General features: G+C 41.6%; 1 protein-coding gene and 1 long non-coding RNA gene across 4 annotated transcripts; one reads left to right on the forward strand and one right to left on the reverse strand.

Moving 5' to 3' along the window:
• Positions 1–2572: 2572 nt before the first annotated feature.
• Positions 2573–44460, reverse strand: BEST3 (bestrophin 3). Of its 3 annotated transcripts, XM_045062061.1 has the most exons (10): positions 44192–44459; positions 42471–42646; positions 38853–38947; positions 38154–38387; positions 26697–26851; positions 25395–25472; positions 24883–25035; positions 21694–21774; positions 18936–19087; positions 2573–5816 (listed from the first exon to the last, which is right to left on the reverse strand). In XM_045062061.1, the coding sequence occupies exons 2-10, from the start codon at positions 42620–42622 to the stop codon at positions 4874–4876; spliced, it is 2043 nt and encodes a 680-aa protein (XP_044917996.1). In that variant the 5' UTR covers positions 42623–42646; positions 44192–44459; the 3' UTR covers positions 2573–4873. The 3 variants fall into 3 exon arrangements, with proteins under 3 accessions (XP_044917996.1, XP_019690760.2, XP_019690766.2); XM_019835201.3 differs by lacking the exon at positions 25395–25472 and having other exon boundaries at positions 42471–44460; XM_019835207.3 differs by lacking the exons at positions 42471–42646; positions 44192–44459 and having other exon boundaries at positions 38665–39270.
• An 8753-nt stretch (positions 44461–53213) lies between these two features.
• On the forward strand, positions 53214–57298 carry LOC123386646. The gene is made up of 2 exons (XR_006600864.1): positions 53214–54180; positions 56356–57298. It is a non-coding gene; the product is annotated as an uncharacterized LOC123386646 (long non-coding RNA).
• Positions 57299–72089: the final 14791 nt, after the last annotated feature.

A 72089-nucleotide genomic window follows, 5' to 3' on the forward strand; every position in this document is an offset into this window, starting at 1 on the left:
GTATTTTAGAAAGGTTCTTATTTGTTTGAGGATACATGATGTAGCCTTCCCTTGGCTGACTCTGTTAGGTAAATGTTTAAAACCAGAAGCTCCGAGAAGATGGTTCCAGGTAGCCATCTGGCCAAATCTGCCTGTGGCAAAAAGATCTGGGTCTACTTCCTGAGTTAATCCAGAAACAAAACAAAACAACACAAAAACGGAATCCCTGGTCTGAGCTACTTGAGTAATTAGGGAAAATGTGGTTCTTGTGCCCCTACTTTCCAGGGTCATTGTTCCTGTCATCTGTTTGCCTTGGCCAGGGATGATGGCCACGCTCGGCAGAGGTGCAAAGGGAGGCTGGAAAGAGGTAAATGTTGGGATCACGTCTCTCAAGCTGTGCCAGGGTTGGGATCCTTCTCCTGGGTTTTCCATGATTTGCAATAAGAGAACAAGGCTGGCATTCTTGAATTGATTCTTTTGACTCAGTGGCCATTTCAGTGGTGAAGACCGTCCTAAAAATTAGGGTTCATAGAACTAAGAAAAACAGAACACACACGAAAGGATTGAGGCTCTCCGTGAGATGGTCGGATAAGAGGAAACGAGGAAAATCCTTGGTTATTACTGTTAATACCACACCACTTTAGAAAATGTTTATTGTGGATCGTGTAAATGATGATTGTGATGAGGGAAGGGCAGGTGGAATCAGATTCGAATGTGGCTCTTGCTTAGGAGTACAGTTGTCATGCTTATTCCAAAATTAACTGATATAAGAACAGGTTTAGGGAGGTTAGATGCCGTAAGATGGTCCTCTGACTTCAAACCAGGGGTGCTAAATCCCCTAGGATTATAGTGGAAAGAACAGAAGCAATTAATTGTTCTCTAGTTCCACGTTTTGTGGGAAAGAACTTTTTTTTTTAATGTTTATTTATTTTTGAGAGACAAGGAGAGAGACAGAGTGTAGATGGGGAGGGGCAGAGAGAGGGAGACACAGAATCTGAAGAAGGCTCCAGGCTCTGAGCTGTCAGCACAGAGCCCGACACAGGGCTCAAACCCGCAAGCTGTAAGATCACGACCTGAGCCAAAGTCAGACGCTTAACTGACTGAGCCACCCAGGCGCCCATCTAGTTCCACGTTTTGATTGAGGGGATTGGTACACACACTGGGGAGGGAGAGGCACTTGTTGCCATGGTGGTGAGGCCTGGGGATGTAGGGTCAGGTGTGAAGGAATGACAGGAAACACTGGTGAGAAGGAAGATGTGGGAGATGCTGGGAAGCATATGGAAGAAAAAAAAATGAAGCCAAAAGAGAAATGATAAGCTTTCTTGAATGAAAGAGATTAGAATCCTTTTGAATAAAGGGATCTTGACAAGTGAATGGCTAAAGTGGAAAGGAACAAGTCCTTTCTTCTGCAGAATGGTGGGGGCATCGAGTCCAGCCATGCCCATCAACCAGACATCGCTGCCTGGGCTCCCAGCCTTTTCTCTTAACCCCCCTCAGTCCCTCACAAGGGCCAGTGAGCTGATGCAGAGTCCCAGCTGAGACTATGCGATTCAGAGGGATGGGGCTCGTTCAAGTTCATAAAGCTACGCAGGCAGAAGTCACACGCCAGTTTGGTATTCCTCATTCCGTTACACCGCATGGCTGCTGGGGCTTGGTGGGTTCTCAGAGCGTAGACATTATGATACGCAGATTTTGGAAAAATGATTGAGCACGGAATCAGTTTCTCTGAAGAAGGGAGAAGCCAGAGGGGGAACACACTGAAAAAGATGATGTGTGAGTCTTCAAATGAATGGTAAATTTTACATTTCTCCATTCCATTTAAAAGGTGCTTTCTCCATGGCTAAAAGTGACCGCCTGGAGTGGTAGAGGCCGTGAGCCATGAAGTACACAGGACGATTCAAGAGGGGAGAGAACAGCTCTCCTTGTTTTGTGGAGGGCCAATCATCCCTAAATTCTTGGACGACAGAGAAAAAGCTCACGGGCCTTTACCTTCACTGTCCTGTGGGCAGGCATCAGGGCACAGCTATGTCCAGAGGGCAGAGAAAGAAGGCAGCAGATGGGGTTTGGCCTCACTATACTCTCTGGCTGGGGGATTACATCTCATGCACGAGCCTGTTCTTGGAAGGGACAAACCAAAAAGACTAAGCCGCCAGGCCATGTGACCATTCATGCAGGGGGTAGAAGTTTCCAGAGCTCAGGAGAAAAGGGGCTAAGCAGGCAATGAAATCAGGCCCCCGAGAAGAAATAATTTTGTTTTTGCAATGTTGGTCTGTCTTGGGTAAAAACTCGTTTTAGAATGAATAGAGGATTTCTTCATCTGAGCTGGGCAGTTGCTGGCTTGAATCTGTAGCTGAATTCAACTACACGGGCTCATTGAATGAGTCATTATTCAGTTTCCAGGGCCAGGAAGAAATGGAAGGCCACCTCAGAGTCTGATGAAATATTGAGGAGATTCAATAACTCTCTGGACAAAGGTGCATAAGGGATGGATGGAAGCAGAGACGAACGAACACTCTTCTAGTCCTCCGTGAAACCTATGATTCTGTTTGTGCATCATTTATCACCTTGGATTTATGAACAAAAATTGATTATATTTCAAAAGCAGCGAAGTGGAAATTTATTTGAATTTGAGCAATAGCTAAAGCCAAAGAGAAGGGAATAGAGGGACTTAAGTTGCAACAGCCAAGAAAATAGCATTAAGAGGCTGGGGGAGGGTTAGGGTTCCTGCCTCTCAGCGGTGTTATGTCGGGGCTTGATGCTCTAGTCCATACTTAACGCTTTGGGAATGTTGGTCCCTTCCTAGGTCTAATGCTCTCAAGCAACATAGAGAAGCATCAATGTATAGTGTTTCTTTCAATATTATTTCCTTTTAGTCTTTTGAGAAAAACCCGTTAATGTAAATGTCACTACTGTCATGCAGCGGGGGTGGCCCAGTTGGATGCAACGTCTTGCAAAAATGTGCTAATGATAATACTGCATGTTGGGAGGAGTGGGGAGGGGTAACGAGGGGTTCTGCCAACTTTCCTCTGTCAGAAAAATGGAGAGGATCATGGCTGGGCTCGAAGAGGGATGACACCCTCCTGTGTGCATGCAAAAAAGACCAGGTAGACTCAAGCAGGGAGGACCCGGAGGGGTTGCCAAGGCTGGAGAAGCTCAGGTATGGCTTACGTGGAGCATCCTCCGGAATTCTGGGCAAACTGCTGGTAGATCCAGCACCTTACGCATGGCACAGCACAGTGAGGGAGCACCCAGGGTAAGAGTGTGGGCTCTTGAGTCAAATAAACTTGGGTTTGAATTCAAGCTCTGTCACTTTCTGGCCATGTGATTTTAGTCACGCTACTTTACTTTTCCAAAGGCTCTGTTTTCTTCGTCTTTAAAATGGAGAGAACATGGCATGCCTGGGTGGCTCAGTTGGTTAAGCCTCTGACTCTTGGTTTTGGCTCAGGTCATTTCAGGGTTCGTGAGTTCAAGCCCCACATCGGGCTCCATGCTGACGGTGCAGAACTTGCTTGGGATTTTCTCTCTCCCTCTCTGCCCCTCCCCTGCTTGCTCACTCTCTCTCTCTCAAAATCAATCAATCAATAAATTTTAAAAATAAACTAGAATAAGATGGTGAGAATAGTATATTGACCCATAGGATTCCTGTGAGGATTAGTGAGATTCTCTGGGAACTTTACGCACTGCTGCCTGGACTTGAGCACTTGATAAAGGGTAGCAACTAGGGTTACTTTATTTTGTAAGTCATATGTAGTCGAGCCTCATCATTCAACAGAAATAGTGACAGCAGTACTCCTAAGACATGGCCTTCCAGACAAAGTTGGAGGCCCCAGCCAATTGCACCCCCCACAACCCTTTGGAGGGAGCTGGTCAACATCCCATCCGCATTGTGCAGTCCTGGACCCCCTTAACCTCCCAGCTCCGAGATCCTACCTCATGCCAAACAACCTGGAAGACATGGTAACTGGACCCAGATTGGGACATGATTGGGATTTTTGCTTTAAGAGTTCAAGTTAAACACACTCAAGCCTTGTTATTCTTTGGTTCCATATCATTTGGTTATTCAGGTTCCTTGTCCTTCCAATTTTTCTCCAATGTTCAAGACCAAAGAGTGGATATGGAAAGAACAGCAATGGCGGCCGAGGGTGTGGTGGGGTGCCATCAGCTCCCACACCCCTTCCACTAGGAGGCTGGCATGTGTCAGACATCTTTGATCGCCCCGTAGGAGGCATTGCCAACACCTCATGGTCTGAAAACTGTGGCAAGAAGTAAGCAGCAGAGATAGCAAGAGAAAATATTACCACTTGAAAGGAGGGACGGAGTAGAAGGGAAGGATGAAGGGATGAGAGAATAAAAAGAAAACAGAGAAAAGGAAATTGAAGGGAGATGGAGGTTGTGCTGCTGATAGAGCTTACGAATCAAGAAGTGATAATAATTCTAGAAAGGAGTGAGACAGAAAGCCTCAAAGAGTCGGAATTAGGAAGGGGCTTTCGAGGCATTGTGTGACCCAGCTCCCTCTGTTTATAATTGAAGTGCAGAAGAAAAAAAAAAGGAGGGGAGGAGAGACTCCTTTGTCTCCCTATAGGCAAAATCAGGAGACTGGACTATCTATCTACAAAGCTAGCAATCTATGAATTATAAGTCATATATATATATATTTTTAAGATTCCTTATTTGGTTAAGATATGTCACTGTGGTCTGTGTAACTTTTATGAAAGTCACCTTGTAATGGATGATGTGAATGTGTTTGATTTTCTCAGTTCTCAGACACTCAGGATCATAATGCCCTTCAGTTTAAAAAGTAGCTTATACAGTGTGATGGCTTTTTAAAAAGTTGACCAGTCCTTAGGTATGTTCTGGAACTAATGCTGAACTTCTGGGAAAGTAAGAATCTAGGCTAGAACCAGGTCCTAGACCTTTCTGGTATTCCGTTGGGTGATGCCTCAGCTTGCTCATTATTAAAATCTACGATGTCTGTTTCCTTGGTGTTCAGGTTTTCCAGTAAGTATAGCACATCAGGAGAGGCTCGCGAGCCAGCCACAATGTTGATGCCACTGGTCTCTGAGGATGTTTCTGTGTCAAGTGAAAGAACGGGCTCAGAACTGATGGGATCTGGACTTAGGCCTGTCAGGGAGGCGTGGCTGGACGCCAGGAAACCGGGGAGGCTCCACCGTTTGGGGAACTTGTCATTATCGTTAGGGTCTTCCCCACAGGCTAACGTGAGGATGTTTCTCTCATCTTTGGCTGAACTAGTCTGGGGACTGGGGTCCCTAGGAGGTGTCCCTTTCTCTGAGGGGAATGCAATCAATCCCACAGGCACCTCCTGCTGTCCAGTCCTGCTTGGCTCAACCCCGGTAAACTCTGCGCTCTGGATGGAGGCAGTGGAGTCACGTGATGTGGGCACTGGTGCCTCGGTCACTGTGATCAGTACCTCGGGGACCTGCGGCATTTTGGTGGGGGAGACTCTCACGCTCGACTGTGGAGTCAGGCTCTGCAAAGTGCTTGTCCGGCTGGTCTCCCTGATCGTGGACAGCTCCCCCAGGCTGGAGTATGCCTTGGGGTTCCCCTCTGGGGAGCAGGGTTGCCTTTGGGCGGGTGAGGCACGGTGGGGGCTTCTCGAGGGCACATCCAGCAGATCTCTGGCTGGGCTGACGTCGCCACTTGGGGGGAAGAACATGGAGCTGTCGCTGGCCTGCCTGCCATAGCTTCTCCTCCTGGGGCTGGTGGGGTGTTCGTGGGCACTCAGGAACCTCTTGACTCTTCTAATCATGGAGTGGCGCTGGCCGTGCTTCTCGAAACTCCACAGCCACTCCTCACCAGGGAGATCCGACCCGGACAGTCTGAAACACACAATGGCAAAATGCAGGCAGAGCAGTTTCAGGGCCCCAGCTCTGTGGGCAGAGTCTCAGAGATCAGGACTGAGTTTTGGATTTTCACATTACAGATTTTGAAATGGGGGAGACTTTAACTTGAGATTGTCTGGCAGAGATTCTCCAACCTTTTGGTCACATGACCTTTTTAAACTCTTACAAATGATCGAGTACCCCGAAAAGATTTGTTTATGTGGGTTACAGCTATTGCTACTTACTGTGTCAGAAATAACGGAGGAATATAAAAAAATTGCACACATAAGAATGTACAAGCACTCATACCATGAAATGTTAAGTGATGACATCATCACATAGCATGTAGCTTCTGGAAAATTCCACTTTTCCAGAAAGTCAGGGAAGAATGAGAATGAAAAGGTGAATAACATTTTAGTGTTGTTACAAAAATAATTTTGACCTTAAGGATTTGGGTCTTGGGGTTTTGGTTTTTGGGGATTCCCAGAGTTCCCCACACCACGCTTTGCAAATCACTCATCTACAGGCGTGGACCTTAAAAAGAAGATATAGTGTGTATTCTTTCTCCTTTATTGCAGGTGAGCCAAGGTCATGAACTAAGGATCTGTACCCCCCCCCCCCAATAATGCATCATAGCCAAATTCAAGACAATGCAAAAACAGCTCACATTTACCTTTATTTAAGGACCTCCCATGCCTTAATGCAGTTAATTATCATATTCATGGTGTGAGTTGGTACTATTATTATTCAGATTTTACAGATGGGGAAACTGGGGCCCAGAGAGATTGCTAAAGACAGTGTAGCCATTGAGGGCCAAACCCAGAAATCTGACTCCAAAGCCTTTGTTCTTAGTTCCTTTTATATAAAGTCTGCTACCTGGATGTCAAGTGGTGAGGTAGAGCCTGGGGGGGGGGGGGGGGAGGGTGCAGAATAATGAGTAAAACACAATCCTTGCCCACAGGTAATTTGTTAACATCCCTGGTCCACTCATCTAGGGTTACAGAAGGAGAAATGGGACCACACATCCATCAAGGAGGGCGGTGTGTGGTCTCTCGACGTAGCTGGGCTCCCCTGTGATGAAGTTTGATAGATTTGGTAATGTTGAACTTTCAACATTTGAGACATAAAACGAATAACCCTAGCCTTTTGAACCTTCTTCTTCAAGGCTGAAATAAAATGGATAATTGGGATAACAGCGAGGGCTATGGGGTCGCAAGGCCTGCTCCCGCCTCACATTACATGGTTGTCTCATGTGTCGGTGGATTTGTGGTCTTAATGGGGTTCAAAGAGGAGCTACTTAAAGCCTTGCCTTTAAACCGCAAATGCTCACACCAGCTCCGGGAGCAACAGTGCTTGGTCCGCCCTGGTTCCAATGTTCCTATCGACAGCCCTGGTGACAAGATGCCTTCACAATGCCAGGTGCGCTTTGTGTGACACAGAGGGGAGTGTCGGGGCAGCAGGATGTTGGTGTAACCTGAAAGGGTAAAGTGAGCAGCAAAGAGAACATCATTCCTCCGTGTTTATGAATAAAAGATGGCTGATCGAGATGATTAACTGGCTAAGTGTCCCGGGATGGCGTCCGATTACAACCTTGTGCTGTTATTCTAAAGCCCCAGCAGTGCCCTTGGCTACCAGATAGCCTCTGGCCCACCTCGGCCGTGCATGGCTCCGATTCGGTTACGCCAACTTGAGAAATGCAGACTCATGTCTCAGCGGCCCCGGTGACCCAGCTCGCCGAGTTTCATTAGGTCAGATCTCCAGTCACACCAGAGGAGCGACAAGCGCAGTTGTTCACTAAGATCGCCACGCTGGATGTGCCCTGGGAATCCAAAGTAGGGCTGCCAATCTCTCTTTATAGGGCGAGCCTCTGTCCTCCATTTGAGATCTTGACTTTTTATTTGGGATTTCTCTTCCTCAACTACTTCTAAATCACACTGCCTTGCAAGAATGATAAAATCTTCCAGGGGCGCCTGGGTGGCTCTCAGTCAGTTAAGCGTCTGACTTCTGCTCAGGTTCTGTATGATCTCATGGGTTGCGAGTTCGAGCCCCGCGTCAGGCTCTGTGTTGACAGCTCGGAGCCTGGAGCCTGCTTCAGATTCTGTGTCTCTGCCTCTCTCCCGCTTACACTCTGTCTCTCTCTTTCTCAAAAATAAACGTTTAAAAAAAAATCTTCTAGGAAACATGTTTATACTATCATTACTTCAAAACTTTGTAAATCCTAAGGACAAAATTTTCTAACTATGCTGATGATGGACGTGTATATTCAATGGGGGCAAGAAGATTAAGGCCCTGCATCACAAATTAGAGAAAAACAGACCAGTTACAAAGAGCAAACTGCAAAAAGGCCAGGGCTCTTGCTAATGTTCTACTGGTTCACCAACTGACACCGGGCAGGGCTGCCAGTGACACGCTATTGTACCTTCCTGCCTCATGAGACTGTGTCGTGGACGCATGAGAATTATCCACTTACCCAACTAAATTTATTGAGCATCTACTATGAGTAAATCTGTTGCATCAAGAACTGTATAACACAGTTTAAAAGGAGGGAGAAGGCACGTATATAATTAGCTAAATTGGGACAAAGTAAGTTTTTGAGCTGACTTTTTGACATCGAGAAGGAATCAAATGGGCAGAGAAGGGGCCGAGCGTTCCAATGGAAGAAGTGACTTGAACAAGTAAGTCGGGGGAAACTTTAGGGTGTTTGTGTGTGAAGATGGGAAAAACTTGAGTTGTACAAGCACAGAATAATGTCAGGCATAAAGCTGAAAAGGTAGCCTTGGATTGTGTTAGGGTCTTATGTACCAGGTAGAGGGATTTGGACTTTATCCCAAAGGCAGGGGGCAACTATGGGCTGCCTTTGCGAACGAAGGGCATAGGTAGACTTGTGCCATTTTGTGGTAGTTCTGGAAGAACTACGTGGACAGCAACATTGATGAATGTTGTCGTCCAGAAATGCTTTGGGTAAGAAACATGAATGGGAACTTTCTACGCTATTAGTCAGAAAGACCTATTGGTGGGTCTTTGGAGGAACACTTGGTGGCCTGTGCTCTGGGGGGGGGGGGGGTAGGGGCAGTTTTATGAATGTCATGCTGAAGTGGTGAAGGAAGCCTTTTGGGTGTTTATGTTATCAAAGAGCAGTCATGAAGCTCCCCCCCACATGATGAACCTAATGACCTTTCTTCCAAATATGTCTGTGAGGGAATGTTTCACTGCCAGCACACAATCCCCATCTCCTTTCTCTGAAAGTCACGGTTCCCAATAGGACATCAGAAACCGTGTTTTTTTTTTTTTTTTTTTTTAACGTTTATTTATTTTTGGGACAGAGAGAGACACAGCATGAACGGGGGAGGGTCAGAGAGAGGGAGACACAGAATCGGAAACAGGCTCCAGGCTCTGAGCCATCAGCCCAGAGCCCGACGCGGGGCTCGAACTCGCGGACCGCAAGATCGTGACCTGAGCTGAAGTCGGACGCTTAACCGACTGAGCCACCCAGGTGCCCCAGAAACCGTGGTTTAAGAACAAAATGGTTTAAAGCTTAGAGCACACAGAACAGACTACATTGAAAGATGCTCCATTTCCCAAGTTGGGCGACTTGGATGTACCTTTTAGGTCCTTTCAGACTTTCTTCTCCTCCTTATTTGGTTTTTAAAGTGTACTTTTGGTACAAGGTTAGTACAATCCTGAAGCCCAAATATCACACCACTTAAAACACTCCAAAACAACTATAGCGGAAACATTATATGGTAGAATATAAGCACGCTCATTATATTGCTATACATTAGAGAAGGTCAGCTGAAAAAGGTTCTGGAATTCGCTTGGACTTAGATAGGCAAGTAATTAGAGCTAGGAGGACATTCATGGAAAGTGCCATGCAGCCATTATTGTCCAGAAGATGGAATTTGAGAATTGCCTCTGTGGTGAGGAAAATGATTTATTCGGGAGCTCACAGAGCCAGGATTTCTGCTGCCTGGGCTGATTCTAACTAGCTGTGTGACCTTAGGAGAGCCACTTAACCTTTCTGTGACTCAGCATCATACTTGAAAACTAGTGACAACAATACTTCCTCTACCTGCCTTAGAGTCTGTGGGGGAGTTCAAAAGAGTAATGGCTGTGGGGGAGTTCAAAAGAGTAATCGATGTGGAAAAGCTTTAAAGAGTAGATAATACGAAAAGGACTCTGTCAATGACTGGCAGACTTTCAGAGGTGATTTCCAAGTCGTTGTTGACTTCTCGCACCTGCTTGGAGGAAATGATAGCGTCTGCCTGAAAGTTAATCCCTTTTCTCCTCCGAGAGTGTATTTTTAAAATGTCACTACCCCGGGGCACTTGGGTGGCTCAGTTGGTTAAGTGTCTGATTCTTGATTTCGGTTCAGGTCTCATGGTTTCGTGAGTTCGAGCCCCGCGTCGGGCTCTGCGTTGACATCACAGAGTCTGCTTGGGATTATCTGCGCCTCCCCAGCTTGCACTCTCTCTGTCTCTCTCAAAATATACTTAAAAAAGTGTCAGTACACCTTGGTGCTGCCATCTGACAATGAACACCTTAGAAGGGATGACTCTCACAGTCACTTAATGGTTAGACGAGGGCACTGAGTGAATGGAGAGGAAGCATAAGGACAGGAGAAAGCTGATTATTTGGGAGAAGGAAGATGGGGCCGATCAGGTGGCTTTCTTGCAGACATTGCCAAATCCTGCAGTTAACATTTATTGCACAATGTAAATCCTCAATACGGAAGAGATGAGAATGAGGAAGGTTGTGCTATGTATTGGGCATTATTTTGAAAGGGTGGAGAAGGGTAGGTGTGGGAGAGAGAACAGGTTATGTTAAGCCAGGCGGGCTAGTTGGTTGTAGCCGAGTCTAGGAGGGAGAGCAGGTGTCATCCTTCAGGTCGCACTGGTGTCAGGATTGGGATATGTTATTTCAATCGCAACTGTTATAAAAGACCAACAACCCGCACTTTCAAAATATCTACTGGGCACCCAGTGAACCATCAGCCCCACAGTCTCCCTTGCCAGTGACAGATTTCTGAGGGCACAGGCAGCAGTGATTTCAGGGCTTTTGAAAAGACGCTTGGGCTGCTCAGGGCACAGAAGAACACTTGTCACCTCCTGTTGCCATAATAAGAGGGGACAGGACTGCTGGAGACGGCAGTGACTTTCAGAATTCATGGAGTGTGTCTCATATGGAAAGACCAAAACAGCCCCATTAACTTGAGAGATCTGATGCATTTTTTTTTTCCCGAAGCAAGCTTTTCACAAAGCTTTCTCATGTGTGTGATCAGGTAAATAAATACAGAGCTTCACAAGATTAAAGGATAAAACTGGATAATGCTTGCCTTTCTTTCTCTGGGCCACCTTTTTTTTTTAACCTCCTCCCCCCAGGTTTATTGATATAAAACTGACATATAACATTCTTTAAGTTTAATGTGTACAGTGTGATGATTTGACATATGTGTATATCATAGGATGTTTACCTCAGTAAGGTCAGTCAACATCTTCACCTCACACAGTGGCCATTTTGTTTGCTGTTGTGCCAACGTTTAAAGTGCTGTTTTGAGGGGCATCTGCGTGGCTCAGTCTGACAGTGTCTGACTTTGGCTCAGGTCATGATCTCACAGTTCGTGAGTTCGAGCTCCACATTAGGCTCTGTGCTGACAGCTGGGAGCCTGAAGCCTGCTTTGGATTCTGTGTCTCCCTCTCTCTCTGCCCCTGCCCTGCTCATGCTCTGTCTCTGTCTCTCTCTCTCAAAAATAAATAAAAATTTTTAAAAAGTGGTATTTTGACAGTTTAAATTCAATTAATTTAGGTCATTTTAACAAAATTGAAATGAGGAATTTAGGAAATTGATATTTAATGTAATGAATTCTACTTCTCAGGTCAGATTTATTATTTTCAAATTGCTAGTGTTCCTCCAAGTCAGGCAGCTGCCTTGGAGGGAGCTGATGATTTGCCTGAAAATCTATCTGGGCAGAGCCCGTGTGGAGGGACATTTATTCACAGCAGAGCAAAATGTACTCTTCAAACCCATTAGAGGCAAGTGCTGTTATTTTTAACCTTCTGCTCTGCAGAATCTTGTCAGAGCCGTAGCCTAGGATTTATAAGATGGGAAAGGTAACTCGTGCTGAGCTGGGAGGTGGGGGCCAAGCACTGGGAGGAAAACCCAGCGGACAGACGTTGTATCCACCCAGCACCCCTCCTGACTCCCTTGCTGGGGGACAGTTTGGAGTAGGGGAGCATCACGGGGGGTTTGCTTAGCTCACAATAGGGGCTCCCAGGGCTGGTGACCCTCCTGCCGCCACTCTCTTGCCTCTCTGCTAGTTTGGGCCAAGGATTACAGCAAATCTGGTAAAAGAACGGGCATATCTAGACTCCTGTTACTACTCTGGTTATGCTCATGGGCCCTCCGCTGGCTGATGCAAAAATAAGTTGTGGCCCCAAATGGGGGTTCACTTAAAGTCCCCCACATTTCAAAGCTGTTGTATCCTGTGGGAGTTTTGTGAGAAAAGGACATTAAGTCATCTATACCTGTCATGTCTTTTAGAAGGTGAAAATCGAGTGCCAATGGTGAGCCTATGTTGGCATGTGAAAGAATCCCTGAGAAGGTTCTAGAATTTTAAAGTTAATAACGCACAATCATCTCCTTGGGAGGCTCCGTTTCTCCTTCCTTTCTGGTACATTAAGTGAAAATCAATGTTCCAAGAATACATTTTTGTCGAAGTTAGTGATTCAGAATTTTGAGATATTTTTGGTAGTTTATAACACACGCATGCAATAGTATGTATCAGACTATGTATTTTCTTGTAAAAGCTATAATATTTGAATATAGTTAGCTAAGAGAGGATAACTTACTAAAACATCCATCTAGAGGTATATTTAACCACAATTTAATAAAGGACGTGCTTGTTAAATACATATTTTGGTATATTTGGTATATTTGAACTAATACCGCCAAGAAGACTTGTGCTACGCAACCCGAATGTTTTGTACACATTAAATACATACGTACAATTGCAAAAAAGTAATTATATTATTTCTACACATTCGGAGAGCCTTTGGAATGAAGATAGATAAGTAAAAGTCATTATTTCTGGGTGTTTGCAGTTTTACAGCACCAAATAAATCCTAAATAAATCCCTCCTCTCCTAACCAGAAGGAACGCTTGCAAAAATCTGTATCTTTCTCCTCTGTGCTAAACTGACTTCATAGATCCATTCCTTAAGACCACTCTCAGTGTGAGGAAGTTGCGACATATTTGAATGACAGCAGAAAGCCCAGTAAAGCGGTGTTCATTAAAGGGTATCGCAGCAAGTCCATGGGTTAAGAGCACTCTTTTACATCAGCAGGACCCTTAGAGCGAGCACACTTCCATGTGTGCACATGTCAGTGATCCATTTCATAAGCAGCTACTGCCTCTCTTCTCCAGGATTTGGAATCCTTTAGCTGCTATGGGTAGATATTTCAGTGGGGTTTTCCCAATGCCCTTAAGGGGTTATTGCTTCTTCGCTCTTGGGGATTTTGATTTTCGAGATGGGATTAAAGGGAGTTATGAGACTTTAGGACTTTAATTTCCTTGTGTTCCATTCCTCAGAGACTTACACATTTGTGCTAATGGATAATCCTAAGTATTTAAAAAAGAACAAGAGTTTTGGAGCGACCCATGGTGCTGTCATGTGAATAGCACTCTACCTCTGGCTAGCTGTGGTGGGCTAGCCCTGGATCTTACTTTTTGTTTGTTTGTCTGTTTTTTAATGTTTATTTATTTTTGAGACAGAGAGAGACAGAGCATGAACGGGGGAAGGTCAGAGAGAGAGAGACACACACACAGAATCCGAAGCAGGCTCCAGGCTCTGAGCTGTCAGCACAGAGCCCGACGCAGGGCTTGAACCCATGAACCGTGAGATTGTGACCTGAGCCGAAGTCGGACGCTTAACCGACTGAGCCACCCAGGCGTCCCACTTTTTGTTTGTTTTAAAAACAAATTTGGGGGGCGCCTGGGTGGCTCAGTCGGTTAAGCGTCCGACTTCGGCTCAGGTCACGATCTCACTGTCTGTGAGTTCGAGCCCCGGGTCGGGCTCCATGCTGACTGCTCGGAACCTGGAGCCTGTTTCAGATTCTGTGTCTCCCTCTCTCTCTGACCCTCCCCCGTTCATGCTCTGTCTCTCCCTGTCTCAAAAATAAATAAAACGTTAAAAAAAATTTTTTTTAAAATAAATAAATAAAAATAAAAACAAATTTGGGGCACCTGGGTGGCTCAGTCGGTTAAGCATCCGACTTTGGATTTCAGCTCAGGTCATGACCTCGTGGTTTGTGGGTTTGAGCCCCGTGTCAGGCTCTGCACTAATTTGTGCAGAGCCTGCTTGGGATTCTCTGTCTCCGTCTCTCTCTCTGCTCCGCTCCCACTTGTACTTTTTCTCTCTCAAAATGAATAGACATAAAAAAAAAGAAATTTGTTTTCAGCAATGCTGGCTTGAGTTTAAACATTCTAGGTTTGTTTTGGTAAAGTTTGGTATGTTACGTGTAAGTGTTTGCTATTGTCCAAAGAAGAGTCACTTGCATTTCAGGGCTTGGGCATGTTTTCTTCACACGCATCTTATAGAAAACTCTTCCCTCTGCTTGTGGGTGACCTCTTCATCTTGGTTAATAGTGTCTCCAACAGTAAGGATGATGAAAAGACACCTTAATTAAAACAGCAGATCACCGCAATGTATACTTTAAATACCTCATAATTTTTATGTTGATTATACTTCAATAAAGCTGAAATTAAAAAAAAAACTGTTACTTTAAATACACTGTCATTCCTTGCTGTTTGTACTCATATTGGCTTGGAATTTACCCTTTGCTGAATCTCCTCCTCCTATTTGTGTGCTAGCTCCTAATTTAGTCTTAAAGATGCACATTGGACCCCTCAGCTCCAAGAAGCCGTCTCTCATTCACCACGCTGGGTGAAACATACCTTTCTTTTATTCCCTTAAGACTGAGCGTTTCTCTATTGCTGGGTTTACCACATGGTACCAGAACATGTCTCCTTGTGTCAGTGAGCTGAAGAGGTATTTGTTTTGTTTTTGTTTTTGTTTTTTTTGCCTATGCCTAGCATTTGAAATAGAACCTATCGTATACCAGGCCCTGAAAGAAAATTTTCCTGAATAAATGGATGAGTTCATTCCATATGTGAAGATACGAGGAAAAACGTGATATTTTAAATTTTTTTTTTTCAACGTTTATTTATTTTTGGGACAGAGAGAGACAGAGCATGAACGGGGGAGGGGCAGAGAGAGAGGGAGACACAGAATCGAAAACAGGCTCCAGGCTCTGAGCCATCAGCCCAGAGCCTGACGCGGGGCTCGAACTCACAGACCGCGAGATCGTGACCTGGCTGAAGTCGGACGCTTAACCGACTGCGCCACCCAGGCGCCCCAAAAACGTGATATTTTAAATTTGTATTTGAGATGAAAATATGGGGAAAATCTTACTTTATTTCGCTAATGTACATTTGGTAAATGTGTAGAAAATATGGCAATATTTTGAATATGTCCCTGAATATAGAGAACAGAGGAATCATCTCTAAGGAGTTTTCTTTTTTCTTTTAAATTTTTATTTACTACGGTGTGTGGGGGGGGGGAGAGAGAGAGAGAGAGAGCACGCATGTGAGCCCGTGCGCTGTGGGGGAGGGGCAGAGTGGGGGAGGCGCAGATTTGGGGGGACAGTAGGCTTCCTACTGAGAGCAGAGAGCCCGATAGGGGGGCTCAAACTGGTGAACTACAAGATCCTGACCTGAGCCGAAGTTGGATGCTTCACCAACTGAGCCACTCAGGCCCTCCTAAGGAGTTTCCTTTTTATGTGGAAATGAGTAGTCCCCTGAATGTAAAAGAAAATAGGAGGCAGAGTAATTTCTCAGGTTTCTCTTGGATAGTACTTTTGTTCAGTTATTGAAGGGCATTGCCTTGATTTTAGAATTTCTGGGTCATGGGAATTGTGATCATAAGCTTGAAACGTTGATGTGAAAAGGTAAGGGAAATTTGATTTCTGAATTAAATATACTAGGAACGTACATCCTAAATAGAATAAGAAAATTAAAAACTTACTCAACCAGGAAAGGATTTTATATGCTTATCAAGCAGCAAACACTTTTCTGAACCACTTGAATCCATACTACTTTGACACCCGGTCTTTATCCTAATGCAAAGGGCTCATTGACTCAGTCATCATCAACAAAATCACCTGTGCTACAGTAATCCTTACTTTTACCTTCCCTTTTCCCCTGAGCCTTCCTCAGATGGCTCACTTGATATTAACTTTGTATTTGGTGAGTGAACAGTGAAATTCTTAGGGAGTGATCTTTTATGAGTTTAGAGGACAATCATTGCTTTCAGCCTAGCAAACCATTCACCTATTCCTGGTAGTACCATTCTAATTTTCTTAAGACATCACCTCCTCCCTATGGTTGCTTGGGGCTGACACATGCCCCTTGGTCCAAAGATGGACATGGGAACAGGCCTCAGCTAATCAAAATATCGTGCTTCCCTGTTCAAGAATGGGCACGTTCGCCAAGCCCAGCCAGTTAATTCAGTACTTTAGTTTTAAGAGTCATGTTCTTTCCACAGGATTTGCTGAGAGGATAGGTTGTAAAGCTGCTGGCTGCCATCTTGCTGTTTTGCCTGTCTGAAACCTGAGCCAGTGGAGAGAAAAGCTGAACTGAAGAGATAGAGAGGGCAATAGTGAGTCCCGGTGACATATTTTGAGCCTCTGAAATTAGCCACACCCAAAGCTAGGCTAGTCTCCATATGTGACCCAAGAAACCCCTTTTTGCTTAAGTTAGCTGGAGTTGGTTTTCCAACACAGGCGAGCAGAAACAACTTGTGTAACAGCACAGTCCTGGAAAGAATCAACAGTGGGCATTTCTGTGAATACTCCAAAAGCCTGCATTCCTGTAGCGACTTTTCCTGGACTGTGAGGTTCCCTTTGAATGGTCCTCATTCATGCAGAAAATCAAGATCAAGTGAACTTTTGCCTAATTGTTTCTTTGATCATTTGGTTCCAGAGTCCAATTAAATGCCTCCCAGAAACCTCCCCTAATAGACTCTGGCCTTTGCCTGTGGCCTTTCCCATCATGCTAGTAAATAGGCTGTCTTAATTAGAGGAATTCTCTCTGATAACTAAAAACTTTTTGCTGCATTCTTAAATATCACATCTCCCAGTTTTCTCTCAAGAATTTTTTCTCTGTTCCAAATTTCCAGTGCTAGCTTAATATGAAAAATGGCTTAGATTTGTTTAATCTTTCTTTAATCTTTAATCATTTTGACATCCACAAACAGGGTACTTACATGAGTCAATATTAACAATGCTCTATGGTTACATCTAGAGTGTTTTGATGTTTCCAATCTCATTTAATATTCTCAATAATTGTTTGGGGTAGATATTTTCTGCGAGGTCTTATAAATCCCTAATTCTGTGTCTCTATATTTAGAAATAGAAATAGATATTTTAATAATTTCTAAAGAACATGGACACAGAAGAATGTAATATTATGATGCTTGGGATGAATATGTAGACCAAAATGAAAATCTTGAGACCAAACAAAAACTATCATTGTAACCATCCTGCAAAAACAACTAACTGGATGATAGATATGGAGCACAAGGGCACTTACAGTCCCAACAGTGATACCACAATGATTCTCCAGCCCTATCAAATGTGCTAGTCTCTTTTCTCTTACAAATTAGACCTTCGATTCTGTGCATTAATCAGTGATGGGAAGGGAGAGAAAGGTTAAAGCCTGTTGAGTTATCCACGAACAAATCCACAGAAAAGCATCTATTGATTTTTAAAATCGAGAAGGATTTCAAAACCCATGAAACTGCCACCACGAACTGCCGAGAAGGGCGAACAACAGTAAATTGCTCTTTGTGGAGACTGAGCAACCAGCTGGGGTTGGGCTGCGCACAGGAGAATCCAGGCTTGTCGGGCCATCTGGAAGCCAAGGCAAGCCTAGCCTGGGGTGTGCAACCTTCTATCAGGTATGCTTTGAAGACAACAGGCAAATCTCCTGGCTCCTAAATCATCTCATCATTTGACCCCACTCCTGAAATTCTACTTGGTCATCTTTTCCTTTGGGTCTTGAAGACCTGTTAGGATCAAGAGACATTCAGCCAAGAGTGAAGCCTTGTGGGAATAGGGCTGAAGCTGGATATCCTCGTGGTTGGGAAACAGGAGGGCTGAACGCCGTGGGAGAGAGGAAAGAAGGTCCCAGGTAGCAACTACAGGACGTGAACTTGCCTCACAAATCTGCTGAGAGCTGGTCTCAACAGCAAACCACAGTTTTGTCACAAGTTGTAAGAAAAATCCTGCAAAAGTTTTCCTCTTTTTTAAGGGGGTTCTCCTTATTTTTCTAAATTTGTCCACAGTCTTCTCTTTAAGTTACTTGGAAACTGTGGCAGCTGCCTTGAGCAAAAATACTTAAACTTCCCCCACATTCACACATTTCTCCAAAATCAAATACATTATCAGATTTAATAAAATTACTCGAGAAGTGTGCATGAGTTACTTCAGGCCTCAGCCCATTTATTTAAAGCTAAGTACATAGGGACAGATTGTTATGTTAAAACCACAGAACAGAGACTGACTTGTCTACTAAACATAGTTGAATTAAAATCTTAGAGAAAACTTATCTCATTCCTTAGGATTTGCTTGTCTCCAAGTAGTCTAACACAGTGTCTGCATGTGGTATATGCCTCATAAACACTTGTTGGAAATACATTCAGTTATGAACGTCTTAAGTAATAAATGATTATATAATTGAATAAACTACTTTTCAAATCGGAAGGAAAAAAGAGGATAACTTCACAACTATTGGAAAAGTTTTCTGTGGTATAAAAACAAGATGAAATGCAAATTACCCCCAAATACACATGCCTGCATGTATGCACACACCACATTTAAACCGGAAGCTATAGCCTCTTTGCTCTCAAACTTCCTCGGGCATATTAATTATACCTGAACATCTGAAATAAGATGTTACCAATTGAGAGTTGTCGTGAAAGTGAGTTCAAGACCAGAGCATAAAAAATCAGAACAGTGACCAACTTATTTTCTAAATATTGATGATTAAAAAAAATGCACTCACCCCATTTCGACTGTTGACCCCAGAAAGGAGGGTATGCAGTAGTCAGCGGCTGCCAGTGTATAAGGTGGTCGAGCAGCAGAATCATCCCAGTAAATGTCCTTCTTCATCTTGGGTAAGCTCATGTGCATTTCATCCACAGCCAAAAGAGAGACCTAAAATCATTGTTTTATTGTTAGAATAATTTGGATGTGGATTGTATAAAGACAGAGAGTAAGCTCCAATGGGTGGATGGGATTTGCAGCAGGATGGAGCAGTCTGAGAGAGTAAATACACAAATGTCCGTTGTTCATATTTGCTGTAACCAGGACCGTTGCAGAGACTTGCACATGTTTATTGCGTGAGGGCACTTGGCAATGGGGGTTAAGTGGGGCTATAAAACTGCCCAGACTTGGTTTATCAAGCCACATGCCCAGAATGGATCTAGCTACATTTTACTAGGAGGCAGGAGAGACTCCTTTTCCTTCTTGGCTCAAAGTTACCGTATTGTCTAGTGGCTATCCTTACAGCAACCTCATAATTCCAGATATCATAGGAAGGAGAAGATTCTTAATATCCCATTCCGTTGATTCCATAAACATACTTATATTTGATATCATTTCTTTTTAAATCATTTTTAATGTTTATTTATTTTTGAGAGAGAGAACACGAGAGGGGGAGGAGTAGAGAGAGAGGGAGACAGAGGATCCAAAGTGGGCTCTGCATTGACAGCCAGAGGGGCTTGAATCCACAAACCGCACAATCATGACCTGAGCTGAAGTCAGATGCTTAACCGACTAAGCCACACAGGAGCCCTCTTTTTTTTTTTTTTTTAAGTAGGCTTTAAGCCCAGTGTGGAGCCCAATATGGGGCTTGAACTCACAACCCTGAGATCAAGACCTGAGCTGAGATGAAGAGTTGGACTCTTAATCGACTGAGCCACCCTGGCACCCTGTAATTGATATCATTTCTTATGTGCCCTGATTATTTGTTTGTTTGGATACGTATATCAGCAGGTCTATACTGGTTGGGGTATGTATGTATATATATATATATATATATATATATATATATATATTTTTAAACATTTAAATTTTTTTTTAAATTATTTATTTATTTATTTTTGAGACAGAGAGAGACAGAGCATGAGCAGGGGAGGAGCAGAGAGAGAGGGAGACACAGAATCCGAAGCAGGCTCCAGGCTCTGAGCTGTCAGCACTCGAACTCACGGACTATGAGATCATGACCTGAGCTGAAGTCAGACGCCCAACTGACTGAGCCACCCAGGTGCCCCTGGTTGGGGCTATATAGTGGTCTCTCTCCTTGACTTTGACAAACTAATGCATGAATAAATTATTAACCTGCAAATCCGATCTTTACAAAGAGCAAGTGTCCTAACCATTATACTTCCTCCTTGATAGATTGACAATGTGATTGTTGGAGGAGGTCATGGAGAGGATGTAACCTCTGCTGACCTCAGAGCTGAACCCAGGCTACAGGAGGCCCTTTAGCCCCACCCCTCCCCTGTCATGGGAATGTACATTCTGCTCACTGTTCTCACAGTGGAGCCATTTCAAGGACACAGCCTTGAGAGAGCAGTGTATTATTGAGACCATCTGGACTGAAAGTGTGACTGAACCCACTTAAGGCCTTGGTATAAACTTTTACAATTCTGGCAGGTGGGCATGGAGATCTACTTGTCTTGTGGCCGCCCCAAACAAGCCTTGTAGGTCAGTTCCCTTGCTTATTAGACCTGCCACCTACCAGTCTGGAGTGGCTTCTTTCTTCCATCTCTCCCAGCCCTCTAGGTATGCGGCCAGTTTGTGAACCAACAGTGAAACATAGTGAAACATTTGAACCTGCTTAAGAACTGAGCAAGGGCCTGAAGCAAGTAGCCAAGTTGAAGTTCTTTCCTTATCTGTGAGGACAGAGAATGGTCTGAGGAGAGTCCTGCCTGGAAGGAAAATTCTCTCATGCTGATTCTTTAAGAAAAACCTCTCTGGAATAATGCTTTGGGGGTAAGGGTCCTGGGGTCCATTAGGTTTAGTTCTGTCAGATTTGAGACATAGGCTGGTATGGCCCACGTTTCCAGTGTCCAGCTGCTTGGACATCTGACTGCAGGGAACTTCATGACATGGATTTGGGAACTCACACCAGACCACTTCTGGCTGCCATTGTCTGTCCCTGCTAATCTCACTTGGGTGGCCACAGAAACCAGATTAAAGAATGAATTAAAACATTGCTCTGCAGTATGATGGAAGAGGCTGTGCAAAGTTAATAAACTTACAAAGAAAACTGGCTTGAAATTCTACTTAGGGGAAGGGGAGGAAAAATAAGATAAAAACAGAGAGGGAGGCAAACCATAAGAGACTCTTAAATACGGAGAACAAACTGAGGGTTGCTGGAGGGGAGGTGAGTGGGGGTGGGGGGTGGGCTAAATGGGTGATGGGCCTTAAGGAAGGCACTTATGATGAGCACTGGGTGTTGTATGTAAGTGACGAAACACTACGTTCTCCCAAACTACGCTATATGTTAACTAACTTGGATTTAAATAAAAATAAAAATAAATTCTATTTACAAGGGACTAAACTTCACTGCAACTGAGACCCAGGACCTGTGAAGTTCCAAAAGGAGCTGAGGCAAGATACTGAAAAGCCAAACCTCTTTCTTTTGTGGCTGCAGCTCTGAAGTTCAGGGGCCTGCCGTCAGAGTCTGTTCAGATCTGAAACGTCACAAATGACTCATTATTCATGTTTGTAAAGGAAGGAAAAGCTCCTCTAACCTGCAGATTTCTGTCAATGCACCAGTTGGTTTCGAAATCATCATCATCTTCTCCAAAAGGGTTGATAAGCTGCTCAGCTACCTGCGGTGGAGAACATAGAATAGGTCCATCGTGATGCTTGTGGAAACTAGGAATGCAAGCTAAAGGTGACGGAGGTGATGCCCTTTGCCACTTTCATAATATGAAGCCCAGAGGGGAGTGGGTGGCTCCACAGACACTGATGTTTACCTGCAAGCGACACTGCCCTCAGACCACGAGCGAGGCACCTGCGTGGGTTTGCTCTCCAGCGGACCTGTCTGTTCAGCTGGTGACAGCACAGGCCCTTCAGGAGAAGTTGTGCCATGTAGGAGCCAAATGATTGATGTCCGGGCACAAATCAAACCCGTGAATGTCGAAGGAGCACAGATAAGGTGCAAGGCACCGTTTGGGGCACTTCCAGGGCGACGTAGCCTGGGGGGCTTAAGGAATTTACAAGGGCCCAAGTGATGAGACAAAATGTAACCATGAGGAAGGGAAAACAGCAGAGATATAGAGCACAATGAAAGAAATAAGTCAAGGAGTTTTCACAATTATTGGATACAACTGTTGAATGAAAAGTCAGAGAGCTGGGGGGTTACGAAGCTGGAATTTGTCTCACTTTGTTTTACTCTAAAGGATTTACTTTAATCTGGTGGGTCAGTTTTCCCCACTATGAAAAGTTGAGGCAGTGTCTTACCGTATATTTTCTAATAGTTGGCCAATATGAAATGATCTTAACCATGTTCTGGCATTGAATAGCCTTCTTGGTAAGAGATTTATATATCAAATATGACTCCTTTATTATTCTTTTTAAAACTCTTGCTTTTTATTATCTAGTGTGTGTGTGTGTGAGTGTGTGTGTGTGTGAGAGAGAGAGAGAGAGAGAGATTTTACATTCGGTCTAAATGGGAAAAAAGTGTATAAAATAAAGACACCATTGATTAGTTGAATTTCTATGTTCTGAGACCATTTTGTAGAAATTCTGTCTACTTATTTTTTAGGACTTAAGTCTAACCACTAACCACTTAGAGCAGTTGTTCTCAACCTTGGATGAAGATCAAAGTCACCAGGAAGGCTTTAAAAAAACTTGATGCCTGGGTTCCTCCCTTAGAGATTCTAATTAAATGGGTGTGAGGTTGAGCTGAGATATCAGCACCTGGTGAAACTCCCGGGAGATTTTAGTATGTGGATGGAGTTGAGAACAGTCAACTTAGAGAGATACGTCGCCCCAGTTCCCCAGACTGGGCAGGGCCTGAGCCCAGAATCAGTCAGCCTCACAGCGACATCCACGTCAAGGTCCTTTCCAGGGCCTGTCTATCCTTCCTTGCCTGAGATTTTCCCTAAGTGGGCCACTGAAGAGGCCTGGAAAATATTCTTGTTATAACCAGAATTTCACTTTTATTGGATCAGTCCTGCATATAGTATGAGAGTCTACATTTAACTTTCAAAATGATACCTATGTTTCAGAATTGATTTTCTCAAAAAATATCCTTTACTCTTTTGGAGGCTTCATTTCCAGCAGGTAACTAATATACTGTTTATAAGGTTAAGATGGGATTTTTACACTTTGAAAATATTTATAAATATTGGAATGGACAAGATAAAACAGCTGCTTAGAAATTGAGATATAATCCATTGAGTGGGAAAACACTTCTCCTAGGACTGTCTATCTCTTAAAGGAGCTAATGTGGTATTTTCATATTTTGCCTTTAAAAATATTTTATAAAGGAAAGGAATGTTATTATTTTATTTATTATTTTTTAGAATATAATTTATTGTCAAGTTGGCTAACCTACAGTGTGCTTTTCGGTTTGGGAGTAGATTCCCGTGATTCAGCGTTTACATACAACACCTGGTGCTCGTCCCAACAATATTTTAGAGGGCATTTCCCAAGGCAGGAACTGCTAACTGTTCCTAACAGGCTGGTCCAACACCTCACGTACACACAAAGCAAAGAATAAGAAGCTTAGCACAACTCAGGGGAAAGGGAAATAAAAGACTAGAATGATTGGGCACCTGGGCCATTTGTAGTGATTTATTGTTTATAAAACTAGAGTCTACTTTTTTCACTAATGGGAGAGGAGAGCTATTAGTCTCTCTTGCTCTTTCTCTGTCTTAAATGCGTAAAAATAATTAAGAATTACCATCACCTGGTTGAAAATAGTTTTGCCATTTATAAAGGATATGCTTTTACTTTTTGAAATGTCAACGTATTTATCATTCCTGGTTAAGATTCAAACCAGTGAAGGTAAAGGCACTGGCAGGGAAAATGTTGCCACCGCCTGGAAGGCCTCCATGGTGCATGTGAACATGTGGCTGGCCAAAAGGTCAAAAGTTTGAAAATTCGATTTTATTCATCTTCAAACTGTCATTAGATTTCATTTACCTTGATTTAGCCATTGTCTTTGTGTGTGCGTGTGTGTGTGCGTGTGTGTGTGTGCGTGCGTGCGTGTGTGTGTTCCATTCACTACCAGGCTCCGGCTCTGGTATTTACCTGTGCATTCAGGGAAGGGTAAGGGGTGCCGGGAGGGGCGGGGGTTGGAGCAGATACAATTCTGCACCCATGACTGGACAAGTCCTCCCCTCACTGCTCTGACCTGTTAATTTCCTGGCAAACCAAATGCCGTCACAAATCCTGGTGTTTCTGGTTTTGATTCTGTTGAATCATTTTCTGAGTCTCGGTTCTGGTTTTGAAAATGGGATGCATTTAATGGGGGACAGCTAGTGGGACTGTGGAGAATCACAGTTAACTATTTACAGAGTTGAACAGAACCAAGATAATAATATAATACGAATACTTAACTCTGATACACAAGGATTCTTATTTACTCTCTTTTACTCTGCCTACTTGCTTATGGTGGCATAAAATATCAGTGAAGTCACAGTTATTACTTTAATTACATTATTATAATCCTAATGGGAGCACACAAAGACTTAAATTACTGGCCGTAAAAGAGTATTACTGCAACGTCTTTGCTTAGATTGCTGCAATATGGTACTCACCACATCACTTGAATCCCTAGTTTACAAGTAATAACATCTCTGAGTGATTAAACCTTAAATCTACCTTTGACTCGCTCATGAGCGAGTGACTCAGTAAAGGACCAGGGTGCAAAGGACAGAACATGACAGATTACAGAGCAGGTCTCAGGCACAGAGACGGTGGGCTACCTTGAGCCATCCTGCATAGAAGAAGAACTGTAGGAGAGTGAAGATTGGAATGTAAAGATCTAAGTCATGCCCCGCGTAGCCTTTGGTGGGATCCAAAAACTGGCGTCCAATCAGGCAGGCAAAGAAGAAGGTGTAGACAGCCAGAGTGACAACCTGCAACGGAGAGAAGTCTGAGTGAGAACACAGCGCTGGCCAGAGTGCCTAAGGGGGCAAGTAGCTAAAAACCACATGCAGGGGCACCTGGGTGGCTCAGTCGATTAAGCATCCAATTCCTGGTCTCAGCTCAGGTCATGATCTCATGGTTCGTGAGTTCAAGCCCCGCATTGGGCTCTGCACTGACAGTACAGAGCCTGTTTGGGATTCTCTCTCTCCCTCTCTCTCTCTCTCTCTCTCTCTCTCTGCCCTTCCCCACTTGCACTCTCTCTCTCTCTCTCTCTCTTTCAAAATAACTAACTAACTAACTTGGGGTGGGGGTGGGGGAACAAACAACACACGTGCAAAGTATTTTATACCTGGGTGTAAACCAGTGGAATCCCAACCCAGTCATAACCAAATAAGAGGCTGCACCAAGAGCGGTATCTGTTCATTTCCTAAGCCAGAAACAGATAAAACATGGTTTGCTAAATGATGCGTGTGGCAATAAGTATTTCCTGGGATTCGTAACGTGGCCATGTCTTTTATGAACATGTCTGTAAAAGGACAAGGCTGACTTTGTAAGGCTGGTAATTGGTTCTGAAGGCTATTCCAAAAGGAAAATCCTGAAAATGACAATCAACGCCCTTCAACAGTGCAAAAAGGATGGAGACTGATGGATATTTTAAAAAAATATTAAAATAAATCAGGACTTTATAGAGCTATCGCCTACTCTATTGAATCCATGATTTCCAACATGCATATTGGTCCAAAGTGTTGATGGGAAGGCAGGGGTTAGTATTTTAAATAAGTAATTTCTATCCATTTTGGTAAATTTATGTGGAGAGCAGATTTGTTTGTTTGTTTGTTTCTCTACTTCTTTTGGAAACATGCTTGCTGTAGAGTTTGGGGAAAAAAGAAGTAACCTCCTAAACCTTTCTCCCCCACAAATGAGGACTTTAGCACACTCATATTGACAGAAAATATCTGTCTGGAATGGAAAGGACTTGAATCTACTGATTTCTCCTTTATCACACATAAATTACTATATAAGCCTGGGAAAAAGGGTTATGTTAATTTGGGAGCTATTTTTATATCATTCACTCCTTTTGGCCTAATCCAGGCAGGAGACTGTCATAGGGCATATCTATCTAGCCCTTCCGTAAATCTGTTTCTCAGATGAATTCAGGGTTATTTCATTTAATGAAAACATAATTTTGTTTCCTGGAGCATCTGACAAGTTGGCTTAACCTCAGGAACTTCTAGTTTGGGGGAACTGACTGGGCAGGTTTATTTCTACTCCAGATTTTACTCTAGGATCCTGGGGGATGATAAATATGCCATGTGGACACCGGGTCATTCAGAGCCCTTGACAGCTGTTGCTAATCAATTAAGGGACACTTTTTTTTTTTTTTTTTAAGGGACACTTTCTTACAGAGCCCATGACAAAGCCAAATTCTGTTTAGACAGAATTTCTAAGAAACCACTCCCAATCAACCTGAGTCAAAACCTGTATACTACCCCTGTCCTGCATGTTAAGGGTTCTAATACTAGCCCAGTCTTTCTGGTTCCTTTGGAACCAGGCATGAACAAAGCAGACACATCCTGGTCTGACCTGCTACATCCAGGTCCCTGTTGGTCTCTGATTAGCATCTCTTATGGGTGGTTTGTGACGCACTTACAGTCATCAGTGATTGCAGATCAACACTGTCTCTGATTCTACCTTCCTTCCGGGCTTTAGCTGCAAGATTTCCAAACCAGATGAATGGAACCCAATATTTCAGATGAGGAGATTTGAGGTGGTCAAATAATTTTCTTTCATCTGCCGTCATAAAACCTTTAGCACAAAATAAAGATAGCTCAATTTTACAGAATTAGCTTAGTACTAATACATTACCATAAATACTTTCATGCTTAGTATGTGAGCATACAATGAGGGGAATATTAAAAATATATAAAATGATGGTTCTTGCCTCAAGTAGTTTATGCTTGTATTAGAGATAAGGAATGCATTTGTGCGAGTGCACACACACAAGTTTTATATCAGTAATACATAAGGCAAGACATGTTGGTAATCCCTCATAGAGATGGCCAGTAGAAAGTAAGGTGACATTAAATGTGGACTAGAACATCTGGGGAAAGTTTCTTCCCTAGGTTTTGGTTTATTCATCTAAAATTGGGAACAAGGATACTTAGAAATGTTAGGATTAAAAAAGTAAAAGGTGTTACCACATACAACGCACTTAGTATAGCATGGAACCCGTGAATCACATACTTTTCCTCCTGACTGCTCACTCCTTGCACAGTCCTGATCAACCAGGACCCCTTCTGTGAAGCCTTCCTTGATTTCTTTCTTCTACTTCCCCTGGAATTTCTCCCCTTCAAAGCTCCCCACACAGTGCTTTCTGTTGCCTTATATTGTAGTAATGCCATACATAAAGGTTTTGCCTGCCAAGACCCAAGGGAAGGGCCAAGAGCATACTGTCTTCGTAGCCCCCACAGATGTTTGCATATACCTTAAAAGTATAATTTTTATAATCTTTATGTGTGTGTATAACACAGTTTGCCTGAGCTTCCAGTGACCTTTCTGAGCCTCAGTTTTCCCAAGTGCCAAAGGAAGATGATAATATCTACTTCCCAGGGATGTTGTAGAATTACCTGAGATGATGGAAACATGTCGAGAGCTGAGCAGAATGCTTAGCACATACTTAGCACTCGATAAGTGCAAAGGCATAATATATTATGAAATTTTAGCTATCCACCCCACCTCCAACCTGCACACCGAGGAAAGAAGAGATTTGAAAAAGTTGAGAGGAGAAATTAAGTAGGTTTATTTAAGAAATAAACATTTGCTGAATATCTACTATGTGCCAGGGTTCATTCATACAAATATATACTTTAAAAGCTTACCGTTTGCACTTGACTTTTTATTTTTTTTTAAAATTTGATTGAATCACTCAAATGGTACAGAAATCCAAAAGGGCCAAAAGAATATTAATAGGAAAAGTAAGTCTCATTTTCCCAGCCACACGGTTTCCCTCTCTGAAGGAATCACTACAATGAATTTATTGTGTATCTTTCCAGTTATACAGGCTTAATTTTTAAGAACACGAATGGCTTTCTACTACATGAATATCTGCCCTTTGCTTCTATTTTTTGTTTATATCTTGGAGATCTTTTTTGTTGTTGTTGTTAACGTATAGAGAGTGGCATCATTGTTTTTGATGGCTGCATTCTAGTTAATTCTATACGATATTTTAACTAGTCCTCTTTTGAGTAGACCTTTACATTGTTTAAATTTTTTTGTTATCAAAAACAATGATGCCATGACTATCCTTGTACTTACTCCTTTGACTTTTTAAGTGGACTTTTCAATGTTAATTATGATTTAGTACAAATAATGTTTTCTGAACTAATGCTGTTTTCAAAAACTGAGTTTTGCTAGATATTGATTTTGAGTTACTTTTGTCTCAGGAGGAATGTAATCATTTGCTTATGAAATTCTAACACATTCAGATGAAAATCACTTTTGCCCCAGTGTAACACAGTTAATATCTTTAATGATCGGTAATCAATTTATGAATCTGATTATCCCGCTTCAACTAATCCGCCCTCTTTACCATGTAGTTTTATTTCAGAGGTGTTAATATAACAGAAAAGAAGTCAAAGGAGAAGTGAGATGTGCTCTGGTTCATGGAGCTTTGGAAATACTTAGGTCTAGGTCAGTGTTTTTGAGAATAAGGCCCACAGATCACGGGTACCTGAGTCACTTGTGACATCTATTACACGTGGAAAGGGTGAGGCTCCACCCTTTCCTACTAAATCGGACTCAGTAGTGCTGAAGTTCTCAACCTAGGTCTTCACCCTAGAGTCTCATGTGGGTACTTTCAGCAAATACCAATGTCTTGGCCTTATCCCTGGAGATTCTGATTCTATTGGTCTACAGTGAATCTGGGCATCAGCATCCATGTAAAATCTTCCTGATTGATTTAATGGAATTGGATACAGGCAGTCATACATGTACCAAGCTCCGCCGGAAATTCTAGCACACAGCAATATTTGAAAATCACTGCCCCACCGAATGAAGATCCTATTTGTTCAGTATTTGAAGTAAACAGAGTATCAACTACAAAGCCAATATTTACCAACACGAGACTCATTTTAGATAATACTCAGGTTATTTATGTTAGCTTAGAAGGGGGGGGGTGGTGGTTCTGCCCATCCCTGAGGAATTGGACTTTCTCCGGATGTCAAAAATAACAATGAGCCTGATCATTCTCTTCTCATTTCTCAGTGCGTCTCAAGTTTTTGCATGATCCAGATAATATGCTTTTTTTTTTCTTTTTAAAGACTTGCAGAGCGTGAGTAAACCTTATTACGAGAAGTTAATAAACTTGACCTGTCCTGGCTCTGTGCTTAAAGATTTGAGGCAACGGGTCACCCTTTACCTAGAAGCCTGTTCTTGGAGATTTCATGTCAATTGTCTAGCAGTTTTATTCTTGGGATTTCTACTGCAATTTTCAAAAATTACCCCATTTATATCCTGGCTGCAATCGCTGTCATTTGACCCAAGAATAACTTTACCTCTGGTTATTTTTTATTCAGGAGTATGGATCAAATTGTGCTGGTGAGTTTTTTTTTTTTGGCTAGCAGAATGCAATATGCCGAGTGAGGGTTTATTCAGCGTATGCACTAAAGCTAGAGTTAGGTCCTCCCCCATACAGCACATCCACCAATTGGGAGGGGACATGTAGAGCAAGGAAAGCTGGTGGTTTTTAATTTCTAGCCCAAACGTACTGAGTGCTTTGCTAGGCTCCGTGAAAGATGAATGACAAGACACTAATGACGATGATGAATACCAAAGATGAATGGCGAGACACTGACGCGTCCTGCAAGAGTGCACAGGCAGGGTGATTTTTGTTATTCCCTGCACGGTCACACATCTCATCTAAAGTAAACCCTCTCTTTGAAAATCAAGGTATCGGGCAATTAAAAGGAAATCTATAGATTGTTGGTTAAATCAATTGAAAGAACATTTATTATGAAATGCAAGGTTATCCTCCTCAGCACGTCAGGTCATTATCACCACAGGCCAGTGATCTTTTTCAGAATGTGGTCATAATCCTCATCTCTAGGACTATGTGAACCACAGGCACTGATTCACCACAGTTTGGTAGCACTGTTAACTGGCCGGTCCTCACACAACCCCATGACCTTGATATGTCAGTCTTCATGCCATGCTCCCTCGGGCCCTGTCCACACCCCTGGCGTTACTATTTCATCTTGCTGTTGTATCTGCCCAGAACTTCCTTGCTCTCTTTTCCTTCTGGCTTTCTGGCCAGTTCAGCTCTGTTCGGCCATTTCCATACTGCTTATCCCAGGAAACCTCCTTAATATTTCAAACCAGGGTAACACACACACACACACACACACACACACACACACACAGTGTTTACTTGCGACTTGAATTGTGGTTTGATGGAGTAAGTGAGACCTGCTCCTTTAAGGCAAAATGTTACAGCCCTCAAGCCAAAGGCCTAATTGTGTCCACTGATAATATGCCAGTCTTTACGGATTTTGCCTGCTGTATGGTTGGTCTATTTTGCCTCAGCTGAAGCCAAGGCAGGTGTCTTTAGCTGTTAAAGCAGAGTGTGCGAATGAGCCTCTATTAGCAGAAGAGCTAAAAGCACTGCATCTCAAAACTTGGAGGCAGAATGGGTTTGTTGCCAGTTCTTTCTGTAAGAGAAAGTTGTGCGTTCAGCATCTGAGCCCTTCCCAGAGAGATGGCTTTTTCAGGAAGATTGCAATGTGCCTGGCTGATTTTCATCTCTGTACTGTACTTTCTAAATGAATGGAATGAAGCCATTGGATTCAACTATAGCTCTCCTTTAAACTCAATGGTAGGGGTTTAGAAATCCTTGTCAACTGGGAAAATCAAAGGGAGGGAAAATGAGATTGAGGGAGAGAGATGGAATCACATTGTGAAACCACTGTCCTGGGCAGAATGTCAGAATTTTTTTATTTTTATTTTTATTTTTATTTTTATTTTTTACCATGAACCACGGTAAGATATGTATGGTTCCCCAAACAATTATTGGTTCTTTCACATAATGTGCTCTTTAATATTTAGTGTTCGTCTCTGTTCTATTCTATTCCATTCCATTAAAAATGCTGCTAGCAAGCCATTGAAATGATTTAAGAACCCAATAATGAGTTACAGCCCAGAGTTTGAAAAGCTTGAAATAGGATTTGGTTGAGTAAAATCAGTTTCTGGGGGAGTAATACTGAACAGAGAGATAGAACCTCCTCTCTTTTTCTGATATGGGAAAAACATCTCTACTCAGCCATATCCCTGGCCCCACATTAGTATCCCATTTGGTAGTTCACTGCCTTCTACACATGACACACAGGAAATAACATAGCCCAAATCAGTGCTTTTAACTGCTTACCCATCTAGGTGGCCCAGAATTACATTTGCCCTGAACGAATAGATTCGAGGCGGTCTGCAGGTGAAGCTGGAGGAGTTAATAGATATGCTCTAGTGCAGTGGTTCCTAAACTTTGCTGCATATTAGAACGGTCTGGAGAGCTTTAAAAACTCCTGATGCCCAGGTTTCATCAGACATCTATTGAATCCTAATGTCTGGGGGTGGGAGCCAGGCATCAGTATTTTTTAAAAAATCCTAGTGATTTCGGCTTCTGACAAAATTTAGGATCATTCACCCTTGTGCACAGAATACACAGCAAGCTGGCCATTTTAGCATTCTTGGCCCGAGTCAAACATCCTGCAGTGCTTCCGGGAGCTTGTTCAAAATGGAGACTCCTAGGTCGTAAGCCCCAGATATTCTGATTCCGTCAGCTGTCTGGGAACCTGTAATTTAAATTTAAAGTACCTTTGAGGGCGCCTGGGTGGCTCAGTCGGTTAAGCGTCCGACTGTGGTTCAGGTCATGTTCTCGCAATTTGTGGGTTCGAGCCCCACGTCGGGCTCTGAGCTGACAGCTCAGGGCCTGGAGCCTGCTTTGGATTCTGTGTCTCCCTCTCTCTTGCCTCTCCCTCACTTGCACTCTGTCTCTCTCTCTGTCAAAAAATAAATAAGCACTAAAAACATCTAAAAGAAGTTAAGTACTTTTGATAATTCAGTGAATGTTTGAGAAACATTGAGCGGCTGCTTTGATTCAATTCTTAGAACTGTGTGTAACCTTCAAACACTGACCAGCTGAGACTACCCATCGTGGCATTAACTCAAGTAGGGCTAGTTCTACCGTGCACTCTCTCTCCTATATACAGCAAGTGTGCATAGGTGAGCCAAGTTTCACTCACAGGATGACATTCTGTCTGTTCTGGGCACATCATGTGAGACTACAGGGGTAACTGACTCAGCCTGTAAAAGTTCAGCCAAGAGAGTGAAAACTGGCACAACCCGTGAATACCACCGTCTCCTTGATCATCTCTGTGTCGCACGGAGCAGCTGGAGATCTTACAGAGACCAAGGAGCCCCAGTGCCAGGGAATGCCTCTGGAAGAATTGAGCAGCAGACCACAGGGCAGAAAGTCAATATTATACAACATCTATTTGATTTTACTTAGTGAGAGAAGATCACAGCTTACGTGAGCTAAGTATGGGGCTAGCCTTCCAACCAGTGCATCTAAAGGCAGAACTTGTATCTTAACAGCCACTTGACAATTGAGAGCTTGGTTAGTTGTATTAATGTCTGTTAACTGTAAGTGTTGCTAAAATCGCTGGTGGGGTCTCCTCATTGTAGAAGAAGCTTGAGGAATATCATGTTAAGATTCCAGGGCTTTAAGAAAACTGAAGGGTGCCCTTTCCTCAAATTTTACTCTTTTCTGACCACTTTTACTGGCCACCAAACACAGAAGGAAACTATTTTAGAGAAATAGAGATACAATGCAGAGATACAAAGTTTAGCCGTAAATATATTTGTGCTTGTCTCTGAAAACGATTCGTGTGAGAAAAGATTTATAGTAATTTTTACGGATTCTTGAGGACAGGGACCGTACTTATTCTTGCTTCTCGCTGTGTTCCCGTGCTCAGCACAGTGCTTGGCATATAATATACACTCAATAGATCTTTTTTAAATAAGCAAATGCAAGACAGATGTAACAACAGCTTTAGTAACATTTCTTTTAGAGGAATGCATATAATTTCCCATTACCTATTTTTGTGCTTCTGGTGAGTAATTTTGAAGGGAAATATTTTTTTTTCCTGGTCACCATGAAACGCCAGATAAAATGTTTCAGTTCAGTCTCAAGCCATAACATAAACACCCAATTAAGGCCATCACTTGACTCGGTGAAGGTCTGGAATTGTGCACCTGACTTGACTTAGAATGAGTGACATCTTCCAGGGTTGGTGATTGGAATGACTGGAATTTTCCAGGACAGGTTTGTTGTTGCCAATAGACAAAATAAGAGAGACTCTTCTGTCACAGCTCCTCTGGTAAATAACTGATGACAGGCCAGTTCAGGGAATTTTTAGCGTAACTGATACTATTTTGCACTCAATTGTTATTTCTATTTTCATGTGAGCAGAAATAGAACTATTTTATTTTTAATTTGACAAATTTAACCTGTAGCATCAGAGCATATGCATTGCCCCGGTAGCATGCATTTGGTCCTTCTGATTTTTCAGGCTAATGTAACTTGACTGTCCAACTTCAAAGCAAGGAAAGTTTAGGGACGAGCAGGGGAGAGCCCCAGCTCATCCAGCTCTGGTCTAGGGGTTGCCAGGTGCTTCAGAAGGACATGCTGATCTTCCTTCTCTCTGCCCTCTCACTCAGTTCCTCCTGGCCAGCCCTGAATCTTTGTGGCAGGGACCCTTCCTGAAGCAAGGCAAAGAAAAGGTTAGAAGGAAACTCCGATGGCCTTAAAGCCTATTTTGCTCAGAATGTGATCTGGGGACCCCTTGCCTCAAAGTCTCTAGGAGCAGGTTAAATACATTCAGTCCTGGATACCACCCCAGGTCTACTGAGTCAAAATCTCTGGGGGTGGTGTCTTGGGATCTGCATTTTTGGCAATATTGGTTTTGAACAGTATCTAATGTGCACTGAGGTTTGAGAACATGTACTTTTTTCTGACAGGTGATTCTATGTAGGAAAGTCACCTGGCAAGAAGTAGGTATTTTGTGTCCTCCACAGTGCCTCCAGCCTTTGCCCCCACTCCTCGGGGGCCCCTGTGCTCCACTCACCAGCCCCGTCTGCCCTTAGGCGGAGCAGGTGTCCTGGCTGTGGCTCAGGACATCTGCCAGACATTTTCCGCCATCCCTGAACTTCCTGTTCTTCCCAGAAACGTTGGCACAGGCCAAGGACAGTCAGACAGTGGCGGAGGCGTGTGTCCAGTTGTCGGAGCTTGGACACTAGCCCCATGTGCAGACTGAGTCAGCCCTCTCTGCTGGGGAAAGGAGCAAGAAGTCTGGTGAGTCAGTGCTGCCAGTCGGCAGAGAGGGTGCCCAGTCGTGGGGTGGGCCATGGGGCGGTCAGGAAGGACCCTGCCTCTGGGGCGTGTCCCCCAGCTTCGAGGGCAGTGGCTTGGACCCTCTGCCTCGCTGCCTGATGCACAGACTTTATGTTCCTGGGGGCCCAAGCTGCCTTTTCCGCTTTTTGAGAAAAAAACTACTTATGAGAGCAGTGGGGACGTGTCCACTGTGAGGTCCGAGAGGACCCCAGAGGCATCTGCAAAGGCTTCAGCCCCTCCTGGCTCCATCGGTTCTCTCCTCCTTCAGAGGCTTCACATAAACCGAGCGAGAGATTGAAGTCAGAATGATGCCCACTATGGCCATGCAGGTCTGATTCAAGCGCCCTGGATGGCAGCCTCCGAACAGACTGGTGGCGATGCCCCTCTCCAATTCTGGAGCCTCTCGTGTGGTCAAAACCACAAATTCCCCCCTTCTCTTAGTTGTTGCTTCTTTGCTATTAGTAATGAATTACTCAGTGGATGCCAAAGCCTTTTACCCCAGGGGTGAGAAAAAGGGGTTAAAAAAAATAAGCATCCCAGAAAAGACTCCACTCTTTTCAAACTTCAGCGTTTAACACAGCAGCATTAGGAGCCTGGTTAAGTGCAGGTTTGCTGAGCTTTACAGCCAATGGTTCTGATCCAGCAGGTCTGAGGTAGGGCCCAGAAATATGCATTTTAAATAAACAACTCAAGGAATTCAAGGTGTAAAGTGCCTGTGGGTCTGCAGACTACACCTTGGGACACACTTGTCTAAATGTGAATCAAGGAGTGAATACTTCCAGATTCGCTTAGAATGGTCGCGGATGTGGGTGGTGGGGAGAGAGGAGTCCAATATTCCAAACGCCTTGGAAAGGGGCAGAGGGTAAACACAGGTGCAAAACAGGCATTTGCACAAGTTTGACAAGGGGTAAGCCTTGGCATTATGAAAGATACACGTACAGGAAATGAAATCACATCATTCTATTCGTCCTCCATATCAACTCGCCCCTCAGAACCGTGCACGACTCGGCCTTCTTTGAGCTCAGCTGTGACCAGAGGCCCCAGAGGCCTCTTCATCGCCAGCCATCCTGGCTTCCTCCTGCTGTGCTTTGAATATGAAGGTGACGCTGGAAGGGATTTGCTTTGAGAGTTGGGCCTGGCGGCCCGATTCCTGTCCCAACACACTCTCTTCTCCCCCAAGGAGGCGTCGGGACCAGCGACACACCATCTTTATGCATCGAAGTAAACTTCAGCTCTCACTCGTCAATTTGGAACAGGTCAAACCCTTCTTGCTCATTTTTAGGACTTTCTTCAGAGGTGGAAACACTTACTGCTTTTGATCCTCAGGACATCAGGGTAAGAAAATTAACTCATCACGTGGCATTTTCAACTAGGTCATTCTGAAACAGTATTCAGCTTTTAAATTCGGAGGAGGGGTGACAGGTAATTCTTTAAAAGTCCCTCCTGGCTTTATATCATCACAGACCTGTGTGTATGCCAGGCCATTTGTATCCTTCATCTGAATCCTTAGCCTACACCCCAGACCGCACTATTTTCTCACGTCTTACCCTGTACCGCAACACCGTCCTCTACTCTCCTCCATGACCACCTGGTCATAGCAGATCCAGAAGACCCGGGATGTCACATCAAGTGAGTCTTCGAAAATGAGCGAAGGGTGACGTTATGCCATTGTGCTAGGTGATTTCATTCTTTTTTTTTTTTTTTTTATAATTTTTTTTTTCAACATTTATTTATTTTTGGGACAGAGAGAGACAGAGCATGAACGGGGGAGGGGGAGGGGCAGAGAGAGAGGGAGACACAGAATCGGAAACAGGCTCCAGGCTCTGAGCCATTAGCCCAGAGCCCGACACGGGGCTCGAACTCACGGACCGCGAGATCGTGACCTGAGCTGAAGTCGGACGCTTAACCGACTGCGCCACCCAGGCGCCCCAAGGTGATTTCATTCTTGATAGCAAGAGCGTCCTTACCACGTGCCAGGTACCGTTCGGAACGCTGTGCAAATATTAATTTATTTAATCCTCACAGAAGCCTGTGAGGTATATGAGTGGGGTGGTATTGTAAGTTCTCATCAGCGCGTTTTATGGATGAGGAAACTGAACATAACAGGTTAAGTAAATCACACAGGCCATGCAGTTAGTGAGTGGTGGAGTAAGGATTTGAACTCCTTTGTTCTGAGTCACTATCTATATTGTTTATCTAAGGAGGCAAAACCAAATCCAGGCCAAAAAGGTCTCAAAAAAAAAAAAATCCCAAATACCATTCTTTTTTAAAAATCCGTTTTCAAGGACATTTCAGAAAAGGAGACGGGATACGGCAACCTAATTTGAGACTGTCCTCAGTATAAAGGCAGAGTCGTCTCACGGTTTTTATATGGTCTACGTATTCACTACTATATTCCAACAAACTGGCAGATTGCTAACAACGGCCCAGCACAACCACCAGTTTTTATTCAGTGTGTGCCAGCAATGATCTCATTTAATGCGCTCCACGTCGAAGGCCGCTTTAACCGCTTCTCTCCTAAATGTTAACACACCGAAGAGAACCATCCTTCCACCATGACTTGTTCTCAGCACACTGTGTCCCGGAGGACCAGGGAGAACACCTGCATCTACTCTGAGGCATGAGAGAGACGACATACCCGCACGGCCTGGATGACAACTCACCTTCCTGGTTCCCGCTAGAATCTACTTCTGTTTGGAGAAAAGCATTCACCTTAGGAGTTTTGAGCCTGTATCATAATGCTGGCTCCTCTACTAATGGTCCAGGGCCGGTAACAACCTCTCTTTTTTCTCTCTTTTTTAAAGAAATTTTTTTAGTGTTTATTTATTTTTGAGAGACAGAGCATGAGCTAAGAGGTGGGGGAGCAGAGAGAGAGGGAGACACAGAATCCGAAGCAGGCTCCAGGCTCTGAGCTGTCAGCACAGAGCCCAACATGGGGCTTGAACTCACGAATTACGAGATCATGGCCGGAGCCTAAGTGCGAGGCTTAACTGACTGAGCCACCCAGGTGCTCCAGTTATAACCCCTCTGAATCTATTTCCTACTTTTCTCGTGTCTTGTTTTTGGGGGTTTTTTTTTTGGATCCAAATGAAATAATATTTATGAAAATGGATAAACCATAAAGTGCTAGAAAAGATCAGGTACTAGGGGCGCCTGGGTGGCTCAATCCGGTAAGCCTCCTATTTTGCCTCAGATCACGACCTCACAGTTTGTGGGTTCGAGTCCCGAGTCGGGCTTTGTGCTGACAGCTCAGAGTCTGGAGCCTGCTTGGGATCTGTGTCTCCCTCGCTTTCTGCCCCTCCCCCACTCATGCTCTGTCTCTGTCTCTCAAAAATAAACGTTAAAAAAAAGAAAAGATCATACAATATTAAGATGATTTTAATAAATATGATACTTTTTACTCTGGCATATTTACGTAAAGGCCAGTGACTCTCGGCCACTTAATTTAAGGTTGACTGCTGCTTCCCCTCCTTCGCCGCCCTGGCAAACTTCTCCAGAGCAGTAACTATGTCTTATTCATCGTTGCCTCTTAAGACTGTCTGGCACATAGTAGGTAATCAATAAATGTTCCTTGAGTGAATGAATAAATAAAAGACGTTTTCAAAGGAATTTTGAAGGTTCCCATCTAGGATGAGAGGAGTCCGTGGAGGGAAGAGTCATTCACAATACCTGCTTCAACCACATGGTCCATCGTAGGGAACCTTTTGTACACAGCCGTGCTCACCGAGCGGAAGATGAGCAGGGACGTGAGATTCACATAGCGCATCAGGGTCCTTCTGAGCAGGCGCCCGTGTTCGTCGCTTCCGTGAACACTGCTGGAGATGAGGAACATCAGCCTGTCTGGCCAGGGCAGGTTCACAAACTGGTTCCACCATCGGTTCACTACCAGAGTAACATAAAACCCTGTAAAATAACAGGAAGCTATAAAGCAATTTCTTATAGCAGACATGTTGTTGACACTGATGCTTTTAGCAGAATTTCAGCCTCTTTAGGGATCGGGGTGTAAAAATATGTTGTTATCCATACTTATGACTTTGCCCTCCAAAAAAAAAAATAAAAATGTAATTTGTGCCTGGCAATGTCATAGCACCCAGTAAGTGGGTGTTAGAATTCAAATATTGATGGCAAAAATGGGCAGTTAGTGAAGAGGAAGCTTGATTGTCTGATAGCAAATTATTACCTCAAACTTGTTTGGTGTTAATTTAGCGAAAGCAGCCCTGAGGGCAAACTTTATGGATGATTCTGGTTCGATTGCAAGCAGCGGCTTTTCAGGCATGCCTCTCAGCTTGGAAACACTCCCATGCAGAGTCACTGATGTCATCCGAACAGAGACAGTGTGGCTGCGTTCTGCGTGTGACCTATACTTACCAAGCACAAAGGTTACTGGAATTTGTTCAGCATATCTGTCACAGTAAATTGATAATTTTTCAAAGTAACGTTTTTGGGCTCCTGTAAGTAACAATCTGGAGCAAAAATAAAATGCACAGCCCTTTATGATATTATACTTCTGCACCTGCTTTGCAAGTGATATTCAGTGCAAACAATTAAGCACAAATAATTGTAATTTTTTTTAAGAAGCGATAATGCTTTTTTCTACCTAAGCTGATAGATCTCAAAAGCTTTTTAATTGCTGAATGTTTCAAGTACCAATGTTTTCAGTACATAAATGTTATTGGCCATTAGACAGTGGGATTTATTAACTTCCATTTACTTATATGTTTTTTAACTTTTATTTTTAAATACTTTATATTTTAAACTTTTATATGATGAATACATTGGATTTAGAGCAAAATAACTCATTAAAGAGTCCAATTTTCCATTATTCATCAGGTATACTTAAAAAAAGGGTGTCTTGATTAAGTGAACTACAGTTGTTAAGTAATTATGAGGATTAAATTATAACCCTAACCTTGATATCTTGATCTTACAAGTATGCTACTTAGCACATTCTTGATTATATGTGTTGTACTTCAAAGGCTATTATAACCATTTATTTTAAAACCCGCAATTATTTAAAATATAAAATAACACATAACAACAAGGAGTAAAAATTTTTATTCCTGCATTTGGTGGGTTTGTGTTTGCATAACACAAATATCAAAATTTATATTATGCATCTCACCAAAACCCATTTTCTGGTATGAACTTAGGCTAAACCTAAGTTCATTTAATGGAACTATTATTGATATTTATGTTACAGGGAGGGGATTTGCAGTCAGGAGAGACGTCCCAAGGCAGGGTAATCGTAATGGTCGAGATCTACAAGGAGAAGCAATGCAAAGAAATTTGCATAAATGAATGGTACAGCTGTTCCAAGGGAGGAAGAAATCCCTGGGAAAGATCCATTACAACATATGTCAAAAGCCCTGTTTGAGTCGGTAGAATTTTGATAGAGGAAGCAGAGGGATGATGGGGTAACAGCGAGCCACCAATCAGATTGTGCATGAAGAGCTGGTAGTGACAAAGGAGTTTGGGGTGCAGGATGGGCTTGGAGTTCCTGCCTCAGCTTTGAGGAGGTTTCAGAAATTCTTATTCATCTTATTCTTATTCAGCTGCACAGGCCTGTCAAGGTCATGCCAATGACAAATCACAGCCATAACAGTTTCCGACACTCAGATAGAAATGGTCCAAGAGGATTTAAAGGCAGAAAGCACAGACCTTAAGGTCAGACAAAGCCAGGTCTGAATCTCAGATCTGCCACTTACAAATTTGGACTTGGAACATATTTTTAAATCTCTCTGAGCCTCAGTTTTCTCACTTGTAAATGGGGACAATAAAGCCTATGTGTTAGGAATGTTATGAGGATTAAAGAATATATCATATATAAAACCACTGAACATACAGTGTCATACTTTTTCGATAATAAAGTGATGGTTATTATTAACAACTGGTCAAAGGAAAAAATACTTAGCTAATAGCTCCGTAGAAAGTTTACTAGCTAAAAAGTACTAAAATGGTGATTTTTGTCGAATTCACCCCAAAATAAAAAGAGGTATACTCAAAAGTAATGAAGTCTGGTTTTGTCTCATGATTTTTGCTAAGTATCATTATTTGCTTAGAATAGAATTTTAAAACTTAGGACGATTAGTAGACATGAGAATGATGCTATAATTTTCTACAGGTATGTTTGACTTTCTTGATAAATTCAACCTATAGCGGTTGGTATACCTCCAATCAAGATTAAGAGTATATTTTGACGAGATTTTATAGCTGAACTTTACAAAAATGAAGAATGACTTGCACGATTGATCATTGTTATAAATGTAAGCACTCTTTGGTCTTTAGCAAAAATACGTGCATACAATTTTGTGGGGTATAAGCAAGATATTGAAGCAAGAGTGGAGGCCCCATGGAGGATTTCTGGCCACGACGCGGCTGCTCTGAGTGCTATTCAGAGTGCTATTGCAGCAGTAGCAGCAATAAACTCACATTAGTAAAAAGAAACTAATGAGACAGTTCTTCTGAAACGTCATGTGTCTTCCACTATTTCCTATTCTGAAGCATTAGGTGATACAAAAATACATTGTCAAAATAACGTTGTACTTATAAGACACATCTGAAAAATTATTAGAGGTTTTTAAATAAAACCCCTGATGTCCCTTTACAGATATTTTGATATGCAGCAAAATAGCCCTTCCTATTCTATTTCTGACAATTATCAGCTGGCCAAATTACTCTCTCTCTTGGTCAAAGGGAGTCCTGTGGCTGCAAAGAAGAAGGTCGGTAAGAGCAATAATACGAAGTCGTTCATCAGTATGCGGGAGAGAAAGAACAAACTGAAGTACATAGAAAAGGTGGAAATACAGCCTCAAAAACCTTTAGCTTTTCTATTTTAAGTTTTAAATTCCCCCAGAGTAGAAATGTATGCAATAAGTTTTAATTAAAAAAAAACTAAACACAGATATCACATGTTTTCACTCCTACGTGGAATTTGAGAAACTTAACAGAGGACCGCAGGGGAAGGGAAGGAAAAATAAGTTACAAACAGAGGGGGAGGCAAACCGTAAGAGACTCTTAAGTACAGAGAACAAACTGAGGGTTGATGCGGGTGATGGTTGTGAAGGAGGGGAAAATGGGAGACGGGCATTGTGGAGGGCACTTGTTGGGACGAACACTGGATGTTGCATGTAAGCGACGAACCACGGGAAATCTACTCCCAAAGCCAGGACTACACTGTACACGCTGCATGTTAGCTAACTTGGCAATAAAGTATTTAAAAATAAATAAATAAAAATAGAATAAAATAAAATTAGTTAAAAAAAAACTCATAAAGCTTCCCATTTGCACTACTGGTAACATTTTATTTAGACTATAATTTTAGTCACACAAGTATTTCCTCAACATGATTTTGCTCAAATTTTCTGTCGATCTGACGGGCTTAGGTTGTGATGGTATAAAGAATAAACATCTTCTGTTGTGAACATAATGTACCCCGCACTCAGAGGGTAAAAATAAAATAAATTCATTTTCAGGCCTCGGCACCACCCTGGAGGAGATCTTGTCATTCCAGGCAAAAGAAAGTCACCTGATAGACACCCTTCACGGACATGTCAATTATGTAGGTAGTGGCTATAAGCTGCCAAGTCACAAATTCAAACCAGCAATGACATAGCTGAGAGAGGCACCGATGATTATTTGTTCGTGGCCTTTGCCACTCAAAATCACCACTGAGTGAGGAGTTAAGTAATAAATCTGCCATTTTATGCCTCCGGCAAAATCCTGGCAGGGTGCCTAGTGTCACATTGTGATCAATTCACATGGGGCTGGCATGAGGGCCACCTGGACATGATAGAGTCTACTTGAGATCCCTCAGCATGGGTTAAGTGTGGATTAAAATACCCTGAGATGAAGAATGCAAGAGAGGATCATGCAAAAGAGGAGATTACATAAGGCAAAAGTCAGCGGCAACCCAAGGCTCAGATTTTTGAGACTGTATTCTTACATGATATTTGATGGCCGTTTAAGGAGACATGCAAAGGAAGGTACCTGTACACCAAACTTATTGCCGTGTAAAAAACAGCAAAGACAATAAATTCCCTGTACAGTAGTTTGTAGATGCTGCCTCTCCACTTGAGGAGTAACCTATGAAATCCAAAAAAAGTCGCATTTGCTACTTTACTGGAGTACGTGACAGTCATCTCGGATAGCTTTTCTATTTTTTTCTAGAAGAGCAAGAAGACAAAACACAAGTAAAAATCAGTGCTTAAGATGGAACATAAATCTGTGTCTCAAAGAAACCCAAGCCGGTCGCCAGTCAACCATCTCCCCATTTTGCCTTTCTCTGTTTAAACCATTTGGAATTTGGAGATAACCAACATCTCCATGTTAAATCTTTTAGTAGAAAAGGGGAGGAGAGTAGTCTCTGGAAAGAGTATTCTTAGAACCCGGCTTAATTTATAAATATTATTTTCAGGTTTTATAGTCATGACTTAGTAATATTTGAACAAACGAATGAATATGACATATGAAATATGTTGTAGAATCACCTGTCATGTTATTTTCCTAACCCACGGGAAGATTCAGGGTACTGATACGCTATACTAATTGACATTTTCAAAGGCACTGGCCATACTTACTGTTTGGGTCTTTATCTGCTACAGTATGTAAAGAAGTGTTTATTTCACCCTTAAATTTCGTAAGGGGAACTTAATGGCTCTCTTCTGAGAACTCAGGAGATATTGTTGAAAAGAAGCAAGACTCTTAAGAGAATTTAATTGATGGGTCACTTTTGGTGGTTTTAGTTGGATGTGGGTATCTCTCTAGCGGAGCTGCAAGTGCACGGTTGACACTCTGTACATTTCAAAAGGCAGGGCCACAGGGATAGTATACAGAAGGTGCACTTCCCTTTGGAAGTCACGCGTAAAAGGCTTAGGGAGGTTCACTTTCTGTTTGGAGCCGACCAAAATAAGGCCATCATTTAGGGCTCTCTCCACGTGGATCTGTTCCACAGATACGGGTAGAATGAGAATTGGACCCCTATGCCTCGTTTCAGTGAGTTCTCTGGCATTCATTGCTTTTCAACAAGACATCAAACATTCAGGTTCTGAGACGGCCCCGAACTAATCTTTGTTTGAAAATCCTGCACCACCACTTTCTAACATGGAGCATATACAGAGAAAATGAAATTTCTCGGAAATCTTTCTTGTTTCAAAAGAATCTCTGAGGGGAGTCTTCCAGAGCTACTTAGATGGAAATTATGGAGGTCTGAGGTGGAAGTGGGCAGATTTCTCATATAAAGTAGCCTGCAACCCACATTTTATCTAAACGGGAAGACGTTCTGTCTTTCTTCAGAGGTGGGAAAACAATCCAATTCTAATTTGCCTAGTTTCCCTAAAGAAATAAAACCCTGGCACTGTATTCACAAACTTAAGCCTTCAGCATCACTGATTTTAGTAAAGAAACCAGGACTTTTGGCATAAGTAAGTGGCATTACGAGAGGACGGGAATCATGCCACAGCCAGTTTCATTTTTCCATTTTACCTTGTCTATCTGTGTAATGTGAGTACAGTCAAAACTGGGAGAGAGGAGCCTAATAAATTAAGCACATTTTATAATTTGTTCTCGTGGGCAGCATCATTTTAAATAACAGTCCTCAACTTTTTTTTCGTTTAACCATCCACCCTTCTATTTCGGCTATCAGAAAAATTAAGATCAGACAGAGTAGAGATCAGAATTAAAATGCATAGATATACTCTCTGTGCACTAACCTATTTCTTTGGTTTCAAGTCTCCGACGGGAAAGAAACTCTTCCAATTTCAGGCTCCCCCTGAAGAGGTGCCTTCAGGTCGGTGTTGCGTTCGGCTCCGCTCTTCACTCATGCACAGTCAGATTTTCTTTCCTTCCCTGGCCACCGAGAAGACCCAGAGGGTGACAAGTACAGGAGTTAAATGTTTTTCCACTTGTGGAGGCCTGTTTATGCCAATTTGCCCACTGATGACAGTTATAGCCGGGAACAAACAGAAGCAACAGCTGCTGATGTAGCTTTTTCCTCATCTATAATTATAACTCCACCTGCCGCCCAAAGTACCCCTTTGAATGAGAAGTCGGAGGTGACGTGAAGGAGATTGGGCCATTGAAGTACAAGGTTCTGAAGAGGCTCCACTGGTCAAAAAAGGGAATTAGGACAGTCTGTGTGTGCTTAAAATGAAGAAGGAGCTGTTGTGAAGCCATAAACTGGGGCAGATAAGAATTTCCTTTCATCTGAGAGGTATTGAGAATGCTCTCCCATTAAAAGCAACAAGCATACGTGTTTCAGTGTGCGTGTGGGCGCACGTGTGCGCACGCATTTTAGCAGAGCATAGAAAATTATTATGTGTGATGGCTTAGTGTAGCGGAAAATAACACCCTGATTCATTCATTACGTTTGTTATCCTTCCATGTCAGCTAGGAAAAATTGTAAATTATTCAAAATGACTTCCATAGTTTCCTTCTTGAAAGAGAGAGTTCATTGGTATTCTTTAGATAATGAAATAAATAATTTCAGGGTCTATTCCTGGGGACTTTGCAATCTTCTAAAGTAATGTGTGCACCCAGCATTGCAACTTAAGCTTAACTAAAATGACTACCAAAAAAACCCATATATTTTTGTGAGAAAAGAGGAGTAAAAAGACACTCATTCTAAAATTGAGAATATATACATTTAAAAGGTGGTGGTTTTTTTTTTACAGCAGTCTTAAGTTTTATATGCATTTTCCTGGTTTCTTTATCAAACTATAAGCACCTTAGAGCAAAGAGTTATAGTGTCTGATTTCTTGCCCCCATCCCTGTTCATAGTTCCAGCATGAAGCCCTGTGTATAATGGATATTCAATATGCATCTGTCGTTTGATTATCACCTTGTCACTATGATACTTCTGTCAGTACGTTTGGGGGAATTTATGAACATTTTATTTATTTATTTATTTATTTACTTATTTATTTATTTATTTAAATTTGTGAACATTTTGAAAGCACATATTTTCTATTTGGTTGCTATGAAAAGTGGCTGGATAGACCTGACATTGCATTTCTAAAGGTTTGCAAGACTAATCAACGTTATAGAGTTTGAGCAAATCTAAACCCAAGTGCTTATGAAATAGAAACGTGGGAGGTAGTTTTAAAAATTCTCACTTTTGGGGGCTCCTGGGTGGCTCAGTCAGTTAAGCAACTAACTCCTGATTTAGGTTCAGGCCATGATTTCACGGTTCATGAGAGCCCTGAGTCGGGCTCAGTGCTGACAGTGCAGAGCCTCCTTGGGATTCTCTCTCTCCCTTTCTCTCTGCCCCTCCCCGCCTCTCAAAATAAATAAACATTAAAAAAAAAACCTCTCGCGTTTGTGTCTCCTGTTGGATGTGTGGTTGGCCCTGAAACGTGGCATGATTCCCAGCAATCACGACTGCATAACTGGGGAGTCTGCCTCATCTTTGGGGCACTGTTGGCCGGTCTCACTTTTAAACAAGGTTAATGATGTTCATATTTCCCATCAGGCTCTTTTAAGGAATGACTAATTAATGGTTGAGAACGCATTCTAAATGCAAGTTAGTCAATAATGACTAGACTAAATGAACAAACTCTCATTATTGGGCTCTGAGTCTGGCGGCTATTTCTAACACATACCAAAAGATGCCATTCAGAAATGAACTCATTAGAGGGGACAAGCCACTATAGCTTATTTCAAAATATCCAAACAAATTGCAAAGTTAACTGTTTATATGATTTTTTGAAGAAAACTTTAAAGTCTCTTGTTTAAAATAGACATATTCCAGATTCTGAAAGTAACATATGCTTATTAATAATTAAAACAACATATAGGGGCACCTAGGTGGCTCAGTTGGTTAAGCGGCCAACTTTGGCTGAGGTCATGATCTCACGGTTTGTGGGTTTGAGCCGTGTGTCAGTCTCTGTGCTGACAGCTCAGAGCCTGGAGCCTGCTTCAGATTCTATGTCTCCCTCTCTCTTTGCCCCTTCCCCATTCTCACTCTCTCTCTCTCAAAAATAAATAATAAAACATTAAAAAAAAAGAAAAAGCCCCACATTCATTTTAAACTCTTTTACTTGTATCATTGATGTGAGGAATCTTTGCTAAATTTCTTTTGAGTGCTTGGTCGAACATGGTCATGTGCACACAAAACTTTGCATTCAAATAAGTTCCAAGTTTTGCTCAGTCGGAAGAGCATGCGACTCTTGATCTTGGGGCTGTGATTTTGAGTCCCACGTTGGGTGCAGAGAATACTTACAAATAAATATGCCAAGACCAGAAATTGTTGTATTTTGGAGAATTTTATTCCGACTCTCAGATTTTTGGACATTACTAAATGGAGAACAATGAATCATAAATGTTTTTGCACAGGAAAAGGGCTTGAAAAAAATCTGTGTTGTAGAAAGGGGAGTCTGTGAGAAGAGTGTGTGATGTATTTGAGTGGGCAGGGACCATAGAGAGGGAACCAGTTTGGAGTTATTACGGCTGTTGGTAGTGGGGTGGTGGGTGAGTGCAATGCAGAAGGATGGTGAGATAAAGTCCAGAGGAAAACTACCACTGGGGGGAGAAAAAGGAGGACGGACTGAAGGGGGAGCCAAAGGAGGAAAGAGAAGTCTGATAGGACGCTTGCTTTGTTCATTGAGCCCGCTTGCTCATGAAGAATGAGAACTACATAATATTTCGGATTTGTTCAAATGACACAGTTCTTTGTAGGGCACCATGTAACTTTAAGATGTTTATCCTGCAAATAAAAACTTCTGATTAGAAAAAAATGGATGCAAAGTAAAATCACAAAGAGGAGCTCATGTGTGCATCAACAGTCAAGTTGTTGAATTATGTTTGATTAGCTAATCTTCAGTTTTTCTGTTAATAATTCTGTTAATAATGATTCTTCTGGCACTTACTCATTTTGCTATATGTTGGATCTCTCTAGAAAAAAGACGGTAGTCAGTGCCAAGGCCCAAGAAAAATTCATACAGTAAACTTCCAGTTGAGAACATTGATTCATTCATTTTTCCCCCACATCAGAATACCTTGGTTCAGTTGGTTTGAGAACCACTCACGGTGATATTTTTCCCTACAGACAATTTTTTATTGGCTCAGTGGTACTGTAAGCCTCTTGGGAACACCTGCCTTACTCTTTCTTATTTTTCCCCTATGTATTGGCTGCCACGATTGATGCCATAGCTGCAAAACGAGCAGTTGAGTGGGACAAGTCTTGTGTCTGTCCAGATGAATGGAGATTTCTGATATATGTTGTTGGTGATAGAACTCTGCCGAAAAAATCAAATCCAAGTGGGATTAATTAATTATTTTCTTTTTGACTTCAGGGGACAAATAGAGAACTTCTAGGATGAGAAAGACTATTGAATTTTATTACAGATGAAGCTCTAAGTTCATAAGTGACTGGATATTTGAGGAGTCATCATTACTTTCCTTACACACAGTAATTGCCAACTCAGCAAAACAGAAATGCATTAGTTCAAATTCTGAAGGTTACCTTTTTCTAATGGGCGGTACAGATACTTTGTTCTATTTTAGGGATGAAAGCTCAGAGTCTAGAGAATTCTTACTATGGTACTTAAAGTGTATCCTGTGCTTTCTAATCAATGATATTTCTTAAATGGATGGTACCACTTAGCTCAGGTACATTCCTGATTGCTGAAGAAAAAAACCCTTGCAACATAGAACCAATTAAAAAACTGTTTCGTTTTACATGAAAAAACACGCAAATCCAAGTATGTTGTTAAACTGCTGAGAAATTGTTACTTCACCACTGCAATGGCCATCTGGAAATCATGTGGTAAATCATGTGGGTAAAGGGAAGATACAGGTAAATAGAAAAATTCTATGCATAAATATCTGGATACGTCTAAGACACCCTTTTATCTGCGGTAAAATGCGTGTGCATATGAAAACCAGTTGTTGGTTCTGCTTCTCCCATAAGGTGGATTGCTCCTTAATGGCTACTGTGGGGAGAGTAGTGGGTTTGGAGTAAGAGAATGAAGAAGGAACTTCAGTTTGTGCTCCATATAATTTTGTATTTTTAAAATACCATCCATATTTTCATATTTAATCATATGCAATAAAAAATCTTATCTTAAATTTATTCCTCCAGCCCAGATCTTACACCCAACTCCAGAATATCCTTAGTATTCTCAACAATATCCCAAACCCTAAAGGCCTCAAACTGGGCCCCTGATCTTTTCCCCAAAACATGCTCCTCCTGCAACTTTTCGTCTCCGTTGATGAAAATTCCTTCCTTCCAAAAGATAAAAAACCTAGGAGTCACTTTCATCTCCTCTTTTTCTTTCATATCGCTGTCCAGTCTTCCACAAATCCATCCACAAATTCTCCACTGTCCAAATATACTCAGAATCTGTTATTTCATTTTCTTCTCACATCCTTGTCTCCTCCCTTCCCACCTCCCCAGAGCCACTATCATCACTCTCCCAGCTTCTTCTAGCAGCTTCCCAGCAGGCGTCCTTGATTTCCACTTGCTCCCTTCAATATCTGACAAAAAGGCGGAGGGCTCATACTAAAAGTAAGTCAGGTGAGTGGTGTCACTCCTCTGCCCAAAGCCCGTCTATGGCTCCCTGTTTCTCACAGTAAAAGCCCAAGTCCTTCAGTGGCCCGCAAGGTCTTTCATGACTTGCCCCATTCCCCCTCTGGTCTCATTTCCTATTACTCTCTCCTTTCCTTCCTCCAACATATCCAGCATTGTTCCATTCTAATGTTTAGGAATGGCTCGTCTTTCTGCCTGAAATGCCCTTCCTCCAGATATTTGAGCGGTTGTCTCCCTCATTCTTTCAAATCTTTGCTCAAATATTTTCTCAATGATCTGATAATCCTACTTAAAATTGAATACTGACCCAGCACACCTCTCTCTCCATTGCCCTCCTGACCCCCCCCATCCTTTTGTTTTTTTATCCATGCCATTTATCTCCTTTAAATATACCATCTAATTCACACATTTATTGTGTTTACTGTCTACGTATTTGTACTAAATTGGAAGTTTCATGAGGGCAGAGGGCCATCTGTTTTGTTCACTGATGAGAACAAAGTGCATCCAATGCCTAGTTCAATAAATATTTATTGAATGAATAAATCTAAAAAGACTAGAGGGATTTCCGCTTTCTGTCATGTAAATTTCATGAGAACAGATTTCATTATTTTGTAACTTGCTTTATATCTAATCCCCAGAAAAGTGTCTGGCATCTAATAGGTACTCAATAAATATTAGTGAAATGAGTAAAAGAACATACATTTTCACTCAGATTTTAGCCCATCTTTTTCATATAAATGGTTTTTATAGAATGAAAATGAAAAGACTCAGTATTTTTTCTGCAGCACTTTTACAGCGCACCAGAAAACTAAAGACTGATACCACTTAGGGACCTCTGAGTACCGACTTTGCATTCTCTCTGTACTGTGGGAAGCTACACCTGCATTGTGTGGTCACCTCTCTCCTGGGTTTCTCTACCCTTAGCTTAATAACTCAGGAATTTAGAGAATCGGGGTGTGAATGGCCTCTTTCAGGCACCCATCTGCCTACCTTTGATCTATTTCTTTTCTTTTCTTTTTTCTTTTCTCTTACTGACCTCAAGGAGATTCAGACTAGGATACCACTGTCCATTAAATAACAATAAGGAAAGAGGCAGAAATAAATTGATTCCTTCTACTTCCTACTGACTTCTTCCATAGCATCATTTTGTTCCAGGCATGGGACTGAGCACTCACTTTGCTGGTGACAAATGCATTGCACAGCCATTAAAATAGCAGTGTAATGAAAGGATGAATACAGTAAATGTTCTTTGATGATGGTCTCGGTGGTGGTGATATCATTCTTGTGGCTCATAAGGTGCCTTGAGGTTCTTGACTTTGAATGCCCTTCTGGGATAGGGGATAGGATTCTTGGTGAAGATTAAATTACAAAAGTCCTTTAGGGTAACTATAATGACTAAATCCAATATCAGAGTAATAGAATATGAGGGGTGTCAATATTCAGATCCACTGATAAGGTGGTATTTCAGAGCATATTCTGATATATTTCAATATTTCTGTGACACAAAAATGGAGTTAAATTGAGAATTAAGTATATCTCCTGTCTTCATTCCTTACCACCCTCTACATACTCTGATAGCATGGGGATGACTCATGTTCACTCTCATCTGTTTTTCACATAGACTCATGATTAGACTAAATTAAAAACACAAAAATGAGTTGCATAAAAGCCAACTCATAGAACTCAGCCTCTACCAGACCTCATGGCATCCTATAAAAACATAAATCTTGCCTTCAGGAAAATGAAGTCTGTTTGTGTGTGGACAAGACTACAGATTCTCCCTTAGCACGGTATTATCTTGCTGTAAGAGGACTAAAGAAAAAGGTAAGCTATATACAGTTTCCTTTTCCTCGTGGTACAACTAGGTGGGTGCTTCTTTCTCTTGGGCTTCCCTTCTGCAACCCTTTTAAAAAAAGTTTAATTTTGTTGGGGCATCTGGGTGGCTCAATTGATTAGTATTCGACTTCAGCTCAAGTCATGATCTCGCAGTTCATGAGTTCAAGTCCTGTGTTGGGCTCTGTGCTGACAGCTTGGAGCCTGGAACATGCTTCGGATTCTGTGTCTCCCTCTCTCTCTGCCCCTCCCCAACTCGTGCTCTGTCTCTGTCTCTCTCTCAAAAATAAACATTAAAAAAAAAAAAAACTTAAAAAAAGCAAACACATTAAAAAAGTTTAATTTTATTATATTTATCATTAGACTATTTACAAGAACTAGAATTGTTCTTTGCTAGCTTCTTCTGTTCTTTTGCTACAAAATTATATATTAACTTACCTTTGACCCAGTAATTCCATTTCCAAGAATCCACCCTGATGTATTCCTCCAATAATGCAAAAATGCATATGTACCAGGAAATTAATTAAAGCATTATTTGTAGCTGCAAAATGTTGGAAAGAACCTAAATGCTTTCACATAGGCAAGTGGTTGAATACACTATGGTCATCCACAAAATGGAATACTACATGCATGCAAAAAGGAATAAGAATGATCTTTATAAATTGATATGGAGTGACTTCCAGGATGCATTGGGTGAAAAAAGCAAATGCAAAAGAGTAGCTATAGCAAATAAGCACATGGAAAGAAAGATATTTACATCATTAGTCATTAGGAAAATGCACATCAAAACCACATTGAGATACACTTCACACCCACTAGGATGTGTTGGCAAGGATGTGGAGAGACTGGGACCCTTGTACATTGCTGGCGGGAACGTGAAATGATGCAGCTGCTCTGGAAAACAGTTTGGCATGAAACTGTCCAAAAGTTAGGCATGAAATTACCCTTAGGACCCAGCAACTCTCCTTCTAGGTTTGTATTCAAAATATTGAAAACAGATATTCAAACCAATATTTGTACATGAATGTTCATGGCAGCACCATTCGCAATAGCGAAAAGGTGGAAACAACCCAAATGTTCATCAGCTGACAGACAGATAAACACAATGCAGTATATCCATGCAATGGAACACTTTTTAGCCAAAAAGAGACGTGAAGTACTGACATATGCTATGATCTGGATGAACTTCAAATATATTATGTTAAGTGAAAGAAGTCAGATACAAAGTTCACACCTATTGTGTAATTCCATTTAGATTAAATATCCAGAATAGGTTAATCCACTGAGACAGAAAAGAGATTAGTCACTGGCAGTGGCTGTGGAGAAGGAGGACTGGGGAGTACCTTCTCAACGGGTATGAGTGTTCTTTGAGGGGCAATGAAAATATTGTGGAACTAAACAGAGACAGTAGCTGTACAACATGTGAATATGCTAAACACCAGTGAGTTGTACACCTTATTTTTTTATTTTATGTTAAATGTTTGTTTATTTAGTTTTGAGAGAGCGAGAGAGAGCAAGAAAGGGAGCATGTGTGCACGTGTGAGGGAGGATCAGAGAGAGAGGGAGAGAGAGAGAATCCCAAGCAGGCTCTGCACTGCCAGCACAGAGTCGGACACGGGGCTTGATCCCATGAACTGTGAGATCATGAACCTAGCTGAAATCAAGAGTCAGACAACTGAACCACCCAGGCACCTCAAACTTTACACTTAATTATTTTTTTCATCTTGGTTTTATTTTTGAGAGAGAGAGAGCGGGGGAGGGCAGAGAGAGGAAGACCCAGAATCTGAAGTAGGCTCCAGGCTCTGTCTTCACAGAGCCTGATGTGAGGCTTGAACCCATGAACTTTGAGATCATGACCTGAGCCAAAATCGGACGTTCAGCCTACTGAGCTACCCAAGTGCCCCCCAAACTGTACCCTTTAAAATGGATAGTTTTATATTATGTGAATTGTACTTCAATAATAAAAGAAAGAGTTCCTGTAGTATGCCTCCTTTCATGAAAGATAAAAGGTGAGATAAAATATACATGTATCTATTCCTTTATGCAAAAGAAATACAAGAAGGATTAAACCTCATGAAATTGGTTACTCAGGATTGAGTGGGAGTCGGGTGGGAAGAACGAGGAGGCAGGAATGGGGTAGCAGGGTTGGGAGAATGCCATTTACCTGATATTCCATTTTGTAGTTTTGTATGGCTCCGACTCTTAGAAGCATGGTAATGTTTCACATATCCCCAAAATAAAGAATTAAAATAAACCAGGAGGTGGGGGAGGGAGGGGGAGCCCAAATTAGAATACAAAGAGTAACAAATGGATGTAAATGTATTACTGATTATTATCGTAACCATACAAAAGAAGTTGGTGAAGAACAAACCAACTCTGGACTGTGTAATGTAAGGCTAAAGACAGAACTGTCTGCAAATATTATACTCTAGTTAGCAAATTTTTTTCCTCAAGGGTATGGGTTAGCAATTCTGGAACTACTTTATATGTATACTAGGATTGAATAAGTAATGGGCTTCTTTGAGAAATGATTGATTCCAGGGAAAATATAAGATGAATTAGGAATATCTTAAGGTACTGGAAAATATGGAAGCACTAAAAATGATGATGTGTGTAAAAATGATACAGGAACCAACTTGAAGGAGTTTCCAATGAAAGCTGGGACAAGTTGAGCTAAAAAATAAATAATGATAGTAATGGATTATGATGTAGAAAGTGAAATTAACGTCCCTGAGTCCATACTGATATAAATAAATAAACAAATGGAGAGAAGAAACAGCTCTTCTTTAATAATAATAATAATAATAATAATAATAATAATAAAGGAATGATAGGAATAGAAAATCACCAAAAGGCAAAGATTAGAATAGTTCATGGGCACTTAAAAGCAGTGAAGGTAAGAATGTCGAGAAATAGGATATTTGCATAGTCTCAAAGTACCTCCTCCCAAGATAGTTTTAGTTACAAAAGGATAAATAGTAACTTTATAGAGATTACACATGGCCAAACTGTATAACCAAGCGATGAAAGTCAACTTCTCCAGTAAGAAGTCATTGGCATCAGAACCCTTGAGATGAGGTGCTGAGAAAGCGCACCCTCACTTACACTGTATTCTTACCTCAAATGCATAACCTCAATTTAATCACAGGAAGACATCAGACAAATGATCAATGGAAGGCTATTCTACAAAATAACTGACCAGCGCTCTTTGACAGTGTCTAGGATATGAGAGACAAAGAACGATTGAGAAATGGTCATAAACTGGAGAAGACTAAGGAAACATGACAACTGGATCCTGGACCAGAAAAAAGGACATGAGTGGGACAACTTGGTTAAATTTGGGTAAGGTCTGCAGACTAATTAATAGTATCGTGTCAGTGCTCACTTTCTGGTTTTGACCACTGTGCTTAGGTAAGATGTTAACATTAGGGGGAACCCAGTGAAGGGCATATGGGAACTCTGTACTATTGGTGCAATTTATCTCTAATCTAAAATTTTTCAGAATAAGTTAAAAACAAAAAAGTCTTTCTCACTCAAAACCTTTTTGTTTATTTTGCTTGCCGTCACATATAGCTGAGCCAAGATTTTGAAAATATGTGTAGAGTGACATCATTAATTTCCCTTTCAAAAAAAAATTGAGGGATTAAGGAAGAAAATTGGGATTATTAAATTAAGTTGCCTCTGGTCCCTCTCCCTTCCTAGGGAAAATATTTCACTGAAATGGGAAAATGGTGGGGTGGGGGGATTCAGTGGGATGGGATGATCTGGAAAAATGATGTGGAATGATGTGGAATGATCTGGAATGATCTGGAAAAATGTCACCACCCCTATACCTGAATGAGAGAGGGAAAGGAGAAGTTGGTGGAACCCAGAGAGGATAGCTGAATGAAAAGAACGCTGGAGAGGATTTGTGGGTGCCTTCAGGGGCAGGACACAACCAGCCCACAATACCCATCTGAGATTGCCAGGTGAATAAATGGCCCAGTCTTACTCCTCCTCTGCCGTCTCAGCTCCTGCCAGGGCCTCCCACTGGCTGCACCCATCCAGAAGCTGGAGGTCAGTTTAAACATTTCCACCTTTAGAGATTCATAACAGAGTACAGAAGTTTGGAAAGGGGATCTGGAGGGAAAAAAATGGAAAGGCACCAAGTACTGAGATCAGCTAGTGTATCTCTTGTTTTGCAGATAGGAAAAAGAAGCCTCAGTGAGAGGGAAAATTTTTCCCATGTCACAATAAAAGGCAGTATAGTCGGGCTGAAAACCTATTGGTTTGCAAATTAAAACACCTACGTTCAGTCTTGATTTGGGCCCTACACTGCACTTCAGTTTCCGTATCTATGAATAAATGAGGTAGACTAAAGCAGAGGTATGGTTTCATACATACCTCTGGTATACATGAGGGTTTTCAGGTGGTAAAAGGGCATGAAGAGTTTTAAGTGAATCAGTTTTTAGACCCACAACTTCTTTATATATATGTATTCTCTCCTAAAATTAATGTGCTTTCCTTTTCATAAATGTTCTCCTACTTGATGAAAGGAAAGCGTTCCTCTCAGGCATCTCAAATACCACTGTGATGCATTATTCCAAGATGTGAAAATTTGAGGGCACCAGACAAAGGGACATTTTGAAAATGCATAGCTTTTGAGGCACATATCTGTGACAACCAACCAGAGAGTTTCAATGAAGAACTATGGAAAGGGGCAGCGGTTACTCACAGAAATGTGCATTCATACATTGTCCCTCTGAGAAGGGTTTGCATCTTATAAGCAAACATTTCACATTTCAAACCTAAAGTGGAAAGCAGGTCTTTGCCCATTTAGGAGGAAAGAAGGTTCTAGAGACAAACAAAAACATCAGACTTCTAACTATAGAGAAGAAACTGATTGTTACCAGATGGAAGGTGGGGGGGATGGGTGGAATAGGTGAGGGGGATTAAGAGTACATTTGTCATGATGAGCATGAGTGATGTATAGAATTGTTGAATCACGATATTGTATGCCTAAAACTGATACAACACTGTATATTAATTATATTGGAATTAGAAAAATATTTTTAATAAAAAAATAGGGGCACGCAGGTGATTGAGTCAGTTAAGTGTCTGACTTTGGCTCAGGTCATGATCTCGGAGTTTGTGAGTTCGAGCCCCCATCGGTCTCTGTGCTGACAACTCAGAGCCTGGAGCCTGCTTTGGATTCTGTGTCTCCCTCTCTCTCTCTGCCCCTCCCCCTGCTCTCGCTCTTTCTCTCTCTCTCTCTTAAAAATAAACATTTAAAAAAAATTTTTTAAATAAATAAAATTGTGTCAAATATACCTCGAAAAAGCTGTTAAAAACATTGCAAAAAAAAAAAAAAAGATTTTAATCTGATTCTGATTCAGATGATGAGTAGCTTGAGCTGTTCCAGGAACTGGTCGTGCCACATACCAGGCTGACTAACACAACCACAAGTGATAATATGCAATTATTTCTACTTCTTAGTACATGGTTTTATGCTTGCACAGAGTTCTTGTGTCTTCACAGAAAAACCAGTTCATGGTGAGCTAGATGGAGCCAGAAGTTTCCACGAACAATTGTCACTTCCTTGGACACTTTTTTTTTTCTTTTTTGAGAGAGAGTGAGAGCCCGAGTGACAGAGGGAGAGAGAATCTCAAGAAGGCTCTGCGCTAACAGCTAACATCTCATTGTGAGATCAATTGCGAGATCATGACCTGAGCTGAAATCAGGAGACAGACGCTTAACGGACTGAGCTGCCCAGGTGCCCGCCTTTAAACACTCTTAAACTCAGATGGAGGAACTCTTGTGCCAGGTCAGCCTTATGATTTATCTTACTCTGCTGTCCACTTGAGGAGCAGCACTGATCTCTTGGATGCCAACTTTAAGGCTAATAACTTCCAGGTTTCCAGTAGTGGTCAATGACGATTCCGCCTTCCTTACATTTCTCTAAATAGCCCATCCGGTTCTTGAAAATGGTATTATTATTTTGTTAAACTGACAACATGCCCATTGTAAAAATTCAAACAATTCAGAATAGTGAAAAGGAAGGACAAAAGCATCCTAAATTCCACCAATCAACAATAATACATTTGGTGACTGTCTTTCCAGACACACTCTGTGCCTAGATACACGTGCACATTATTTTCCATAAGTGAGACCATATAATACACACTGTGTGGTAATCTGGTCTTTCACGGAACAATGTGCTGTGATATGTATTCTGCACATCACATATATTTTATGTATGTGTTCAACACTCTCTTATTGAAGTCCATTTAGATTGTTTCTGATTTTTCACTTTCAAACAACGCTGTGACAAACATCCTTGTGCATATTTCTTTTCATGTTTCTGCAAGTGTCTCTGCATTAATGGATTGTATTATTTTTAGATCGTGGACGCCTTAGAGAATCTAATGAAAGCTATGTCTGGACCACCTCCTTTGCAAAATACACATATTCATATACCTCATTCTGACTTTGACTTTTTTGTGTGATTCCTAGATACGCCCTTTGAAGTTCATCCTCACTAAGGATGCTTGCTAAAGATTCATGTCCTCGTGTTAAGAATACTTTAGGGTTAATTCCAAGATGTGAATTTTCTTTTCTTTTTTTTTCCTTTTTAAAAATTAATTAATTTTTTTAATTTTATTTTTTATTTTTTTAAAATTTACATTCAAATTAGTTAGCATAGAGTGAAACAATGATTTCAGGAGTGGATTCCTTAATGCCCCTTAACTATCTAGCCCATCCCCCCTCCCACAACCCCTCCAGCAACCCTCAGTTTGTTCTCCATATTTATGAGTCTCTTCTGTTTTGTCCCCCTCCCTGTTTTTATATTAGTTTTGTTTCCCTTCCCTTATGTTCATCTGTTTTGTCTCTTAAAGTCCTCATATAAGCGAAGTCATATGATTTTTGTCTTGCTCTGACTGACTAATTTCACTTAGCATAATACCCTCCAGTTCCATCCACGTAGTTGCAAATGGCAAGATTTCATTCTTTTTGATTGCCGAGTAATGCTCTATTGTATATATATGCCACACCTTCTTTATTCATTCATCCATCGATGGACATTTGGGCTCTTTCCACACTTTGGCTATTGTTGATAGTGCTGCTCTAAACATGCGGGTGCATGTGTCCCTTCGAAACAGCACACCTGTATCCTGTGGATAAATGCCTAGTAGTGTAATTGCTGGGTCGTAGGGTAGTTCTATTTTTAGTTTTCTGAGGAACCTCCATACTATTTTCCAGAGTGGCTGCACCAGTTTGCATTCCCACCAGCAATGCAGATGAGATCCTCTTTCTCCAACATCTCCTCGCCAACATCTGTTGTTGCCTGAGTTGTTAATGTTAGCCATTCTGACAGGTGTAAGGTGGTATCTCATTGTGGTTTTGATTTGTATTTCCCTAATGATGAGTGATGTTGAACATTTTTTCATGTGTTGGTTGGCTATCTGGATGTCTTCCTTGGAGAAGTGTCTATTCATGTCTTTTGCCCATTTCTTCACTGGATTATTTGTTTTTTGGGTGTTTGATAAGTTCTTTACAGATTTTGGATACTAACCCTTTATCTGATATGTCGTTTGCAAATATCTTCTCCCATTCTGTCTGTTGCCTTTTAGTTTTGCTGATTGTTTCCTTCACTGTGCAGAAGCTTTTTATTTTGATGAGGTCCCAGTAGTTCATTTTTGCTTTTGTTTCCCTTGCCTCCAGGGACGTGTTGAGTAAGAAGTTGCTGTGGCCAAGATCAAAGAGGTTTTTATCTGCTTTCTCCTCGAGGATTTTGATGGCTTTCTGTCTTACATTTTGGTCTTTCACCCATTTTGAATTTATTTTTGTGTATGGTGTAAGAAAGTGGTCCAGATTCATTCTTCTGCATGTCGCTGTCCAGTTTTCCCAGCACCACTTGCTGAAGAGACTGTCTTTATTCCAAGATGTGAATTTTAATAACCTTTCATTTTATTTCTATTAATTTATTGTTTGTTGTACAAAGTTCTCATATGGTCTCTGTCTTTCTTAATTGGGTCTACCCTCCAGTCTGTGTCTAACTCTGGAGGTTTGGTAACATAACAAATGATCAGATTATATAAATTTCCATTGACTGCCACAGGGGCCAATGTGATTTTGAACATAAAACCATGCGTTCTATCTTACCTTACAGGCTTTCAGAAAGTTTCATAAAAAAAAAGTTGCATAGGTAAAAAAGAAATGTATTTGAATGATTCCCTCATTCAACAAATAGATACTGAGTAATAGCTATGTGCCAGGCTTGGTGCCGGGAGCTAAGAGATACGAAGATGAGTAAGACCCCATCCTTTCCTTCAAGGGATTCACTGTCTAGAAGGGCTGTCAGGCATAAAAGCACAGCATTGTCAGGTGGGGAGAGATTACAACCTGCTCTAATTGGGCAGCTAACACAAAGGTGTGACATAGCACACACTCAGAGAACTTTAGGGGGTCCGTGTGACTGAAGGGTAGTGGTCAGGAGGAAAGAACCATTCCCTCTGAGTTGGGTTAGCAAACTTGCTCTCTTTATATGGCCCATCTCGAGCGCCACGCATCTGAATGTTCTTCCCTCGTCTCTACACAATATTTATTTTACTTCTCAGGGAGACTCAATACTGACCTGAAAGTCAACGATCTCCAGGATGGCTAAAGTGAATCAAGGAAGCCAAATGGCTCAAGAAATAACACAGGTTACAACCAGCAGTGCAGCTATGCTGTTTGATGATAACATTTACTTCTGCATGTTTGCAGATATAGATGTCTTTGCTATGAAATCACTCCAGTAGATGAAAAGCAGGAGAAACCACAAGTCAAGTTTACATATAAGTAGACTTAAATAGATAACTAGATTGCTTGCTGTCAGCGGAGTGTGTAAATCTTGTAAACACAAAGAAAAGTTTTGTTTTTGTTTTTTTGCGCCATACTTTATACCTCTTGGCTTGGACTTAATAGTCGCAGTGCCCTTAGAAATAACCCATTTCATTTAACTTCACCTCAGCCCAGGGATCTCTTCAGTAGCTTGATTTCCTTTTGACATCCGTGAATCTCACCTATCAGCTAGAGCAGCCATGCCATTCCAGTCCTCATCTTGATCCATTCCTCTCCTTTTTTCTGTTGTCTGTATTTTTCCTATTTCTTCACTGACTAGCATCTCCTCTTTCTCTAGGCTTCTCACGTGAGGATTGCCATTCATTGGTAAGTTCTTCTAGGACTTCACATTTGCAACCCATCTTCCGCTCTCCTAGTTTACCTGCCCTCCTGAGTCAGGCCTGGGGTTCCCAGGACATGTCAGAAGCCCATCCATCAGCTAAGGTTTTCCCTTCTATTTGAAAGAGGAGGAAGGAAAGGAGTGTAACCATTTCCCCCAGTGTATTTCTTAAGGACAGCATTCATAAAAATATTTTAGTTATATTGACTTCCCCTAGGATTTTGATGCACGGTTGTTCTCAGGATAAAGACTGATTAAAAAAAAACAAACGTGTTTTGGGTGTGTGTGCTTTTCATTCAAGGTGAAAGTATATGTTGATGCAAAAAGTATGTTTTTAATACATTTATTATTCACAACTGTGAGTCACAGGCATCTGAAACCAAGCATTCAAGCTTATTGAGAATAGGGATAAGTAGCGTTGAAATAGGACAACGGAGGATGATTACTACATCTATCAGCATCCCTGTCACTGCTCTAGAACAGTCAGCGACAGTCTTTTTCTTAAGCCTTCTAAGAAAAGTGCTTAAAAAAATCTCTGCAATTTTCTTGCACATTCAATTTTTAAACTTTTTTTTTTTGCACATTCAGTGTTGACAAAAAAAGCTTTATGTTAGTGCGTAATGTTAATTTTGTTTTTGATGTAAAATGTAACTTGTTTCCCTTAACGTTGTATATACTTCACTAATGCAAAAATACCTTATACTGTGTTTTTCAAATCTGACTCGCACCTCTAGCTAGGGATCCTTTTTTAGATTTGAATGGTATTGATGCTATGTTTTTTATAATTGGTATAGTTTTTCTGTTTTCTCAACAGTAGATGGGAGATCACAGTAGGATCACAGGGTTGTAATGAGTTTAAGGAATTAATACATATAATGATGGCAACAACCGACATTAATTGACTATTTTCTGTGTGCTGGGCATCACTTTAAGTGATTTGCATGCATTGCTACACTTGCTCTTCCCTAGACCTCTGTTAAGTCCTGTTATTAGCATCTCCTCCCTGTTTTTTACACTCACGGAACCTGAGGTCACTGGGCATTTGAGTGATGTTCCGAGGTTACAGTGTGGCAAATGGCAAAGCTGGGATTCACATTCAGGCAGGTGGGTTCAGAGCCTGTACTCTTATCCACAGTGCCATACTGCCTTGCAGGTGAGCCAGTATCTAAAAGAACCAGGCTGTGGATAGTGAGGAATTTTGTATAAAACCTGAAAAGTATAATCTAGAGCCTGAAATGAATGTTTTTACGTTACTAATGCTCAGTGTAGTCTGGCTGGGGCATCTCTGACACTTACAGCTGCTATTGTAATAAATTTTCCAGGTCCCTTGCTTTTTTGTTTTCTTGAATGCCTTTGTTATTTTTTTTAAATGTCTATTTTATTTTTGAGAGAGAGAAACAGAGCATGAGCAGGGGAGGAACAGAGAGAGAGGGAGACATAGAATCTGAAGCAGGCTCCAGGCTCTGAGCTGTCAGCACAGAGCCCAACATGGGGCTTGAACCCACGAACCGTAAGATCATGACCTGAGCCAAAGTCAGACGCTTAACCCTGAGCCACCCAGGCACCCCCTCAAATGCCTTTAAGCATCCGACTTTGGGTAGGAGCGTGTTAGTGAAAAGAGCATGAGGTTTAGAATCAGAAAGTGTTTGACTCCTTACTGTGTGGCCTTGCGCAAGTTACATGCCTCTCTGAACTTGTTTTCTTATCTGGAAAGATGACAATAACAGCTGCTTCAGATTCTACAGCAGGAGGCATGAAATGATTAAGTATTCAAACACGGAGGAAGGCAGAGAACTGAGACAGTGAATACAGAATCTGACACATGGCGACTAGAACTGATGGCATGGTCTTCCTCCCTGGCTCAGAGTTTTGTCAGTTCTTGATGAAGATGGACATTAACATCAGGATCTCACTGAATATCACTATTTTGTTGCTTCTATACTTAAGTCTTGAATTTTCTCTATAGAAAATTGTATCTTTTTCTAATTCCGTAATTTGTATAATAATTCTCAGTGGATCTTTCTATTTTTATCAAGTCTGAACATACAGAGCTTTTTAACATACACTATACATATTTCCAATTTGTCACATCAGTAAAAATTCTGCTGTATAGATGATGTAAACAAACAATTCATGGAATAGGAAATGCAATTAGTTAGCCAGCATATAGGAAACAGCTAAGCCTCTCTAGATACCAAAGAAATGCAAAACAAAAGGCATATATCATGCTTTGCATACGAATATATTCTGTGCCGGTGAGGGCCATATTTATTATTGATGGGTATATAAACCGGATGAAAGCCTGTTAGAAGGCTTTTCATAACATATAATAAGAATCTTAAATATGTTTGTGTATTTTAAGATAATTTGTTTCTGGAATCTAGCCTCAAGAAATAACATGAAGCATAGAAAAAGCTTTTAGTATAAAGCATTCATTGTGGCGTTATTTATAAGAAGTGGGAAACAACCTAAATACCCCCCCCCCCCGTATAAACTGGGAATAGTTAAGTGAACAAGATGTTCTTTACATGATGGATTACTGTGCAGTTATTTGAAAGGATGCTCATAAATAATGTATAATGACATGGAGAAATACATGTAATATAATTTAAGTATGTAAATACTTATATAAATATCTGGAAATAAATATACAGAATGCTAATAATAGTTACTAGGTGAGGATTAGGAATGATGTTTCCCTGCTTTTAACTTGTCTGTGTTTTTCAATATATTTTCATGCACAATGAGTGTATGTTATTTTACAACATTAAAACACAAAGCAAACGCTCTATGAGTAAGGATTTTGTTGCTAGGATGGGCAGCAGTATCTGCTCCGGGAGGATGCTTCAACAAAGCAGTAATCTGTCAGTGCGCCTCGGATTACGCTGCTCCACAGGGTTCTTGTGAGAGTTAAATACTCTCCTATGGGTAACTGTGGCCAGTATAGATTACTACCTGGTAAGACACTGTTACAGAACATTTAAATTTTACACCCTTACAGAGGACCAGGGAAGGGCATTGTGGAGGGATTTTATTTTATTTTACTTTATTTTTTTGTTACATTTCCAAAGAATTCACAAGTTTCCTTAACTAGCTTTCTCATGCATTCCACAGCATGCAAGCTCTCAGGAATATTTTCTTTTTGTGTCCTGTGAAGATATGGTTGTATGTACTGGCACCTTTATCAGAAGCACACCAAGAAAGAAAAACCAAATTTTAATTCAGCCAGCTGTGTTTTTAAAAAGGTTTTAACAACTTACTTGGTGGCGATAGGTAGGGTTTATCCAGGACAATCTTGGTCTACACGTTACCCTGGCTTAATTATTAAGAGTGCCCTCGTCTTCTCTCAAAATTGCTCTGCTTTGGAGAATAAGGTCTATGATCACCCTAGCAATTTTGTTTATGGGGAGAGGGGAGGAAAGAGTGGTACCATCTGGCGGCTGACTCTTCAGTGGAGGGGGGTGTGCGAGAGGGACAGTTGGCTCCTGACAGCCAGTTTGTAGGAGAAGGAGCAGGCAGCAGCCCTTGAAGGGACAGAAAGCAGCCCAGTTGCCCATAAACACTGGCCCACGGGCTGTATTAATTAGTCCAATCAGCCTTATATCTGTCAGTTGATAATGATTTTGATTCTGACAGCATTGGCTCTACTTGAAGGTGGACCAGAAAATCTTTCTAGTTGATTTAAGGCACACCTGCTCCAGGATTCTTTTCTGTCAGCCCACTCTGGTGCTTGGCATGTCCGCCTTTAGAATTATAACAAAATGTTAGCAAAATAATTCAAATTATTATCTGGAGAGAACAGCGCAAAAGAACCGGGGAGAAAACAGTGCAGTCAAGGAATTGGAAGGATCCTCAAACCAACTCTGCTCTAGGGAATGACCCTAGACCAAGGACTCAACTTTCCTGAGGCTTAGTCTCTTCAGCAGTAAAAAGAGAGAAATAAATCCTGCCCTGCCTATTCCTCGGGGTAGTAATGTGACCCAAATGGTTTCTGTACTTGAAAATGCTCTGCTAATACAAAAACACTCTGCAAATGTCAGGGACTAGCAGTATCGTGGAGTTTTTAAAATAAAGTCACACGTTAGCTTGAGCTAATAGCACCACTTTGGAATGTAGTGAGCGAGTCCTGGGGGGGGGGGACACACAAATTGGGCAAATTTTGATGGGAGGCAGCCGGGAGGAGCAGGCTGGCTGATCATCTGAACCATCCATCTGGAGAGGGTTTTAGGGGGAAAAAAAGATTGGTGGGCTTCATCCTAAAGAGCTTGGGATTTCAGTTGACAAGACACCCAGCCCAGCGTAAGCAGGATGAGGGGTGGGGAAGCCGCTAAGTGAGAAGCAAAAGGGAGCAGACAAGGCTAAAAAGAGAGAGGGGGAAGAAAATAATAGAACTCGGTTGCTCTGACACGTTTTCTTCAGAGCTGGCCTTGCTAGGAAGCTAAGGGCTAAAATTAATTTTTGAAATTTTTGGTTACTTTCCCTCCCAGCCCACTCCCCACCCCCCCAATTCTAGAACATAAACTCCACGTTGGTGGGGATTCACTGCTGAATCCCAAGCACTTAGAACATTTCCTGGCACATGGTAATGATAAAACTCGCGTAAATGAGTATCGTTCGCCTGTGTCAACTGTTTCCCCCGCCCATAGCTATGATTGAAAGCCGGCTACTTTCGTTATTGCAGTTCTCAAGCTACTAAACGGAGGGCTGTGGGACCAGGTTTAGGATGAAGGCCTTGACCTAGGTCACACAATGGTAGCTCTCACTGGTGGTCATTGCTACGTCCACCACCAACTTACATTCTTTGTTGGGGACTGTCAAGTTCTGTTGTCATGGTCTTATTTAGGTTCTTCTTCTCAAGCCCTGGAGCTACCCGACCAAGAACAGAATTCTTTTTAAAGCTGAGTTTAGTTGGTGACAGTAGGCCCCCCTGCTTATCCGTGGGGGGATACATCCCAAGACGCCCAGGGATGCCCAGAACTGCAAGTAGTACTCAACCCTAGACACACTATCTTTTCTCCTATCTATACATACCTATCATAAAGTTTAATTTATAAGTTAGGTACAGAAGAGATTAACAACAATAATCCAGTAGTAAAATAGTACAATTATAATATACTGTAATAAAAGTTCTGGGAACGTGGGCTCTCTCGGAGTATCTTATTGTACTGTACTCAGCCTTCTTGGGATGATGTGAGATGATACAATGATACAATGCCAGTGTGATGGCATGCAGTGAGGTGAATGACATGGGTGTTGTGAGTGATGTAGCATTACTCTCCTATTGACCTTCTAACAATCTGTCAGAAGGAGGATCATCTGTCCAGACTGTGGCTGACCATGGGGAACTGAAACCTTGGGAATTGAAACCACAGATGAGTAGTCCCTTAAAAATTACCTTTATCCCAGGTATGTATTTACAGGAAAAAACATGGCATAAACAGTGTTCAGTGCTGTCCTTGGTTTTAGGCGTCCTCTGAGGATCTTGAAAGTATTCCTCTCAGATAAAGGGGACTACTGTATAGCTTTGGCATTTAGTTTGCTGTGGTCTCAGTCTGGGTGCTTTAAGCCAGGAGAAACAGAAACAAGGATTAAAGTGTGGCGACTTTACTTGGGAAGTGCCAGTCAAAGATGGTGAGGGTGAAGAAACAATGGAAAAGATAAAAAAGATGCAAAGCAATGGGATGTGATGCGTCACCACATGGCTGCTGCTTCATCATGGGCCTGCAAAGACATAGCAGGTGCTTGGTAGGTGTGATACCTGGCCTGCAGGACTCCTCTGGAAAGGCTGCAAGCAGAAGCCATGCTTCAGAGTAGTCCTCTGCAAGAAGGAAGAGGGGGAGATTTTTCGGCTCAGAACACTCCTGCCTCTCATTTCCTATCAGCCAACATTCACCCCATTGAGAGGTAACTCCTTATATTTTCAGCCCTTGGCAGCCACTGAGGAAGCCAATTGTGTGGCATTGCATCCAAATCTAGAGAGACAACTCGATGTGATAAGGTTAGTGTGTGGGGAGTAAGGGCTATGCAGGGCCAGGGTTCCAACTTGAACTCTGGCCAGCTAGGAAGGTCAGAAAAGGCAATGGTTATGTTAGGGATACAGTAGGGGTGTTGGGGTTACCTTCAGCAAGAGGTAGTAGAGGAAATCAGAGAAAGGGCACAAAGATTGCATCCGATATACTTGCTTTACAAAATGGAAATTTTGTAAAAAGGGAATCATACATATTGTTCTAATTCTTATTTTATCTTAAAACGTCATAGCCATTTTTTCCCATCAGTATATTGTGATCATTCTTTTTAACAAATGACTAAGATTCCAGAGAATGCATATGCCATAATTTATTTTGTCATTTCCTTATTGATAGACATGCACGTTGTTCCCAATTCTCCACATTATAGTAATTATCTTGAAGCACTATGTATGAGTCTCTTTGGAGGACATATTTAAAGTGCTAAAAATAATCTGAAAAGAAAGATCTTATTTAAAATCAGTCACCACACTTAGCTGAAACTTTACTGATCTGATACTTGTGACTGCATTAATTATGCCCTATTGCATTTTGCCCAGGGTCAGGCAATTGTGAGTTTATGCCCATGACTGAAATCTGCTGGCTTCTCAGATGGAGGTCTGCAACATTGATAAGGCATGCTACTCTCCCAGGAGGGTCCTAACTCAGAGAGGAGATTACTTCCCATTTTTGCATATGTCCAAAGCCTTTCCATTTGAGTTATTTTGTCAGTGAATAAGTGCCTTGAATAAATAAAGAAATGAAATTCTATGCATTCTGACTTGCCCAGCCTGGTTTTCCTGAGTGCTATCATCTAGGGAGATGTAATTAGTCAGGCAATGGCCTAGGGGTGAGAACTTGGATGGGATACTAAATAATTCCCTGACGAGGGGGTTGAAGTGTTCATCGATAAGAAAAACAGCCCCACGTGGGAAATTTTACATATCTTCTGTCTCAGGTTTCAGGCATACTTTGGAGGAAAACTCTTCTGCCTTATGTTTTTGTCTCATTAAGTCTTTGACATCTTGACAGTTTTGAAGGTAATGACCCCTTATGGGGAACAACGGGACTCCATCTGCTTTTCCTTTTTTCCAGGCAGTTCATCCCCCTTAGCCTCCAGCGTGACAGCCTCTGAAGACCCATCACTCTGGTCTCCCTCCTCACTTATCCTAAAGGGGTTAACTACGGCATTTCTCAAATCTGAAGTTTTTCTGACTATAAAAAACCCATCACTTTACTTCAAAAGTCAAAGTCTTTAGTCTAGTACCCTTTTGATTTCTTTCTGAGAGAATCTGTGATTAACATGGATAGGTTATAAAATATAAATCAAATTCTACATGAAGCTATTTAAAAAATTGATCAGACCAAACAGAAAAGATAAAATTGTGAATGTAACTTAGCCCTTCATGGTACTTGACTAATAATGTTGAGTAAACTAAAGAATGCTTCTACAGTCTTTAGAAAAAAAAAATCTGACCACTGAATTTAGAACCAAAACAGTATGTTTTTATTTTATGTGATATCATTTAATACATTTTTAAATTTTTAAAAAATATTTTATTTATTTTTGAGAGTGACAGAGTGAGCAGGGGAGGGACAGAGAGAGAGGGGAACAGAAGATCTGAAGCGGACTCTGATGCCCGATATGGGGCTCAAACTCATAAACTGTGAGATCATGACCTGAGTCAATGTCAGACGGTTAACCAACTGAGCCACCCAGGTGCCCTACCATTTAATATTTTAACTCACATATCTTATACCACTGTATTAGTTATTTACTGTTCTAAACCTGGAAAATTAGTCAGTAATTTCAGGTGAACAAATAACAACAACCCTATTTTAGTTATGATATTCTTTTAATGGGATACATTTTGTGATTTTTAGTGATAAATCAATTTCATAAATTATAGACTATACCTCCTAGATTTGGTGATCTCTAAGATCAGGAAATGCCTACCACCTATCACATGATCAGCAGAAGTTCACACTATACCAGCTCAAAGCTAGAAAGTATGACATTTCCATTTGCTTATGGAGGAGAAATTTCTCCTGTGATACAATTTCTATGTGATACATTTTTTGAAATGTTGAAAATAGTTTATTCAGCCACGTAATGACCTTTGCATATCCTCAAGCTTCCAGAGACCCCAGGTTGGTAATCATTTCCTTAGGCAAGGTTTCATATCAATTCTTAGACTGTACTAATGTGACACTTGTATCCTGCCTGATACTCTTCTCAAAGTGGCCTTAAAAAGCAATTTAATAATTCTTATTTGATTCTGAGTTAGTGGCAGAAAACAACAGAGAATGACAAGGGAGAGTGGATACTTCTGTAGTTCTGTCCTTGCCGAGTCACCAAGGTGACAGCTCCTGTCAAGCAGCCTTCTCCCTACAGTCTTCCAGTTTCCTGGTTCAAGTAACTGCTTCCTTCCTTAAACGAATCCTTTAACGAGGCCTTTAAAGATGTACATTTGGTTTGTTTTTAGTATTCTACTAAGAAGAATGCTGCAGTGAATAACTTGGTATATATGCCATCTTTTTTCCTTGACTATAGGATCAAAGGATTGCTGGGAGTTGGGGCAGTAAAGGGAGTAAGTTGGAAAGATAGGAAGTGAAATGTCAGAAAACAGAATGATAGAATTAAGATTATGAAGTTATTGATAATGACAAGGTCTGGAGCATGACTATAGGGTGATGAATGAGGTATGCTAAGAACAATGTCATTTGAGTGGAGGTATTAAAAAAAACAGAGACTATGGTGTTGGAAAGATCACCTACAATATTTATTAAAATCACCAAGAATTAAAAATAGAGAGATTATCAGGCTGTAGCTAATATCATTGAGAAACAAGAGCAAATGACCTAAGGGTCAAGAGATGATCACAAAAATGAACATTATTAGGTGAATTAATCTGATAACATGGGACTTGAAGCTGGGGAATTTTAGTGAGGGGAGTGAGAAAAGTCTGCACGTGACAATGAGAGCAAAGAGGTGGCCTACCCCACCCGAGGCCCAGGTATATGACTGTGGGAGAAAAACAGCTGCTACGTAGGATGGTTGCAGGGGAAGCAGTATCCTCAGGGAAGAGCCAGGTTTCTAGAGTAACGAGGTGAATGAAATGTTCAGAGAAGAGGTTGAGGATACAGGGACTTGGGCTGATGATGGCTGAATTCCAGAGGGCACAATGGAAGGATTCCATTTAACTACATAATGTTCACAAGCAGAACTTCTTTGCCCCTAATCTCCTTTTTGCCTAAAGTTCATCTTTTAGTAATTTTCTTACAAAGGCTGATAGGAACAATGTTACCTGTGTTTTTTGCACATTAAAAACTCTTTGTCTCTTGGGTCGCTTGGGTGGCTCAATTGGTTGAGCACCAGACTTCTGCTCAGGTCGTGGTCTTGTGGTCTGTGGGTTCGAGGTCCGTGGGTTCGAGCCCCGCGTGGGGCTCTGTGCTGACAGCTCAGAGCCTGGAGCCTGCTTCCAATTCTGTGTCTCTGGCTCTCTCTGTCCCCCCCTACCCCCCACTCACACTCCATCTCTCAAAAATAAATAAATGTTAAAAAAAATTTTTTTAAACTCTTTGTCTTTAGTCTTTATGTTTGAAAGGCAGTTTGGCTAGACTTACAGTCTTTGTGCCCATATTTGAGTATCTTATATATGTTGCTCCAATGTCTTCTTATAATGAACATTACTGCATAGAAATGTAAGGCCACCTAACAGTTCCCCTTTATAACTGACTTGACTATTTGTAACCTCCCAGAAAGGATTATTGTTTTCTCTTTGTAGTCAGTAGCTATTCAAGTAAAATATCCTTGGATTATAATACAGTTTTTCAAGAGAAGAGTTGTCCTTTAATTGAGCAAAGTTTTCTTTGATTGTATCTTTAAACATTTATTTTGTTCCATTATTTTGGGGCTTTCTTGGGGGCTTGGGGCATCAATTGTAAGTTTTAGAAAATCTCCTTTGCCTGTTTTCTGTATCTATTGTTTTGTTTCTGATCTTTTTTACTCTACTTGTCATTTTATTTTGCGTGTTTTTTTCTCATTTCTTTTCTCTATATTTTTATCTTTTCTTAAGTTTCTTTTCTTTCCTTCTAATTTTGTCTTTATTTCTTTGAAGGTTTTGGTTTTTTCTACCTCTTTTCTGAGTTCTTCTATTTTTCCTTTCACTATATCTTCACTATATCTTTCACTATATCTTTGTTTCTTTGTTTTCTTTCTTTTTTAATTTAAAAAAAAAATTTTTTTTTTCAACGTTTATTTATTTTTGGGACAGAGAGAGACAGAGCATGAACGGGGGAGGGGCAGAGAGAGAGGGAGACACAGAATCGGAAACAGGCTCCAGGCTCTGAGCCATCAGCCCAGAGCCTGGCGCGGGGCTCGAACTCACGGACCGCGAGATCGTGACCTGGCTGAAGTCGGACGCTTAACCGACTGCGCCACCCAGGCGCCCCTCTTTTTTAATTTTTAAAAAATGTTTTATTTACTTTTGAGAGAGAGAGAGAGATGTGAACAGGGGAGGGGCAGAGAGAGGAAGTCTGTTTTCTTTTTATAGAGGTGATGGCCTCATTTATTTTTCTAATTCAGAGGAAGTTATTTTTCCAAAACTATATCTGCCATGGTGACATTTTATTGGTAAAGAGAGCTTTGCATGTTGTATTTTGCTCCCCCCCTCCAATTTTCTTTATAGTTTCTTTATGTTGGTGCTGTGTTACTTCCTTTTTTATCTCCCATCATTGGATGAAATGCAGTTTCCTGGACCAGCGATTTACAAGAGTTTCCAGTATAGGTGGGAGTAAGGACAGGGAGGAGATGGTTTTTACTAGGTGTGGGCTCTCTTCTCTTCTGCCACATGGAAGAGATTGCTCCCTGCAAATATGGCTTATCTGTATGATTTTTTGTGTAGCGTCACTGGCACGGTTATTCTGAATCCAACTGAGTACAAGACCTTTTGTTGCCAGCATGGCTTGCCCCACATTCCCCACCCCCTTTTGCAAACAAAGGATAAAATTTCTTCAACTCAGGATGTGTTCCTTACCTTCACGTGTTACACTTTTACTAGCAGTGCCTACCTGGGTCTTCTTGCTGTTGAGATCCACCCCTGTGTTTTTTTTCTCTCTACTTTCTCCCATACAATTTCTACTCAACTTCAGCTGCTTTTGGCAACTTCTATACATGTTTTAGAATCTGGGCAGTATGGTAATGTCCTAGTTTGCAAAAGAAGAAAAAAAAAGGATTTGTGGATTTTGGTGTGTGTATATGTGTGTGTGGGGTGTAGGTTGTGTTTTTAGTCTTTGTAACTTTGGAAATCTTTGATTTCCAAAGATGGAAAGAGAAAATACTAATAAAGCTAGTCATGTCCAACCAAAAGTTCTCTCTAATTCCTTAGAATAGTGATACCACATTTTACAGATAATCAGAAACTGTGTGTTGTCTGAATTCTCTCCTAACGATACTCAAAATTATGGATTTTTAGGATAGTATTAAGAGTCCTTCAAGATTACTTAGTCAACTATTAATAAATTGTGCTACAGCCTACCAAAACTAGGGATGACTCAGATCTCTTGGCTAGGCCTTACTAAAGCCTCAGAATCACAACATGCTGGAAATTTCAAGACCCCAAGAGACAGACTAATTAAGGGTTTATATTGTTCATCTGCTCTGTATAAATACTATGCTAAGCAGTATTCAGGTATTTCCCATACTTTCTAGCTTGCCTCAAGGTCAGATTCTACAATTATCTGAATCGCTTGGGTACTGAGCCGGCATTGCTGGCACTGAATGGGGGACAGAAGTCCATTCCTTGCAGCCAAAAGTGTCTGCCCGTCTAGCTGGATTTATTTCGCATGGGGATGATGTCAGAGTATTTCTGGTCTTGAAAAGTATTTACCTAAAACAGAAACTCACGGATTAATTTTCATCATGACAATGACAATATAGTTAGGTATATGGCTGAACAGTTCTTGAGACATCTGGACTATATCCAAGAAGCATATGGACAGTTGAATTTCTACTCCAAGTTTTTGTTACTGATAGTTACCAT

This window comes from Felis catus, chromosome B4 (genome assembly GCF_018350175.1).
Source record: "Felis catus isolate Fca126 chromosome B4, F.catus_Fca126_mat1.0, whole genome shotgun sequence".
In the NCBI taxonomy this organism is placed as follows: Eukaryota; Metazoa; Chordata; class Mammalia; order Carnivora; family Felidae; genus Felis; species Felis catus.

Excerpts from the sequence above, each read along its gene's own strand:
- BEST3 (XM_045062061.1), bottom strand. The coding sequence starts at position 42,622 with ATGACTGTCACGTACTCCAGTAAAGTAGCAAATGCGACTTTTTTTGGA. Across the intron at positions 38,948-42,470 it reads GCAATAAGTTTGGTGTACAG|ATTGTTACTTACAGGAGCCC; the intron begins GTACCTTCCTTT and ends TTTTTGCTCCAG. Across the intron at positions 38,388-38,852 it reads TCCAGTAACCTTTGTGCTTG|GGTTTTATGTTACTCTGGTA; the intron begins GTAAGTATAGGT and ends GTTATTTTACAG.